General features: G+C 33.5%; 1 protein-coding gene and 1 non-coding gene across 2 annotated transcripts; both read left to right on the top strand.

Annotated features, from left to right (window-relative positions):
• Positions 1-12567: 12567 nt before the first annotated feature.
• Positions 12568-40225, top strand: mirr (iroquois-class homeodomain protein mirror). The gene is made up of 5 exons (XM_088030723.1): positions 12568-13105; positions 22386-22700; positions 28117-28226; positions 36942-37240; positions 39129-40225. Exons 1-5 carry the CDS (start codon positions 13067-13069, stop codon positions 39779-39781), a joined length of 1416 nt encoding a protein of 471 aa, XP_087886849.1. The 5' UTR covers positions 12568-13066; the 3' UTR covers positions 39782-40225.
• A 20858-nt stretch (positions 40226-61083) lies between these two features.
• TRNAI-AAU (transfer RNA isoleucine (anticodon AAU)) lies at positions 61084-61157 on the top strand. The gene has a single exon. It is a non-coding gene; the product is annotated as a tRNA-Ile (tRNA).
• The last annotated feature ends 10932 nt before the right edge of the window (positions 61158-72089 follow it).

Here is a 72089-nt window from a genome sequence, read left to right as displayed (position 1 = left end):
GATTTAACTAGAGTTTATTCTGTGGCAGAAATTGAAAACGTCTGTTTCTGAAGCCTTATTTCAGAAATTATTTTAGATGTTCTGAAGATTTAGGAAATTAAGTTTATTTTAAAAACCGATTCAACTACAAAAATAAAAATACAATTTTTGAATAATCGAAATTTTTTGTGGGAAAAATGACGAAAATTGCCGAATCTCCAACGCAAAATAAAACTTTCCAAAACGGCAAATTGTTTAATTTTTGGATTTTACGAGTCCATATGGTCATTAAAATTCCAATAAACGTGTTACTTGTTAGATTTTGTATTTGCAGTGTTTGAAATGTCTAGGGACTAATTGTCTGCATCCCTATGGAACCTGTTTGAAATGTTTCTTGTACCTACTATATGCGTCTTCCTGGTTTAAAATCAGGTTGTTTGAACAACAAATCGAACATGTCTAAGTATTTCCCTACATTGTATACAAGCAAATTTGTCTGATAACTATAAAAAACCTGAAAATTCTTGCAAAACTATTTTTTCTAAATACCGAAGCATCCACTACAACGCAACCTCGTGTTCTAGTTTCAGGTATTGTAGTAATTAGGAGTGGTTAAGCCGTGTTCAAGACGTTCCCAGAAGAAAGCAACAAGTACGACTACTTTTATTTTTCTCGTTTACAAATCAATGTCGAGTGAAGTTGACAGTTCCTTTCTTGAAAAATAACAAAAACTGAATTTTCATCCAGAAAATTAAAATCTAAAAACTCGTCGAGTGAATTCTTCTCGCATCGCTCGAGCCTCTTATGCAGCCTCCCGAGCACGAAAAGCACATCTCGAGCATCTGAAACAAATGTGAAAACCGGATTATCAGGACCAGTACTAGATACTTGTGTACTTCCGGCGCTGAATCCAGGTAATCAGTCACACCTGACGTGTAATCAGAAAGAGGCGTTTACAGAAAGTGCATCCTAATGAGAAGAGGCCTCCCATTGCTAGCAACTCTTTCCTCATTGGTCCAGATCTGACTCTACTACACTTTGGTAACATTAAAAAAATGCTGAACTTGTACCATGTTTAGATTCTCTTGATTTCCTTTTACATTTAACCTGGAATGCTAACTTTAAATCGTGAGCTGTCCATTATTCACGGAACGTGTAGTTTAGAGTGTTGGTAACAGTATCGTTAGCGAGCGGGATATGAATTTTTTTTAGCTATTAAGATCGAAGATAACTGGAGATTTTTGGTTTTTTACTTTGACGTTTTAATACAGATGCTTCCTTTTTTAAACGTATTTTCAGTACCAAGTATTCTTCTAATGTAAGAAAATTATAAGTTTAAAAAATTGCCACTAATTACTTTATTGCAATATTAGTAGTATACGAACAAATGTATGGACATAGCGAATTTTGTTGTAAATATTTTTACAAAATATCATCTGTGCTAATGATCTCAGTATTCATCTTCTAATTCTGTGTTTTTGCTATTTAGCTGACATTTTCATAATGTCTTCTTTGCGAGTTAGTTTTTTATTGTTGCCCAAATCAAATACCATTTAACGACTTTTTCAATGACCCAAAACTGGTGAAAATCACAGTATGACAAATTCGAACTGTAATGAGCGCATGAGTGTTTTCCAGTGCATTTTTTGCAATATCTTTATGGTCATTTGGTGCATGGACATTGTTTTGACGCACTTTGTCGTACAAAATTGCTTGATTTCTACTATTCCATCTTTTTGATTTAACTTTCAAGTTAAATAATGAAGGCACGGCAATTCATTGTCTCCGTTCATTGCTGACCTTTTCATGAGCCGCTTTGAAAAGGAACTTGAATCTGAGCTTGAATATTTTCCAAAAATCTGGATTAGGTATGTGGGCGACATTTTTGCCATTTTTGATACAAAAAAGTCAAATATGACTTTTTAATAAAAATAAATAACCGTTATCCAACGATAAAATTTACTTGCGAAATAGAGAAAGACGGAAAGCTTCCATTTTTAGACACAATTGTAATTAAAAATAAGAACAGATTAGAGTTCGATGTTTGAAGGAAGGAAACCAGTACTCTTCGCTACATCACTGCAAACTCCCATCATTGTCCTCAACATAAGATGGCAAGCCTAAATTTTCTTGTTTACAGGCTTTTGAATTTTCCATTAAACAAATTTAGATTCACAAAGGAATTCAAATTAATTAAAGATGCTGCCAGGTGTAACGGTTTCGATCTCAACATTGTTGATAAAATTGTTAAAAAATTTAGATTTAAGAAATTGGTCAATGAATGTTTTACTTTTCAGAAAACACCTGAGAGGACTTCTTTTGTCACCATCCCTTCCTTCAGTGACAAAGAAATTGGAAAGAACTTTCCAGGGTTTGGATCTCAAAGTAGTTTTTACTTCCAAAGTCTTCTAGGTAATCCTAAAGACCGAGTAGGAACAACAGAAAAGTCGGGGATTTATGAAATTAAATGTAAAGATTGTAATCAGAAATATATTGACCAAACAAGAAGGTCAATTTTAAAACGGTTCAAAGAGCATCAAGCTCATCTCAAATTTGGAAGATTTGAAAAATCAAGCGTTGCCCAACATGTTTTTGACAATGACCATCACATTGATGAAAGTTGTCTTCGTTTAATTAAAAATGTAAATAATTGTAAATTTCTAGACATTTATGAAAGTCTAGAAATATTTAGGAACAAAAATATAATAATGAACTCAGACAACGGCCCCATCCCCTCCTCCTCCCTCTACACCCTTCTACCTGCGCCAAAGGGTGCGCGTCGACAAGCTTTTAGTATATAAAGACGAATTTATTTGTTAGTTTTTAGTTTAATCATCGCTCTGATGTCAGCATTTTTTGACAAAATTTGGTGTTTGGGAATAAATTGTAATTTTGATAGTTAACTTTAAAAGTAACAAATGATTTAATTTTGATAGTAACAATTTAGAATACTTACTACAAAGAGCATTAATCCTACATTAGTACCTTCACCAAAAGATTCCAATATGAAATTCCGGTTTGAAATAGCCGCCCAACTTCTTGCGTTTTAATTCAAATTTAACTTTTACAATTTTAACAATGAACAAATAACTTTTTTTTATTAATTTAAATTAGAATATTTGGAAGCTCTGAGCAGGATCAAAATTGTCGTGATTGGTTTTCTTTAGTAATTTAAATTTCTTTGGAATGAAAATGGTAACTCGGCTAAAATTTTGACTAGGTTCACTTTGGTAACAGTTCGATGAAGACGTTCTATCAAAAGGTGCAAAAGATGCAAAAGGGAATCATTAAAAATAAATCAAAACGCTTAGAAAACTTGCCACAGGTGTCCATAAACTCTATTAATTTCCAAGAAATTGTCCAGCTTATTCTAAAAGAGTTTTACACACCGAAATAAGATGAGTGCTCTTTACTACACCAAACAGTTATTTTTAAAATTAAACCGAAAATTTTATTAAAAAGGCGAAATTGTTTAATGGCTCCCAATTGAGCAAGAACACAGAAAATCTACAGGGGGAAACATTTTCTTATTCTCCTCACAGTCCTGATTAGTCATCCTGTAATTTTCACCTGTTTTGGATAACGGAAATGAGACAATGAGACAATTTTGCGTATAACTGATCTGCCAAAAACTTTTAGCATAGAAGACGTTACAGTAGACTCTCGATAATTTGAACGTCGATAATTTGAATTTCTCAATAATTTGAAGTTTTTTCCCGGTCCTCTCGATTTCTCTCAATAAATTGAAAAATATCAATGTATTTTAGTCCCCTCATTATTTTGAAGTAAAATCTAGAAATTTTGCCGCCAACACTCTATAATTTGAATTTTTCTCTCCTCTTGTCGCGTAGACAGACAAGAAAAACAGAAAACTTCGGAACAAGCTAATCTTAAAAATTCCATTGCAGCTTTAAAATCAGATTTTTTGACTCTTTTAATGAAGGGTTTTTGGAAGTTTCGACCTAGCATAAATCTGTTTTACCAGAAGAATTTATCGCTTAAAAATTCTAAGTTTGACGATATTTCTTTAAAGTGGAATTTTAGTTGATTTTACGCTCTCTTCTCTGATTGGTTTGTTTATTCTGACTATTGTCTGTTTGCCTTTAAACTCTCGTTTATTTGAATTTCGTCTTCTCTTTCTCTCGATTATTTGAATCACACTATATTTTGAACTCTCGATAATTTGAACTTTTTGCCAGGTGCCTTGAATTTCAAATTATCGAGAGTCTACTGTATAAGGTTATCAGATGAGTGAACTACATAAGTTAGAAGAAGAAAACGTGAAAAAATGTTAACTGGGTAAATTTTTACAACAAAAGTTCGGGTTAAATTTGAACCGTCCTCATATATTTGATAAAGGTTCTTCAGCCAAATCTTGAGGTAGTTTTAGTAAGTATGAAATAGTTGCTGTTTTGTCACAATAACTATTTTTTATTATTAATTATTATTTTTGGCAGCCGACGGATGATTCGTCAAAATATATGGAAGGAAAATAAGTTTAAAAAAAAAATACAAAACTGTATTAAGAAAAGTTGCTCATAATGATGAGTTTTTTTACTACATAACACTATAGCTTCGTGTCTAAAAATATGCTAAAATAGAAAGATCTCTATAGGTTATTTTTTCTGTCGAGAATTAACCGATTTACAAAGAAGCAATTTCTGGCATGAGCAGGATTTGCAGGAGATAAGTTAGATACCTGTAATGGATATATGTCAATTTTTATTAATAGGTAGCTCCAAAATTAAATGTCAAGTTTATTAATAATTTTGGAGACCATCTGACAAATATGACAGATCTTTGTTTGACATTTCGCAGGAATTGGAAGAGTTTTAAAAATTAGCATTGTGTAACTCGTTCTGCTGAACGACCAATCACAAAGCCGCATTTTCAATTTGGCGCCTACGAAAAAATTCTGCAGGAAAAATAACCCTCAAAATGTTTAACATTAGAGAAACGCTTTACAATAAGCTTCTTAAAGCTATCAAAACCATAAATTTTTCTGTTTTATTTTTCGTTTACAAATCATTTGCCATTCTATACGTCATTTTTCCTGCAGAGAATTAACGATTTAAAAACGAGCAATTTTAGAAATCTGCAGGATTTGAGAGAAATAAACTAGATACCTGTAAAGAATCCATTTATATTATTAATAAATATTAAAAGATAATTCTACAAGCAAATGACAACATAAAGATTGCTGCTCATCTGCACTGAAAATAACAAAAACAATTTTTTGGTGACAATTTGACAAATGTGACAGTTCTTGTTTGACATTCCGCGAGAATCATAAAGTCGGATTTTAAATTTGGCGCCTATATACGACAAATTATCACCAGGTACGGTGTTCAAAGAGTGTTTAAATAGATTTATAACAAATTACAAATGACGCGCTAAAATAAAACGATTTATTAACCAAAATTACATTACATGCATCTAATTTAAACGTCTGTCCATTATTAATATTTATAGAACTAACTTGTTAGTACCTATCAGAGTTTAACAAGAACACGTATAACAATGCTATACTTACTTATTAATATTTCATTTTGGTTGACAACGACAAATTAAAACACTGATAACATTGTAATGTAGATATTAACCTATAAGGTTATTAGCACTCATTATCGTAATATGTACTTACTTGAATAAGTGATTATTACTAAGCAGTTTCTTAGCAGTGCTCGTTTGTGGTAACTAAAATGTTTGGATTGTTCTATTTTGGTTATAAAAATAAAGTATCTAATAATTCGATGGTGATCGTAAAAGTGTAAACTTTCTACCTGAAAATTGTAGAATAAATAAAAAATGCCAAAAATATAATTTGGCAGTTATGGAACTGTTAAATGAAAATTATAATTGTATTGTCTTGTGTTGTGATAAATAGTAGGTAAGTAGGTAGTTGAATTTATGGTTTCCTATTGTAATAAATATAAATTATTATTTAATTATTGTTAGTTAATTTTGTAAGTGTTTTATTATAAAAAAGAAACCTTGTAACATTTTTAGTCCGTTACCAAATTTCACGATAGTTTTTAGAGTTTTATTTTTGGAATTACATGTAGTTTCATATTTTTTCTTTCAATTACACTTAATAATAGTCTTTTAAAATAACAGAAACGTGTTGTACATTGAAAAGTTTATTAAAAAAATCCCATAAAAAAATATCTTCCCAAAATAACAAAATATGAAATAAATGAATGAAACGAGTCATAGAAAACTCAAATTAATTTTTTTAATTTTTTATTTTAAACATATTTTAGGGTAGGTACTGAAAATAGAAGTATTTTATTGTGTAATTTTAAAGTTTTAATACTCATCCTAATAAAAGTTAACATTAAATAGAAAATTTTACGTGGAAATTCATGTGGCCATGCACTGTTACAAAAACGAACTGTATTCTGGAAACTCCTTTATATGAAAAATCTTTTAGACAATTTTTAAGTTAAACAGATTACTCTGGATCCTTTCTACTAGAAATCAGTCGCCTAAATGTAAAACTTGACATCTGGCATCAGACCGCAATTTGACACAGCAATGTAAATTCCGTAATTGTGACTAACTGGTTCTATTCAGATTTTAAAAAGATTTACCTTCGTAATCTTACAACATTTAAAAGTATGAGTGCTAGTACAGCTTTTTGCTCGAAAAGTTATGGTGGAATGCAAATATCGAGTTTTGCATTTAAGCGATTCAAATGTTGTTGATCTTTTCGATTCTATTGAATTAGAATTCAAATTGTTTTCAACATGACTGTGATACAAATATCTCAGTTTCTATTTTAAATAAAACAACGGAACAGTAACAGCAACGTTTACATCAAATTTTCACAAGTCACTTCATTCATTTGTATAAAGGCAATGAAGGTCAATTTTAATTAACGCGGGCATGTTGCACTTCTTGGACACTAAAAATCGTTAATTAACGTCGATAAAGTGTCAGTTTCACCAAGTAAGACTTCTGTTATAATCTAAAGCAAACCGAAGGATGAATGACATTTGTGACACAAAATGTTGACAGTTGAGTGTAAACGCAGTTTCCAATTTTGACGTAATAAATAAAATAGCTTTTTTTTCTCAAATTTTAAGCACGATTTGTATAAAATCTAAAATGACAACTAAGATATTTTTAACCCATTTATATTAAAAAAAATAAATTAACGATTGATTTCACAAACCACTACGTGATAAAAAACAAATTTTTACGTCGGCTTCCATAGCTTTGTCAACTATGAGCGTATGCAAATTTTCAAAATTTTATCTTTAAACTTAAAGACGATTTTGGAAGGGACCACTATAACCCTCCCTATACGATGATTAAAAAACTGAAAGTGATCTAATTTATTTATGTCTTGATAAAATTTTACTTAATATTTTACTTAATTGACATTTATACAAATTACAATTTTACCATCTAGCTGACTTGGTAACGCCTTTTTTCCTAAAGGTTTTCGACTGATCAGTTTTGCCCAAATTGATCATCATCTCTTTGAGTAATTCAAAACACATAATATACAGGGTCCGGCAACACTTGTGTTCACCCCCAAAATCGTCTTTAATTTTAAAGAAAAAATTTAGAAAATTTGCATACGCTCATGGTTGACAAAGCTCTAGAACCTAAAACAAAAATTTGTTTTTTATCAATCATAGTTTTGGCGTCGCGACGCCTTAAAAATCTAATTTTTAGGTAATTGTGGGGTTTTGTGATATCAACCCCTAATTTTTTTTTTTTTTCAATATAAATGTGTTAAAAATATCTCAGTTGTTATTTTAGATTTAATGCAAATTGTCTTCAAAATTTGAGAAAAAAATGCTGTTTTATCAAGTTAGTTTCCAATTTCATTACATCTTGTGTCACAAATGACATCTACCCTTTGGCTCGCTTTAGATAGTAACAAAAGTCTTACTTGGTAAAATTGTCGCTTTGTCGATGTTAATTAACGTTTTCTGGTGTCTATAAAGTGCAACATGCCCGTGTTAATCAAAATTAACCTTTATAAAAGTGAATGAAGTGACTTGTGAAATTTTGGTGTAAACGTAGTTTGCCGCTGCGCTGTCATAATTTTGAAAACTAACTTGATAAAACAACGTTTTTTTCGCAAATTTTAAACACAATTTGCATTAGATTTAAAATAAAAAATCAGATATTTGTATCACAGTTATGTTGAAAAAAAATTGAATTCGCGAATATTTCCGCAAAAATTCAAAAATCGCTAAAAATTATTCTTCTTAGACGTCGCGACGCCAATCAAACCGTGATAAAAAACAAATTTTTGCGTCAGCTTTTAGAGCTTTGTCAACTATGAGCGTATGCAAATTTTCAAAATTGTAGCTTTAAAATTAAAGACGATTTTGGGGGTGGACACAAGTGTTGCCGGACCCTGTATAAGAAGTGTTTGCTAGTGTGATTACTCCTGTGTTTGACGTCAAAAACAAAAACTATTCAACCCATTGAATAATTCTGATTTTTTGAGAAAACTTTTGGTTTAATTTAAAAAATAGCAGCAAAGTAGATATTGTATGGTATTATGGGGAACGGTGATTTTGTTCACTGAAAGTACTCAGGCCGCAATCGGACAGCGAAGTAAAGAGCAACAAATAATTAGGTTGTTCAGAAATTTCGCGTACAAAATTTTTGTAATGAGTTGTTTAATTTTTTAAAAATTTATTTGATTTTTCGTATATCTTGCGTGACAAGGTTTCAACGAGTTAAAAAAAATTTAATAACTGCATTAATAAAGCTCTTGTATCTTTGATAAAGTTTTTTCGCCTAACTCTTGAAAAAGTCTGATCAAAATTGCAGCAAATTTATCTACCATGTTCCTTGCAGAAAAGCAGTTGTTCCTTGTTTCATTTGCACGTGTTATAGAGAAAAATTTTGAGTTAAATTTGAATCACCTTTGTGAACCCTGAACTTTTTGTTAGTTCATCAAGATTTTTTGTACACACTTTAAATTTGATACCCAAAACACCAAACACCTTGTATATTTACCTACAATTCTTCCGATTAGATTCTGCTCAGAATTAAATAAAAAAAATTTTTATTTTAAATGGAACATTCTATATTGTTTATCATAAACTCATTCTGAACCATAATTTTAAAAAAATAATAATTTTTTGAAGCATCTATTGGAAAAGTGACAATACATGAAGTCAACGCAAATAGTAATTTTAATCACAAGACAGGAAAATGCTCTTTTAGAAATCTGAGTAAAATTGTGAAAAAGACACGGAGTCGAGTCGTAGCAACACGAAGACTTTCAAATGCATTTTTGGTCGTGTGATCCACACTATTTTTTAAGTCAACAAAATTTAATATAATTAAAAAAAGTCTGATCTAGTGACTTTTACTTTTAAGGGTTGTTCGTCCTGTAACTATGTTATATTCGATTAAAACATTCTATTTTTTTTTAAATAACTCAGTAGACTCACGTGTCCATTAATGACAGTCCGATACCAACTGTTAATCAAAAAACAAAACTAACTAGTTTTCATCTGAAGGCCTAGGCGGCTAAATGCCGTTTCCGGTCTATTTACATGTCTCCAAAAACGATGGCAGTCTTAAAATTTAATTTTACATCGATCTATGATATAAAACGTAGGGTCTTCCATTTGACATAAAAAAATTATTTAATTAATTTTTAAATATTGTTATTAATAAAAATCAATCTAATACAATCATATGTAAAATATCTACATAATTGGTTTATAAGAAGCACATTACCTGTTCCACTGATTCCTCGTAATGAAAAATATTTCATATAAAACTGAATCAAAATTATATTAGCAAATAAACTCAATTCTCCCTTAATCCAACATTCAGCGAATAAATATGATGTCCTCATTAATCTGCTCTTTCAGACAGCAACACAATATTCAAATGAAGGTTCTCCCACCAGGTGTGCACTGTTTAATTGGTTGCCTACTTCAGACTCCTCGTAATTACCACACAAGTTCACTTCAAATTGAGATCGCATCGTAACAAAATTTTGAGTTTACAAAGACTGTCACGTTGCGCAACCATTAATCTTACAAAGATTAATGTTAAAACTTAGAACACAGCCGACAATGTTCTATCAAACTGAAGAGCATGTCGAGTTGTCGGTTTCGTCCTACCTAACGCAGTTTTGGCACTAAAGAAAAACAAGGAAATAGTAAACACAAACTACTCCCTGATTATCGTGGATATTTATTTATTATCATTTAAAAAAAGTCGAGATAGCCAACATCCACTTCCGAGCTTTAATCTCTGTTTCTCACGTTTACGTTCTGTTTATTTCGTTCGATGAACCAAGAAGCCGACGACGCGAACAGAGCCGGACTTATCTGCGGTGCCGTAAGTCTGAAATTATCAGTGTTTTTGTTGTAATAGGATGGAAGGAGAACGGCGCACTTTTCTCAGCAAGTGAGAATTATCAAAGTAATGACTCCAGGAATGTCTGGGCTGGATTTGTTCATGACCAACAAAACGAAAAAGTACGGCTCTGACTGTATAAACGGTTTAGCTTCCATTAGTAAAGCTGTCATGATAGTGTTTTTAATTAACGCAACAAGAACGCTCATTCAGACATGATGCTGTGTTGCATTTACTGCTCGAATAAACGGAATTATCGTGCTGACAGGAGATGTTGATATTTAATTTTGAAGAGAAGACGATGAACGGTTTGTATATATTAAAGAAACGTGGGTATACAATTATTTTACTTTTTGTAAATGGAAATGTACGTAACGAACGTCTTCGCATCGAAGTTTAAATAATTATTTGGATCACTAGTCCAGAAAACTAGATTTTGCGAGGCGTAGCCACTGTCCGCAGAAGACTCCTAGACGTGCGGTTTTCTTATGGGAGGTCTGTGTAAACGATTTTTTTCAAACCACCAGAAGAAGACGTTGCACATCTGACTTTGAGCGAAGAAAATGCGACTTTTGAACGCACTGGCACTCAGCAACAGGCTGGACAAAAACAAAATGCGTTCAAGAGTGTTGGCTTTAAACTTCAACGAGGAAACGACGGGTAAAACTGATATTATGTTGATAGGGCTGTCATTATCATACCAGTGCAATTATGGCATGTTAAAAAAACAAAAAAACCTAAATACCTACATACAGGATGTCCCAGAACTCGCGCCCCAGAGAGAAACGCCTTATGAAGGCAACAATTCTGAACCCAAATTTTGAAACTATAATTTTTTAGCTCAAAAAATAAATGAGATAAGACAAAAAAGCTGTAGCCAATCCCGAAGCTGAACAGAATTTAAAAATTGGTAACTATGGACACATACTATCATCCATTGGTCAGTTAAACATTAGACTCTGCCTAGGAAATTGGGATGGCCATTTACTCCACTTCTCGAATAAGCTTTTGGGATTGGTTGTTAACTTTTTATCAGTTCTTGAATACTATTAAACTTAGTCATTTGTATTGGTGTCGGCACCCTCCCTTGCTCTCTGGGGCGCGAGTTCTGGGACACCCTGTATATTCATTGATATAATTATTATTATTAGAAGTTAGTGAAGCTAACTCGCCACACAGTGTTTTTATAGTACTTGTGGGATTTCGATGGTTTTACAATTTCTGTCATAAAAACTCATTAAATTCGTTTTTATTATTTTTATATTATGTATTCATTTTCATCTACTTACAGCCGGGCACAACAAATTTTAGACGTCAATGTCATCTAGTTGTCACGTGGTGTAAAACCCCTCTTAGAATTTATAACCTTACTTTTTTGCATTGTCAATTTTAATTTTTTTATTTCAAATTGATTCGAATTTTCGGTGATACCACTCTGCACTAAAAAGACTAATCTAATTTTATCGGCTTTAAATACTTCAGTCATGACAATTCTGAATTGACAACTTGTCAATACTTTGATGTTTTAAACGCCAGTAATGACAATGACAGTAATGCACAGCCTACACTCAAATTTTTGAAACGTCTGAAAAATGATTTTGTGTCCGCGGCTGTTTTTGTTGCACAAGCTTTACGTATACTGTAAACTGCAATCAGAACGTATAGATGGCGCCAACTGCGTCTCAAATGTCAGATTTCATATCTAGCATGTATTACGTACCTAATTATAGTTATTATCATTATTGTGACACGAAAACATACTGCCAACTCAAATATGTAAATATACCCAACTAGGTGCAACGCTTAAATTAGTCGCAGTATGCAAATTAGTGTCGCCAAACTGAGCAACTGTCATTTGAAAACTTCAATAATAGTAATAATAATAATGGTTGATGGAGATGTTGGTGAAAAGTGCGTCGTCGCGGCGTCTAAAAATTGTCATCAAGTGTCATCGCGAAGCACATGGTTGGAAGTGTCAGTTGGCGGCGTATCGGCGGTCCGCCGGTGTCTGTAGGTGCGAACACAGATCGGCGGTGGCTGTGTGCACGCGGTCGATCCATCACGCGGTCGGGATTGGGCGAGACGAGAGGGCGGGGCGAGGCGGTCCCGTCGAAGCGCTCTTCAATCCGCCGCCGGCTCGCCCTCCAGAGGGGAAAAATGCGCCGCAGGAGGGGGCCAGAAAAAGAAGTAGGGCGCAATTTTTAGTGGTGGTGGATCAATCGGTCCGCCGAGGGGAGGCCACAAAAATGCGTCTCAGAAAGAGCGCTCAGTCCCCTGAGCAGCCCCGCCACTCGCGGCGATTTTTTACGGATCGCCGCGACTACTGCGCTTGTGTTGTGTGATCGCGACAATTTGTCGCCGTTAAAAGAATTCCGTGACATCAGTAGTCGCGTTCTGTCGGTGGCAAAAACAGGACTCGTCGGAGACGCCGACCGCAGCCCCCTCCCACTGCCCCACTCCGCTCCACCCACTGGGCAGACTCGCAAAAATCCGCCAGAAAGAAGCCCAGGGCCGCGGCCGACCGCAATTATCACCTGGTGCACCGACGTTACAACAGTAGCGGCGCGCTACCGAATTTTTCTTGTTTGCGAGACGCGACACGTGGCGATGGTGGACTGACGATTCGGACGATTCGACTATCCTTCTTGCGGTGGTGATTTGTGGTGCGGGTGTGCAGGAAGCCATGCTTCCTTTGGCGACGACTCAGTGAGTGCAGCAGCGACTGGGACACACCATGTCCCAGTTTGGCTTCCGAGCATCGCCGAATACTCAGGTACACATTTTCTCTTCTTGACTTGACTACACGGGGTGCCCTGCGCACTCACCCCCGACGCAACGCCACCTAGAAACTATCTAATTTTACCCCGCACGTCGCGACCGACTAATTCACTACCCCCACGTTCCTTACGAACAACAACTCCAAGACGAATTTTCATTACATACCAATAAAAAAGACCCCGTCGGATATTGTTCAAGCTTTTTGAAATTGTCATTTTTTTATTTTAACAATTAATAATCATGTCGCAGTGAGACTCTTAAAACTATTTTTTTCAATGCGAAAATTTACATATTTTATCTACTTATGTACTACAGTATGTTTGAAAAATATTGTGCCTACTGTAACTATGACAAAATTAAAAAAGCCTGATGACACATGTCGGTACAACCAATATTTTTTTTTAATAATTAAAATGATTTTTGCACAATTTAAAAACTGGGATAATCCCAGCGATATATTTTGTCAAAATAATTTTGGCGACTTTAGTCACACAAAAATTGAAAGTGTTGTCTCCAATTATTATTTCATAAATAATGTTATGACGTCATGACAAAAAAGTCGGATTTCGTGCAAGAGCATTGAATCAACTTTGAATGAAACGGTAAATTTTTATTGTAAAATGTCAAACGGTACTAATTAATTCTCTGATGTGTCAAACTATTCAAATTCGGGTTACGCTAATTAAGCACTATTTAACATTCGTATCATTTATCAAAAAGCGAATATTCTGTGTTATCACGACTGTAATCAAATTATCTTCGGATAAAAACGAACATTTAAAACCATTTAGGTACAATTTCAAAATGTTTACTTTTGTATTTAGTTCTGGCAAAATTTTGCCAACGTGTCGCAACTACAAATAAATTTTTATCTGCCAACGTGCAACTAATGTCAACAGTAAATTCTCCATCATGTATAACAATATGAAGTTTGCATAATAATCCCTAATAAAAACTTTTTAAGTTTCAAAATTTGTCCGAACGTTTTCCTAGTTGAAAATCGCAAAAATCTAGTTATTTTGTTCTCTCTTAGATAATACCGGTGGGATTATCTAAATCAATTCTAAATAAATAAATGGTGCCGGAATTAGCCGGATTAACGTTTTCATAGAGAAAAATTTGGTCAAATTGTCGTCAAACTTGCGAATATTAAAAATGAATTTAAAGGCACTTTTGGCATTGGACCCTTCGCCCTTGGCTCGGTTGTTTGAAGATTCTCTAGCATACCATTGAAAAATTCGTTACAAATTAAGAGATGTTATCGAAATGTCGTTCTACAACAAAGGAGCGAATTACATGCATTTGAAAATTTGCTAACATCAGTACGTTGACCATTTTCGGGTCTCATGTCTTTGGAGTTTGTGTTTGACCAACAAAAACTTTTCATGAGATTTTGTCTTGCAAACAAAATCTGTCAGCAAACAAATTTCATTATAATTTACTATATCTAAATAAGAAAAAAAATTGAACCTAATTGTGGAAATTTCTTTATTTTAGTGAGATTTTTCCTTTGAGAGACAAAAATATGATCTTTATTTTCAGTTTCTTGCTTCTCACTTATAAATTTCTCGGTGAATCGGTATAAAATTGCGTGCGTTCATAAATCGAGAGGCTTTTTCGGTAGGTGTCAAAATGAGCCGAATTCAGAAACGTTTTCATAATGAAAAAAAGGTTGAATGTAGCGATTAAATCGGATCACCAAAATTGCAATAGCTCGTTTCTTTAAAGTGTAATTTCTCTGGATTGTGTTCTACTCAAAATTTTATGACAAATTCAGAACTTCCCTCAAAATCCTGAATCTCAAATAACCCAATTAGATCCAATTACTCTGGTTTACTGTAAATTTCGATACCTATAAAATAGATACGTAAAGTGAATTTATTTTCTTAGTTTTTATCTATTTTCCTGCTATCTGAAATTTTTGAAATTTAATCTGCAAATGTCGTTATTTACATGTTATCTTCTTTTGGGATGTTGCAGAATAAAGTTTTTTGTCCTGGAAAATTTCTAAACTGAATTCTGAATATTTAGAAAAAATATCTGTCCACACATTAGGTGTAATAACTTGTTTTAAGCCTTTCTGGACGTGTCTCAACTACAAACAAATGTTTATCCATCAACGTGCAATTAACATCAACACTAAATTGTCCATCATGTGTTCAAACCCGCATAAGACAGTTCGTTTTGCTACATTTTTCATTCGTGTAAAACATAATGGTATCATATTTCAAACATGAAGGTATTCACGGCAGTGCTGGTTATTGATGTTTTCGACACAAACAAAAACGCACACAATTTTCAACGCTTTATTTTCAAAGTTCCGTTTTACCTTGAGAGCTGTAATTATTTGTAATTTTCTTTATCAATAAAGTCAGGAATGTCATGTTACACAGGAGCCAAAATGTATAGTAGAAAAATAATGGCACAAAAAGTGTTATCTTCATTCTAGAAGTTCGTTTAGCTTCACTCATTCCCATGATCGGTGTTTTTCTCGGCACGACGCTGAATTGTCATAATTAGGGCCGACAAAGAGCGACCTGTGTAAACATATCAAGCCTTGAAGTGTATTGTTAGCAAGACTTTATCGCTGAACAAACTGGAAATGGTGGGCGGTTTTGTTAATAGCGGCGGGGTTGAAGTTGAAAGTTGATGAGTCAGGTATAAAAAGACAAAGTTCCGACGGAGTGCTAATTTTCACCTCGAAATAATTATTATTACAACTCGAGGAAAAGACATTTTAATGCAGCTGTGCCGAGTTAGGTTTCACGTCAGGTATTATTGTAACTAACGCGTTTAAAAAGCATTTCCTGCGATCAAAAGCTCAGATAAGCTAACGTTGATATATTATGCTTATTACGATTCCGAAAAAAATCGTTAAGAACTACGTGATGTGGCCCGAATCAGTTCTGTTGGTGCAAATTCTCATGCTTGTGAAGAAAGAAATAAACGCCGTCGTGAAATTGTACAACGCAGATTTAATGTTGTGTTTACGTTATCTCCGCAGTTTTCAATTCAAATTTATTTCCGTGTTGGGAGCCTTGTAATGGCTAAAATGGACAATAAATATCGATGTGTGAGACTTTGAAAACAAAAGACCTCTGCAGAAGAACGCGGAGTTTCGACCTGTTTATGCGGAAAGTGCGTTTCCTAATACGTTAAATAATTCTAATTGGTTTCTTTCCTCTATTATTTATTATCTGTCAGTATATTGCCAATAATTAAGCAGGTTTTAATGCACTCCAAAGTGTCCATCAATCAAAAGAACCAATCAAATATGAGAGTAATAAATATAAACCATATGTTTAATTACAGTCTATTAGTTTCTTCGGTTGTTAACACTGATTGCCGCCGATTCAATAACTAATTCTTGCGACACGTAAAAGCAGCACATAATTAATCAGCGCGCATGATTGTTATCTACGTCAATCTTGATGGAGTTGGGGAAATTATATTAATTCATATTATACAAATTTCGATGGTTTTAATTAAATTAAATTCAAAATGAGCTGTAACAAGAAATTCAATTTCGCGGTTTTGTTGGGCGGAAATCGCTTTTATTGGACCATTTCATGCAAAATTTAATGACGAATTCAGCAGTCTACTCGAAGGAAGTTCCGATATGATCATGATCACAAATAAAGGAATTTTATTGTAAACAATTGGACAATTGTCTGTTGAAAATTTCTATAATTACACATTATTTATAAGCTGGTAACCATGCATGCCATAACTCATGTAGGTAGCTGTAAAAAATACGATACGAAAATATCAACTTTTTGTCAAATTGAAAAAAACTTTGGTGCCTTAATTGTTATGCTTTAGGCCTTAATTGTTATGCGTAACAATCTTAGGTGCCTTAAAATCCTCGCTTCGCTCGAATTTCAATCTGGCATCTGTGCCTGTTATGGCTTATGACATTACATTCTTGGTATGTTAATGCAGACTCTCGATAATTCAAACGCTCGGTATTTTGGATAATTCGGACAAAACCTGTGAACTTACCACTCGTTGAAACGATTTTTTTGTAACTGATGGAGTCAAGAACAAAGAAATTGAATGCCTTAAACGTTCGATAATTTGAACACAAATTTTTCATGGCTCTATAACTCAAACTTTTCTAATAAATAGTAACAAATTCTTGTTGTATTTCGTCACGACTATTCGGGGAATCATTTTAGTGATTGTCTCATGTTTGTAATTGAATTTTATTTTTCCCTTAGTCCAAAGTCATAACTCATAAATTAATTTACTCGGTAATTCGAAGTCAGTCCCTTAGAATTGGAGTTATCGAGAGTCGACTGTAGCTACAATCTACTAGCAACTTTAAGAATACATATTAGATATCTTACAATATGTCATAAAGCAACATTTATAATTTTTACATATCGAATTGGTCAAATTTTAAATAAGCTTCCAGAAGGTGTTCAATTTAAATGTTATGTTTTCTTGTTTTACATCTGTAGGTACATTACATGTAGAGTCTAATAAGTCTAACAAAATTCCTAAATCTTTAGAAATCAACTAAAATATTGCTTTTTTAAATATTAAATTATTCTAGTAATGTTAACGCTACAACAATGAATGGAATTTGTAATGTTTAAACATGCAGATAACATATCCGAAATAACAAAATTATAGAACAAAAGAAAAAATACTAAAATAGTTATTTCGATCACAAGGCCGGAAAATGTTTTTTTGGAAAAGTCTGAGTGAAATTGCGAACACGAAGACCAAAGGCATTTTTGGATGAGTAATCCACACTATTTTCTAGGCCCACAAAATTAAAAAAAAAACAATAAAAATACTGTTTTTAGATCTAGTAACTTTTACTTTTTAAAGATCTAACCTTTTTTAAAATACTTGAGCAAACTCATCCTCTGTTCATGACAGTGCGATACCAACCGATAAACCCAAAAAAAAATTAGATTTCTTTTTGGAGGATTTACATGTTTCCAAAAACGTTAAAAAAGACGGCGGTCTAAAAAAACTATTTTTATTGGTGTCAGAAATTTTTGTAATGCTAGAGAAATCAAATTTGAAGAAATTAAAGTTCTGAACTTGCTTATGACATTAGGTACGGAATTACAAAATTATAGGGCAGAAGAAATAAATTTTAAAATTGGTTTGACACGATCACATTTTTTCTTAAATTTTTACGAACAAAAATTTAATAATAAATAATTTCACAATTCTGCGCAGTAATATAATGAACAGAATAACTCCCAAACCCAAACAAACAGGAAACATTTTTCTGCATTAATTTTGTGACAAATCTTGAACGTCAATTTGACAGAAAAATTCTCAAATTTGTATTCCTAAAATTTGAGAAAAAATGTGATCGTGTCAAGCAGCCTTTAGATTCTCAAAAATTATGTCATATTTTTATTAATAAACGTAATTTTAGTATGTTTGTCGCTAGAGCAATAAAATTTAAAGAAGTAATGGCTCTAAATTTGGTAATTGACAAAAATACAAAGGACAAGTGACAAATTTTAAAATTACTCTTGTCTAACAGGATATTAAATTTATATGTTAAACTCTAAAATGTTGATAATTCTAACGCTAGAGCATTCAAATTTAGAGAAGTTAAGCAGCTTAATAAATGAACCCTTCGATTATCCAAAGTTTTATTTATAATATACCTGTAATATTTGTATTTTTTCGCTAGAGCATTCAAATTTAGAGAAGTTACAGCTTACAAAATAATAGAAAACTTTACGTCTAAAATTCTCAGTAAAATTAGCAACAAACCACATCTTTATCTATTTGGGTCATTGTCACGTCTTACCTATTTCAAACCCAAATTTTTTACAACACGACACCACCAAGTGTAACAAATGTTCCTAGTAATTGCCATAATTCCACAATGGAAGCAAAGACGTAAAACTGTGGAAGTAAACTTGAAAGCTGTGTTTACTTTTTAATGCTGTTTGCGTTAGGAAATAATGACCTAATACAAGTTAGATGGTTCTTCCAGACATGGCTTGAATTTTGACTTTCGTGCGCTGTTTGTTAGTCGAACTAGTTTTATAATTAATGATTTATTGATTTTGGAGCAACCGTTGGCGTAGTCTGCATCCTTCCCAACATTTGTCCGCTGATATCCAGTTCCTTTAAATAAAAAAGAAAAGTAAAAAATTGTTCTAAACGAGTCCTCACGCTTCGAAATGTTTATAACAAATAGCCATAAAACGGAATTGAAAAAATGAGCCAAGAACTTTTCACGTAGGAGTGAACACGTCCGATGTAGAAATATTCTTCGACTCGGCTTAATTAAAAGCAACTGTAAAGCGAGTTCATTTTCATTTTAGATTAATTAAATACAAGAAAAACGGTAGCAATTAATGTAACAACAAAGTTACCACTGGGTTACAGCCAAGTCATCACTAACACCATGTCACGTAGACGGTTTGAAAATTAATTATCATTTTGTTGTAAAACGTCCTCGTTACCATTAATTAAAATATAAAAACACATTGCACTTAATATTTATGAATGCGAGACAATCGAAAAGCAGTTTTCCAAACTTGTTCTCAATTAATTCGTTTTTTTCGCGCAAAATTCTTCGGTAAAAGTGAACTCGTCATAAATCGCCGATAGCACAAGACCCCTTTTTGCAGGAAGCGTCGAAGCAAAACCCGCAGCCGCAACATTAAACAATTATAGTCAACCGAATTAATTCAGCGTAATGGGGCTCTAAACAAATACTAATCGAATTTATTTCCACAAAATATGTCGAAAGGCCATCCATCACGGATGGTGGAAGTGCTCCCCTCTAAATGAAAAGTAGCCGACCAGAACGTGGTGTGTGCCCTTGTGATTTATAACGATTTAATATTTATTTTGATGGGTGAAATTCGGCGTTACTAACACTCACTGGAGGGTTCAACCATCTGCTGAATTATATTTAATGTCAAATAAAGAAAACGACCTCTTAGAGAGACGGGAAAAGGATCATAGTTGCTTGTGACATTTAGGTGGATTGCCGTCTGGCTGGGCTTTTGTCAGGCGAATTGCTTTTTACGGCTTTTCTATGAGACTGTAAATTTTACCTTCCGGAATATGCTTAAACGCTTAATGCGCGGGCTAAATAACGACACACGGCCAAGATTTTTAAGGCTATTTCTAGTTTCCTTCTGTACCGACATGCTTCCGGTTTTTCTGGTTGTCACTCTGACCATATCAAGAAATTATCATTTTCGCTCCCTTTTATGATTTACTGCCTTTTATCAGCGCCAAATAAATCTTGTCTATGCAAAACAATTCCATGTTTACGTAACCGCAACAAATTATTCTTGTATCCAAAGCTTCTAATTATAACCGCTACTGTATGAACTGTAATTACATTAATTGCAAGATTAACGTCTTATTTTTTGAGCCTTTTTTTCAAAATCTCCGATCGTGGGAACTGGATATAAATAAATAAATAAATTCTGCCAAGTATGTCTGGGTGGTAGGTAAAAGCCCCACTCCCAAAAAGCAGATTTATTTTTAATAATGGCGAACGAATACGATCGCATGAGTGCACATCCCCAGGGTAAATAAATAATGCGGTTATTACAGCTCACCGAGTATCACACTGTACCGAAACGACACGCCATTTTCGCCCTTGTAACATCACAACCTAAAGGTCTTAATCATAAACGGTGGGTTAGCGTAATTCGAGATAATTTAACGTCTACTCTCATCCAGTTGGGTAAGATGCTTTGGGGTAGATAGTGTGACGTTGTAGCGATAGGTAAAAGGGGCCGTGCTCGTCATTATAGGGGTAGTAATGAGTTGAAAATTCTTTCAAGGGGGTGTCATAACTCACACGTATGAAAAAGCTTGGAGATCAAACGGTGGCTTGATTTATCGCCGGATTATACGAATGTGAAAAAATGCCTTTTGGGTAATTTGACGGGATGTGATTTAGGGCAAAGAGAGACTTGCCTCCGGCTCCATTGAACAGAATCATCGGCGATTAGGAAGGAGACAGTTTGCCCTTTGTGTATTAATTCAATGAAGACGTTTAATTTGAACTGAAGATTAGAAAAAGTAGGAAATTGTTGTCTTCAACTAAAAACTCAAAGGTTACAAACGAATTTTTGGGAGTTTTGGAAAGCAGAAACGAATATTGCAGTGTGAAAATGAAGTACTTGAAAATCCATCAATAATTGAAAACTTAAAAATTTGAGAACTTGAGGAGCTGAAAATGGCAAAAACTCAAGCAATTAGAGCCAATAAAATGTCACACATTTTTCTCTTTTCTCAGAAAACTAAAATTGTCTACTTTTAAAATTTTTGTGCGACTTCTCAGAGAAGTTCGACAAAAAACTTATTAATAATTAATTTCCTTAGTGGCAACAACTGTTCTATCAAGTGAAGTCTTAAAAAAACAAATTATAATAATGTAAGAATGTTTCCGTGTTATTTCCTTTGTTACTTTACGGCTTGTAAACCGCTTCACTGTGAATAATTATAAATTCAGTACCTGCATTTTGCCCGAGATAATATGTAACCCGGTCCTGATAAAATTTAGAAATAACGAAATAACTGTTTTACTAGGTAACAATCCACGTTTTTTGGATTTTCGTGCATATCGTCAAATTAATGTTGTGTGAAACCTCATTACAAATATGTATCCGCCTGTTATAATTACAGAATTTTTGAAATTTACATAAAAAAGTAGTTAATTAGCGTTATATTTAGAAAGAAGTGATAAAAAGTCGCTGGTGATACGAATTATTACAAGCGCGAAGTCTAAGCAGCAATTTTTTTCACAAGGTGAGGCATAATTCTGTTCTATTAAGCTTCCGTATGGTTAAATTAAAATTTTTGAATAATTCATTCTATTATGTATGCTTTCTTGGTTGGAGGAAGCTATAAATAATGTTAATAAGAATAAAACAGAGTAATTTAATAATATAGGTATCCTACATACCTATTTCTAATGCTTGGAGTGTGAATTCATTCCAGGTGTTAAAAAACACGAGATACTTACAAAATTCTTGTTTAATTATTTTTTATGATGCGCTGAAAGAGCAGACGAGTTAATTTCACTCGAATTTGACCGAGTTTGATGGATTTTTTATTTTTGGTTTGGCACCAGACATTTTTCAGTTTTTATTCAACACTGGAAGAACATGAATATTTTGGAGAGCCAAGTCTAGTTTCATACACAACCGTCAATTACCATTATCGAATTAACACCTGTAAAAAAGCAAAATAAACCCTTTAATAATGTAACAGGTGTAACTGAAAATAGTTTTCAATTTTTTTTTGTTTATTTTCAGAGTGCAGTATCTTCGGGACCTAGTCAACCTTCACCGCCCCCTTCAAGTATGGCAGTCACCTCTTCAGCACCCACCCCCGGAAGTCCGCCAGCCCCCACTCAAAGATGCTGTGATACAGGCAGACCTTTATTTACCGATCCAATAACGGGTCAAAGTGTGTGCTCGTGTCAGTATGAACTCTTAGGATATCAAAGGTTAGCAGGAGGAGTCCCGGGTCTTCCTGCTTTGTCCATGTACAGCGCGCCGTATCCTGAAGGAATGGCAGCTTATTTCCCAGCTCTCGGAGCTGACCAGGCGCCTTTCTACACCTCCACGGTAAGCGAGGATTTTACGTTTTTCTATGGTAATTAAGATGTCCACGACGAGCGTATTTGCATAATTTTCGTCGATTCAATGCAAACAGAGAATGTAAAATGTAAAATTGAAATTAACGTTATGATTAATAACGACAGAGCAATGCTAATTTTGTAATATTTACGTATGCATAATTCTGACACCTTTACGCGAGTCGCGCCGGTTTAATGGCCATCAAGAAATCAAGATTGGATTTACAGTGGATATTTAATATGCAAAGTATAAAAAAGACTTGAATTATGATTATAAATAAGTTCCGACATCGAAAAATAACACTTTTTCATTTGCATAGACCCAACACGGGCTGTTACGAAACGCGCAAATCATTTATGGATTAGTTGTGTTAGTTTTGTTAAGATGTCTTAATTAAGAAAATTACACGGCGATAAATTTGAAATTATAGTTTGCAACTTTGACCAATTTGGAAGATTTTTTACAAAGATTAAGTAGGAAACCTGTGTTTTAATACGTGTTTGACCTCGACCAGTGGATTTCGAAATCTGCTTCTAATTTTGATTTATTATACAATACTGTTGGAACATGTGATCAAAGCAAGCTTGAAATGTCAGGTTTAATTCGATAGACATCTGTTCTGCGACCTTTTTAACTTTTAATTTTGGATTCTATAATTTCAGAATTTTTTTGCATATACAGCTTTTTGATTTTTGTGGTCTAGTTTTTTGTTATTTTTTTAGTTCCAGAATTTTGGGATTCATTAAATTTCTGAAATTTAACATGCTTTTGAAGGCGCTTCAGGTCTTTCTTAGATCTTTTAAATGCCTCAAAATTTTTAGAAAATTCCCAATTCTGAAAATTCTAATGATACTTTTGAGTTCCTTCAATATGAGATTTGTATTTTAAATTTTTCATAATTCCTCCGATAAAAAAAATTGTTGCAAGATTTTTTTCAAAAAAAACGCCAAGTTACTCTTTGATAGGAGTATTAGAAATTTTGGCTTTCTCGTTTTTGCTGTGCAAAGTTTTCTAGAATTCAAAAAATTGGGCTTTTAGTCTGAAGTTGAAATAATTGCCCAGTTGCTATAGTTTATAAGTTTTATATTTTATTTCTTAGCTCTAAAGTGTTTTATTTTCAAGTCCTCTAGGTGCTTGAGACTCTTCAAAATTTGAAGACACCTGGAGCCTTTTTTTAGATCTTTCAACTGCTTAATAATGTGGTATCTTAAATTCGTCGAGTTTTCTAGAACTGAGAATAAAATCTAATAGTAAGAAAATAAAAATTTTGCAATGGTATAAAGCTGCGAATTTGAAAGCCTAAAATATTGCAACTTGAAATCAAACTAAAAACGTAAAATCCAGAAACATTTACATTTTAGATTTGGATTTCTTTGTCCAGAATCTTTAGTGAGAAATATTGAGCTACAGTCGACTTTTTATAATTCGAACATCGATAATTCCAATTTTCCGATTATTTGAACTGAACGTTCGGATAATATGAACGAAACCTGTGAATTTTCTACTCGTAAAACGAATCTGTTTTTGTGATTGACGGAGACGAGAACTTTTAATCATTTGAACAGTCTTTTTTGCCGCTCTATAATTCGAATTTTTAAGTAGTAAAAAAATGTATTTTGAGTATTCGGCGTTTTAATGATTTCCTGTGTTTATTTGCGAATATTTTTTTACTTTTTAATAAAAAGCTTGTGTAATTACAAAAAAAAAAATCTAGAGGATCATAGATAAAATCCCAGAGAATTTTAGCGAAGCACAGATGAGCATAGAAGATCTTGATGATTCTAAAGAAAATTGTATACAATTCCAGAGTTCCTAAAGAATCTAATAGCGAAATCCTGAAAAACCTTTTTAAGAATTTATCAAATCCAAACAACGTGAATCCAATGAGATTCCTTTGAAACTTTATTCTTTGATTTGTCTCAACTTTAGAACTATCAAACAACAAATAAAAAATAAAGTTGTCTGTAATAAATCAGCCCTTGTTGTACACAAATTAATGTCAAAACATCCAATTATGCAAAAAGTCTGCCACAATGATTTTTTAGAAATGCCTAATGATGAATGAGAATTACACGTTTGACGCAAGCGGCAGTTTTAACTTTCAAATTTTTGTTTGTCAGATTATCTATCAGTTAGAAACAGACATGACATTCATATTTGCCTGAATTTTTGTTCTGATAATGTTTCAATTAAATCCGACCCATTTCGCATTAGATTTCACGAAATGTACATTTTGGATAAAATAACGATAAAAAATGAACATGGGAACTTGAAAGTTTTCCCAAACTAATGACACAAAACTATAATGAATGACCACTAAAATCCCAATTAGCTCGTCAATTTCTCTAGAATGCTTTTGTATTGAAAACATCCGATTCCGCCGCATAAAAGTCTAATGAAACCCTCTTAAACGAATCTTGAGTCAGAGTGCGAGAGCGTACAAAACGGAATAATTTAGTTAACATGACAGTTAAAATTTAATTATGTGTCCAAGCTCCACTCTATGAATATGAATGTGTTCATTGTAAATCTTGGCCCAAGGGATTAACCGCGAGAGGAGTCTTGTATATAAACACGCCTGAAGATTATACAAAATGAAATGTGTTTTGTCATAAATCAGGATTGGGACGTGTCTATATAACTTCATTACGGATTATTATATTAATCATGGGATGCTTGTGGTTTAACAATAGCCCTGACAGCTCCTCTCTTTATACCAAGACGATGTGCTGTGTGCTTGGCCTTTAAATTATTTTAAATGTTGTTCGTTACCTTGCTTTGACTGCTGTTAATTACACAGAGAAGAAAAAAGCTTGTAGAAGCAAAGTTGAGTACTCTAACGCGCTTGTACAATTATTACGGATACGACTAGGACGGAGGATAATGACTTAGTAAAGTGGATACCAGGATATGTCTGCCACTAATCACTAACTCTAGGACTGTTCGCCTATCAAACTTTCAGGAGAGAACACATGTTAACATGCTATTCGGATTGTCTTTAAACCATGTGCTGTGTTATATTAATACGGTTTCATTTAGAACTTGTGTTTGCGGTTACCGATTTACTGAGGAAATTCACACAACTTTGCTACGGCGCAAAATACAAAAATTGTGCGGTACGAACTGTTCTAAATGGCAAGTAAAAGGTGGGAAAAAATCGAGGCCACCTCGACTTAAACGTGTGTCAATTGGCAGCACCATTGATGGCAAAGGATAATATGGAATTCCAAGTTGGTATTATGAAAGTGAAACCAATTTTTGGACTCTTATTATGGTTACGACAACGGGTACTCTTTTAGATGATTTCAAAATAAAGCAAAAAATCCAAAGTATTTTTATTTTTCGAAAATTAATTCAAATAGTTTTACTGTGTTTTATGGACTTTTTATCTTGATCGTAATCAGGATGACTATATTGAATTCTTTCATATTGTCTTGATTGTTATTCTTTAGGTTCTTAGTTTTTCGAAGTTTCTAATTCTTGAAGTTTCAAATCTGTAAAATTCTCAACATTTTTAAAACAATGTTATATTACATATTTATATTTATATACATATTTTTTAGATACTTTACCCAAATTTTTTAAACGCTTAAGACTCTATTAGGTCTAAGCTACATCCTTTTCTAAATTTTTATGTTTTTTATGTAACTTGATTAGTCCCTAATAATTTATTATATTGTTATATTTGTACATATATTTAGAGGTCTTGTCAGCTAATTGGACTCTGGGCAAAGTTGCAATTTTGTTACCATTTTCTCAGTGACGTTTGTGCGCGAAAGTTGACCATGGGTTTTCAGTCAGTAAAGAGTTTTGCAATCAAAAAAAATATTGGTTTGCCCCTGGAAAAGCCTATGAGCAAAGAAGCGTAAACCGAGTCACACTGGCTCTTGCACTTTTTCTGTGCATTTTTTTAGTCCTTCGATGTCATTATGGTTTCTTCAACTGCTTCAGATTGTTTAAATACTTCAGATTCTTTCTAGATGCTATGTTCCTAGATGTTAAGTTGTTTTATTGTAGATTCTGTTCTTACTATCTATAAATTTTTGAAATAGTTTTTTCAGTTATTTTAGAAGCTTTTTTCCGTCTGATTGATTTTTCGAAATTTCTGTTTTTTTTCTATTTTTTATGACGAATTTTTAAGTCTTTCAGTCTCTCAGGTTATTAGAAAAGATTTATTGAGTATTTATAGTTTGTCATGGGCCACTTGTTTTAAAAATCCATTCTATTGCGTTTTTGCGTGCGTCAACTTCTACAAAAAAAAAACAACAAATTTTGAATTATTTTTTAAATTGAAGTAACGTTTTTCTCTTGCCACAAAAATTAACTGGTAGAATAGAAACGACTCACCTAAGTAAATGCGACAGCAGTGAAAATATTTTTATCTTACGATAACTTTTACATTAAAGAAATGTCAACTGTGTAGTTTAATTTGTTGTTTATCGGTTTATGCATATTTCCGTCTATCAATGTGAATAGTGTTAAGTAGTTTTTTATAATAAATGGTAGGAAAAACTTCATAATAGGGTGCAAATTTTTATTTATACGAATTGTTTTCATTGCAATTACAAATAGAATCTCAAAAAACAATGTTAAGGAAACAGTTACAAATCTCATCTGAGAATGTTTAAGCAAGCGCAGCGAGCCTTTAAACCTAAAACATTGTTTGCAACTCAAATTTTTTCAATGTGTGTCTTTCATGGCAATCAGATCTTACTTGGTCTAGAACGTTCTTAACCTTGATTCTTATACAGGGTGGGTGAATTTTATTTGTCTTTAGACCACCTGTATATGTGCTAACTTCGCCGAGACGTTTCTAGAAATGACTGGTTTTATTGAACATTCGTCCATTCTTATTTCAGTGAAACCGTTTTGATAAATGATTATTTCACAAGTAAACTTTGACGTAACACGCAAATTGACACCAACATACATATTCAGTTGGAAAACACGCAATGTCGTATAAGTACATCTAGATTCGTTAAATATTTAAACAATTTCGTGTTAAAATTCGGACACGGACAATGTTTGTGGGAAAAAATCTTTTCCGGTTATCTGGACACTGATAGAAAGTGGACGACCTAATTTTGCTAATCCTTCTAAGCGTCCACTAATTATGAAGCACTTAACTCTTAATGCATTAATAGCATGTTTCGAAATGTCGACTAAGAATTTTTTTTCAGTTCACGACAATATTTTTCAATGTCCGCACTCTTGGATTGAATTGATATATGAGAGTGTTTTCTTCGATAACACAATTAGCGTTGTAGTGCAGAGGTCAGAATGACCACGATAAAAATACCATTTATGAAATAATGACTTATTAGGAGTTGAATAATTGATAATAAATTTATTTTCAAATACTGACACAACAGTGCACTTATCACACGAAATCGTTTTTTTCCAGGCTGCCGGTTTAGAATTAAAAGAAAACTTGGCGGCGGGGGCGGCGACATGGCCCTACCCTTCCGTTTATCATCCCTACGATACCGCCTTCGCAGGATATCCATTTAATGGGTAAGTTATCTCTTCGTAATGGAATTGTTTTTTTAAGTTTCTAATGAAAAATCCGTATCGCCGCCAAACTGTGTTTACAAATTGTTCTTCTTTCGCCGTTAACCCAGTTAAGGGTGGATTTTTATGTGTACGCGTGATGATTTATGTCGAAATCAATAGGCTTGGGCGGCGTTAGTAACGAGGAGTTAATGTCTTGGGTTGGCCGCGAAGCCGACGGCGGCGACTGAATCGCCACCACCCTGATGTATGTCATTTATTATTTAGAGCGATAACGAGCTGGGACACCCCTTCGCTATTTGATACTCGCCTTGGGCTAATCCCTGGGGCACTCACGTCACCCGGACTATTGAATAAAACATATCAGATTAGAGACTTTTAATTGAAATGCAACCACCTCCAGCACTTTCAAGCTTTTAATGTTGCTGGAAAGACGATAGGGTGGAGTTTTCGCATTTTCGCGTGCAGAGGTCGCTCGGTGTTGAATCAAAAATTCTGCGTTTTCTTGTTTCATCACATCGCATTGAATACATCAAATTCTTCACAGCCAGCGATTTCTTCAGACTAATTTGGATGGGCATTTTTAAGAGCTTCCATGTTCTTTAGGCTCTTTAGAACCTGAGATGGAAATTTATGAACTGAAAAGTACGAATTCTTTCACATCCTTCAGGTCCTGCGGCGGTTTAAGATTATTTAGAGTTTTTAAAAGAGTTATTTCTTCTCAGTCTTGTAAATGCTCAAGGCTCTATTGATGGTCTTTACAAGATCCTTATTATTTTTTGTGTTTTAAGTTTTTAAATTTCCATCTTTCAGTTTCATTGAGCTTCCATGTTCTTTAGGTTCTTTAGAACCTTAGATTCAAATTTATGAACTAAAAACTACGAGATTCTTTCACATCCTTTAGGTCCTGCAGTGGTTTAAGATTATTTATGTTAGATCCTTTAAAAGAGTTATTTCTTCTCAGCCTTTTAGATGCTCAAGGCTCTATTGATGGTCTTTACAAGATCCTTATTATTTTTTGTGGTTTAAGATTATTTAGATCCTTTAGAAGAGTTATTTCTTTTCAGTCTTTTAGATGCTCAAGGCTCTATTGATCGTCTTTACAAGATTTTTATTATTTTTTGTGTTTTAAGTTTTTAAAATTCCATCTTTCAGTTTCATAGAGCTTCTATGTTCTTTAGGTTCTTTAGAACTTTAGATTCAAATTTATGAACTAAAAACTATGAGATTCTTTCACATCCTTTAGGTCTTGCAGAGGTTTAAGATTATATAGATCTTTTAAAAGAGTTATTTTTTCTCAGTCTTTTAAATGCTGAAGGCTCTATTGATGGTATTTACAAGATTTTTATTATTTGTTGTGTTTTAAGTTTTTAAATTTCCATCTTTCAGTTTCATTGAGCTTCCATGTTCTTTAGGTTCTTTAGAACCTCAGATTCAAATTTATGAACTAAAAACTACGAGATTCTTTCACATCCTTCAGGTTCAGTAATGGTTTAAGATTATTTAGATCCTTTAAAAGAGTTATTTCTTTTCAGTCTTTTAAATGCTCAAGGCTCTATTGATGGTTTTTACAAGATTCTTATTATTTTTTGTGTCTTAAGTTTTTAAATTTCTATCTTTCGGTTTCATTGAGTTTCCATGTTCTTTAGGCTCTTTAGAACCTCAGATTCAAATTTATGAACTAAAAACTACGAATTCTTTCACATCCTTTAGGTCCTGTAGCGGTTTAAGATTATTTAGAGCCTTTAAAAGAGTACTTTCCTCTCAGTCTTTTAAATACTCAAGGCTCTATTGATGGTCTTTACAAGATCCTTATTATTTTTTGTGGTTCAAGATTATTTAGATCCTTTAAAAGAGTTATTTCCTCTCAGTATTTTAAATGCTCAAGGTTTTATTGATGGTCTTTACAAGATTCTTATTATTTTTTGTGTTTTAAGTCTTTAAATTGCCATCTTTCAGTTTTATTAAGCTTCCATGTTCTTTAGGTTCTTTAGAACCTTTAGATTCAAATTTATGAACTAAAAACTACGAGATTCTTTCACAACCTTCAGGTCCTGCAGTGGTTTAAGATTATTTAGATCCTTTAAAAGAGTTATTTCCTCTCAGTCCTTTAAATACTCAAGGTTCTATTGATGGTCTTTACAAGATTCTTATTATTTTTTGTGTTTTAAGTTTTTAAATTGCCATTTTTCAGTTTCATTAAACTTCCATGTTTTTTAGGTTCTTTAGAACCTTAGATTTAAATTAATGAACTAAAAACTGCGAGATTCTTTCACATCCTTCAGGTCCTGCAGCAAGTCCGGACTTAGGGGCCCCTTGCCACGTAGAAATTTGCTATAGAAATTGAAAAAATACAAATCAAGTACGTAAGGCTTTCTTTGGATAATTTTATCGATGGGCCCCCTTTTACGATTTAGCCCCGGGCCTCAAATTTTCTTAATCCGGGCTTGTCCTGCAGTGGTTTAAGTTTATTTTTGGCCTCATGAATTGTAAACGTCAAATTAACATTCAATTGACATCTTCGGAAACACTAGATTTACAAGCGCCCTGGACGTTTACACACGCCGTGCGGTAAAAATTGCCCAAATCGTCTGCTCTTCAGATGCGTTTATAAATTAAAATCACTTTACCATAATGAAGAAGTTTGATCACCAAAGTGGAATCTACCTAAATTATTATCTCAATTAAGACAATATTTCTATTTTTAAAGTAATATTAAAACTTTTTTATACAGCGCCATTTTGTGTACTTTTTGTGCACCAACTACAAAATTGACAGAATTGACAGATGATGAAATTTACAAATGTCAGATGTGACAGTTCTCATGAATTTTGAAAAACCCAATTATTTAAATTAAAATTTTTCGGCTACGCCGTCGTGCTTCAAACTGATTTCGCGCTGTAAAATGTAAGTTACCACACGCGACTGTAAATAACTATTAGATCCTTTAAAAGAGTTATTTCTTTTCAGTCTTTTAAATGCTCAAGGCTCTATTGATGGTCTTACAAAATTCTTATTTTTTGTGTTTTAAGTTTTTAAATTTATATTTTTCAGTTTCATTGTTTAGATTCTTTCTATAAATTGTCACTTGATTCTCTTTGAGTTTCTCTTCAAATTGTCTTTTTAGACCACAAAAACTCAAAGGAGACTCTGAACCTTGAGGAATCTAAATAAACAGAAAAAACTAGAAATGATCGAAATACAACCTAAAAGTGCAAATACACGATGAGAAATGTTTGCATTTTTGTCTGGGCGCCAATTTGTGGCTTTTACGGCGTTTCTTGCAGATTGACGCCGTAGCCGGACGTGGTACTTCCTCTGAAGTGTCACCCTTAGTTGCGGGCTTCCTTCATGTCCCCATTAACTGTAATAATTAATTCAATTTCCACAAAAAAGGTCATATGTACTCAACCGGAAGCACCTCTACGTCGAATGGTACCGTTTTTGTCGTCTGTCACCTGCACAAAAGTGGAAATTTCGTTTCGCGCAAATACTACAATTACGTAAGCAATTAAAATGGTTAGCACAAATCAAAAAGTCGGAAGTAATTAATAGGAATAGCGTTTTTCTACCACCACCATGTAGGTACTGGTTCTCTCACTCAAGACCCGCAATTTGTCAGGCATCGTTAGCATTCCACCTCTTCATATTCGCGTTTTTTGGTCCCCCTAATCACTTTTCGAGTGATGCATCGATATTTAATTACATTTTTGGATATTCTCTATCCGAATTTTTCCGACAGAATGGATAATCCGTCACAGGGCGGATGTATGTAAATGTTGGTCGGCAGATGGGTTCGTCTGTTTATTCGTGTAGAAATGCGTGGCTCGGATTGCACCTGGCGGCGATCCACGGGCCTCGTTAACAGCGAACTGGTTTATCGGTGCGCGGATCGGCCTTATCGGGCCATCACCAAGAGCTTAATGTTGCCTTGTATATAATGCGTCGTTACCGATTGTCAGGTACGAAGAGTTCTTGCAGTTTTCCGTCGCTTGGTCGACGCACTGATTTGGCCAAACCAGTTAGAACATCCCCTGCTTATTATGCCATCTATTATTTCGGAAGTGGCATTTGTCATTTCCTGGTGGTCAATGCTCATATCGGCGATCAATCAATGTTTATAACGTGTGCGTATATGGAATTGGTGGCGATGCCCTCGCACGTGGACGGAAGAGTCACCAATTACATGTCATTGTCACACCGGTAACTACAGTAACAACAAGCCGATTCTTCTCCTTACAGACTCATTGCGGATGCATGTAGAATGTCTATTAGGAGTGAGTCATGGGCCACGACCGGCATGCAGATTTAGTGTTATTGCATACGTGATTGATTCCAGTTAGACGCCGTGCAAGTCAGGGATTACCGCTAGTGTGGACATAAATTCTTGATAAGTCGGGTTTAATCATTTAATGGACTCGGCGACTACTTCTTAGTTTTATGTTCAGCTCTGTACAACACCAACTAGGCGCTACTGCTGCAGAAGTGTACACATTTTTCAAAGAAAAGAGTCTACTGCTTGTAGAAAATCTCTTAGAAGATTGGACAGCGAATCCAGTTCTCTATCAGTTAGTCTCTAATTTATCATTACATTTTAAAAAATTTATTTGAAAAAAAAAAGGTTCTAAAGAACTGATCGAAAGAAGAAGAAGAAGGGGGCAATGGATATACAGAATCTAAAGAATCTTTAAAAACTTCAAGAGGGTATCAAAGACGAATTTAGAGAGAAATTCAGAATATAAAATAGAATGCAGAGTAACTAAATTTTCGAATAAAGGCACAAACGAGATTGAGTTAAAAAAAATTATATTATTTTAGGATTTTTTTTATATTGAATATCCTTTGTAAATCAGTTAATAATTGGAATAAAACTTTGAAGTTTGTCAAAGTACTAACTTAAACATGCTTCTTAAATTAGGCAAAGTACATAATTCTTAAAACAATCTTTAGAATGAGGCGAGGATGTGTCCTGATGAGTCCTCCACTCTTTTCATTGGTATTGAAGAAGTGAAGAAAAGCAAGAAAATCTTTCAGAATTATAAGATGAAAAACTGGAGAATGAAAGAGAAGTTCCTACATATCCATATTTGAACTTGTATTCCCAGATATATAAATATGCAAAAACAGAAGAGACAATGTTTATTATTCTGAAGGATGTTTCTGCTATTTTCTTCTTAATTTTTTCCATGTTCTTTCCTTTTCTTGTTTTATCTTACTGTTTGATTTTGCTCTTGACAATTTGGTGTTCGCAATTTTCTATATTTGTATTTGCAAAGTATTTCTTTAATATTTGTTTCTTGTCTTTTATTGTTAATTTTCCGTTGTTTGTCTACTAACACTAATAATAATTACTCCCTCTCTTTGTTTGTATAGATTCTGATTGAGGTACCGTCAGAAATTGCCTTTAATTTGTGATTCTTTCAGTTTACATTTTTTTCGTTATTGTTTAAGCTCTTTACCTTGTCTCATTTCTTAATTATTTATTATTGATTTTTCGTTTCTGTTGGTAAATTCTGTGGTTATTTTGTGTATATTCGGTGTATAGTCTTTTATCTTTAGGTCATTGCCTAGGCAAGCTCTTTTGTCTTTTCTATGTCTGCATGTACAGCCGCGCACAAAAAATCTTAGACGTCAATGTCATTTAATTGTCGCATGGTGTAAAACCCCACTTACAACTTGTAACCATACATTTTTGTACTGTCAATTTTGAGTTATAATTTTTTAATTTCAAAATTTTTGGTGTTTTCAATATTGCAAGGAACTGACTGTAGATCATACCGCTCTGTAGTTAAGATACTATTCTAATTTTATTCCTTTCAGTCTTGATAATTCTTAATTGTCAACTTATCAATACTTTGATGTTTTAAACGTCAGTAATGGCAATGACAGTAAAGCACAGACTACACTCAAATTTTTGAAACGTAGGAAAAATGACGTCCTAGATTTTATGTCCGCGGCTGTACATAGAGATACCATAATATTATTTTTAAAATATCGTTTACCCATTTCGATACAATCAACATTTTTGATAAAAGCAACTTTAAAAAAAAATCCAGAGAGGGTAGGGTGACTATATCGAATGTTCACTGTAATTTGAACGCTATTATTAATAAAGAATTAATGATCTGACCTGACCTGACCTAACCATGAAGAAAACAAAAAATAAATGTGGATTTAGAGAAAAGAGCACACAAAATCGAACTTGACATTGAACAAATAAATCAAGTTTTTGTCTTCAAACACTTTGAAAGTGGTGGAAAGATAAACAAGGAAGTTAAGGAGACACAAGAGTGAAACAAGTGTCTAATTGAACAAAAAATACGTTACTAGCTAAAAATGCGATCCCTAAAAGTGTCAAAAGTGAAGTGCTAAAAAAACTGAACTCCAACAGAAAGGAACAAAAGTACAGTGAACGCGACAGAGAAACGACTTTTAAGAAAAGTTGAGAAAAAAGCCCATAGATGATAGGTAATAACTGGAAAAACTCTCAAGAGAGTACCGAAAGGAAGAAACAAAAAGAGGAACACATCCAGAGAAGCTGCGAAACAGAGGCTTCTGGATTAAATAAAGCCCTTAATGAGCTTGCCCAAATGCAAAAAATGTAAAAAAAATTCAAACAAACATCAATTCATAAATATAAATAAAATACAAAATAAACAAACTTTTGACGCAAGTGCAGCTACATTTGCACAAATTCAATAACCAACACATGTGTATGCAGTAATTAACAAAAATGCACCTTTTGCAGTTTACTGTTGCCCCAGCAACAAAGTAATGGCAACCTTTTTAAAAACAAGTACCTGCAAAGCTCATAAATGTGTATAAATAAAGGTGGTGACGTTAATTATACGTTTTAGTGTTGCTATAATGTGACAAACAATGTATTAGTACAAATTTAGCAGGCATAATTGTTATTAACAACGACACACAATAACATAAAAAATCGTCATGTATTTACACAGTCTTGAACGCCTTCAATATCCATTTTACGACTCCAATAAAATTGTTTGTTACTTTATCCTGGCATGGCCGCAAAAAAATAACAACATAAATTTATTTATTAATGCGTCACGTCTCCGTTGAAATTAGCGGAGTTTGTACTTTTGAGTTGTAGGCAGCCACCAGCGCAAAATGAAACGTTGTTGGAACTCTTCCAGAATTAGAAAGGTTTGATATCTTTCTTCGCGTTTGATTTATTCGCGCCTGCGAAATTGCATGAAAAAAGCCATAAAAAAACAATATTCCAAACAGTGTGGAGACATTTCCATAAATATTCCTTGCAGTGTTTCGGCAAATGCTTTTCGGCACGCATTGTAAAACTACTCCTTAGACACGAAAATCGGTTCGGTACTTCGGTATAAACAATTTAACACGATACATGCAACGGTTAGATAACCTTTCAATGACCCACGAGACATGATTTAAATAAATTTTCAATTAGTAGTGAAAAAGGAAACATTTGCATCGAAAAGGAACACACAGAGAGATTATTGCAAAATGTGAACGTGAAGAGACGATTATAAATAATGGAATAAGCGGAAGAAGACAAGAGTATGAACGATGTGACTTGCTTCTTTCAGATTATCGTAAATTGTGCTGCGTGTGTGGCGGATTCGAAGAAACGCAGCAATTAATTATGGAATTTGTTGCCGATATCTAATCGGTATGATGTGAGTGAATTCAAGTATGGAAAAAGTAAACAAATAATTGATTTCGTACTTGGAATTAGCGCAAGTTTGTTTATCAGAACACAGACGTTCTTTGTGAAAGACGATTGATGAGTCTGCAGCCCTTCGGCCCCCAGATCTCACATGTGTCGTCGCCACCTTGGAAGGTCTGAAAATTGAAACAAGCTGTCAGAGCGCATCAAAAAAACAAGCTCGGCAGCATTTGATTATTTTTTGCATGAAACAAGAGGCAGACATGTCGTGAAAAAGGGGAGGGTTATAGATGGGAAATTAATAAAGCTGTCAGTTATCAGCGTTGCGACGCATCCGTGCGGAACATTTCAATCTGATGAGCCTTTTGCGAGAGCGTTGATGTTTGCAGACGTAAATGACGTCGAGCGTTCATTTTAAAATGCACAACGAGGGATGATTTTAAAAATCGGAGTGGCATGCCAGGTTTCGTCTCTCCCTGATCGCATTATCAGTTTGTTTCCATAGCAATTGCTAATCGGAGTGCGCCATGCGGATTGCTTCCGCTCGGAAAAGTGCCAATGAACGTTACGACGCCCTGCGCGCGCGCCCTCTGACATTACAAGCTGCATCTTTGACGTTAAAAATCGACCAAAGATCTGAGGACGTCTTCACCTCCCGGAAATGCGATTTGCACGAAAACAACGACGCAGGTTTTAAAAGTTGTATGAATAAAACACGGATCTTTCGGATGTGAAATGCGAATGCCATGTCGGACAACGCATCGATTACCTGTCTGCAGATCCCCGCGGATGTCGCGGTGATATTGCAGGATTGCGACGCCCTTTATTCATAGGCGACTGACACCTTTTGTGTGAAAACTCCTGCCACGGAGATTAGGACAAAACGACGACTTTTACGTCATTCAGCCGCGTTTGGCCCTTCTTACGCAATCATACGCAATAAACGTGAAATTGATATTCACTCGGCGTTCCCATTGTAATGTGTGAATACTCATTGTTTTCGATAGGTACGTGCTGCAATATTTCCACGCTTTAAAACAGTTAAAATTTTGTTCCAGATACGGCATGGATCTCAACGGTGCTCGTCGGAAGAACGCGACAAGAGAAACGACAAGCACTCTCAAAGCGTGGCTCAACGAGCACAAGAAAAATCCTTATCCAACCAAAGGCGAAAAGATTATGTTGGCCATCATTACCAAGATGACTCTCACGCAAGTATCGACATGGTTCGCGAACGCGAGGAGAAGATTGAAGAAGGAGAATAAAATGACCTGGGAGCCCAGGAACAGAGTGGAGGACGAAGACAACAACAACGACGACGACGACCACAAGAGCACGGACGGCAAGGATCTGCTAGGTAAATTTAAATCAAAAAATCGAATTTTTACAAATTTTCGTTTTAAGACCAAAAAAATGCCTTAATTATTTATTATATAAATTTCTTTATTTTTTATGTGATTTTAACAATTTGTGGAGATTATCACTCTCGACTGTCTTATTAAGAGCGTCGATTTAAAAAAATTTAGATCGAAGAAGGAGAATTTTTAGAAATTTTGATTTCGAGGAGGGAAGAAAAATTTTTGTTTTTTAACCAAAAAAAAATGTGACTAAAAATTTTAAACGACCTGTAAGTTCTTCATTTTTAATGCCACTGTAACCAAATTTGTGAAGTTTATAAGTCTTAACTGTTTTATTAAGAGTTTTAGAAAAATTTAGACCAAAAAAAGGAGAATATTTAGAAATTTTTATTTGGACAGTGAAAATGTCAATTTTTTCAACACTGTAATTTCGTTATTTCTAGTGCGACAGGAACGAAATTTTTGCATGTTTTGTTTCTTTTGTTTGTTTTAGTAAAATCACTAATTTGCCAAAATTTAAATCAAAAAATCGAATTTTTACAAATTTTCGTTTTAAGACTAAAAAAAATGCCACCAATTTTTTTTAAGCCTGTAATTTCTTTATTTTTTATGTGATTTTAACAAAATTTGTGGAGATTATCACTCTCGACTGCCTTATTAAGAGCGTCGATTTAGAAAAATTTAGACCGAAGAAGAGAATTTTTAGAAATTTTGATTTCGAGGGAACAAAAATTTTTGTTTTTTAACCAAAAAAAAATGTGACCAAAAATTTTAAACGACCTGTAAGTTCTTCATTTTTAATGCCACTGTAACCAAATTTGTGAAGTTTATAAGTCTTAACTGTCTTATTAAGAGTTTTAGAAAAATTTAGACCAAAAAAGGAGATTATTTAGAAATTTTTATTTGGACAACAGTGAAAAATGTCAATTTTTTTCAACAATGTAATTTCGTTATTTCTAGTGCGACAGGAACGAAATTTTTGCATGTTGTTTCTTTTGTTTGTTTTAGTAATATCACTAATTTTCAAAAATTTAGATCAAAAAATCGAATTTTTAAAAATTTTCGTTTTAAGACCATAAAAATGCCACCAATTTTTTTTAAGATCCTGCAACTACTTTATTTGTTATGTGATTTTAACGAAATTTGTGGAGATTATCACTCTTGACTGTCTTATTTACAGTGCCGATTTACAAAAATTTAGAGCGAAAAGGAGAATTCGTAGAAATTTTTATTTCGAGTAGCTAAAAAAAAATTACAAAAAAAACTTGAACGCGGTTTAATTTTTTTACATTTTTGGTGTCACAAGAACGAAATTTGTGGGAGTTATTTTTAAGGTTAAATAGTCCATAAAAATTGTTGAATTTGGGTTAATTTTAATATGTCTTTGTTAGCCATTATTTTTGTAAAAACATTGTTAATTTTTTTTTTTAAGTTTCAATTACTAAGTGGGACTTAGGTTAGATTAGATAATCTAATTTTTCTTAGAAGCATAAGGAACCAAGTGTAAAAATATGCCCAAAAGAATATTTTTGGATCAAAAATTACGACTATTACGCACGATTTGAAATAAATAGTTATCAATAACTCGCAATTCGCTTTTAAATTGCATATTTGAAAAGAGATTGAGAATATTTATTGCGGTTTATTTCAAGCCAGATGAGACCCAACCACTTGAGAGTTATTATGATTATGGGGGTTTGCGGTTAGGTGGCTTCAAACGGTTTAAAAAGTCAAAGCCATAACCGCACTAGAGCGTTTGATAAACTGTACTAGAACATATTCCTAATCTGCTGCAGCAGGTTACTGAAATTGCCAAAAATTCTGTTCAAATCATTCTTTTCTCTCCTTGGGTGTGTGCAATATTTCAAACCGTCTTGCTTGTTGCAGACTCGAAGGACTCTGGCACCGCCTCCAGCGAGGACGGCGATCGGCCGCCGCACTCCCGCCTCGCCCCTGACACAGCGAGCGAGTGGAGCGAGTCGCGTCCAGACAGCGGCCCCGACAGCCCCGAATGCTACGAACGTCCCCCGCACCCTGCCTTTCTGCCCCCGCGTTCGTCCGGTTCGCCGCCCCAGATTTCGGCCTCCGTGACATCCAAACCTCGAATCTGGTCACTCGCTGACATGGCGAGCAAGGAAAGCGACGGCCCCCCACAATCCACTGCCTCCTCACTGTACTCGACGGCCGCCGGTCGATTGGTACCGTCCCTCGCCGGCCGACTTCCACCTCCGGGTCTGCATACGGCGCCGTACGCTCGACCTCACGATTTTTACAGAAGTTTGTACGCCCCGGGAGCTGGTGGCAGCGCCGGTTCACCCGATCACTCGTTGTTGGAGACGTATTCTAGGACTTTGGGCGCGAATTTGGTGGGGCAAGCCCCGCAGTTGACGAAGGCAAGTTTAGCGGCGGCAACTTCGGTGGCGAACAGCGCTGGGTTGAACCTTGGGATGAGTTCTTCGCGGTTGTCGCCGTCGTCGACGTCGTCGTTGTCGTCGGGGTCGGAGACGCCGTTGAAGCCAGTGGCGTTGAATAAGGCCTGACCGGCGGCGGCGGGATTGTGGCCATGATCTACCTCGGCGTTGTGCAAGACCAATGTGGACAATAACGGACGCTAGTACAGTAGTGTGTACAGTAAATGTGATATACCTTTTGGTTCCTTAGTTTCGGGCTTGAGGACCTTCGTAGATTTTTTGTAAATAGTGACTGCCGGAGGCAGCAGTATAAATCTTGTATCTATGTATGTAACTAGCATAGACCTGTAAGCAGATATTTGTTATCATAATGTGTAATATTAAGAACAATATACATTCAAAAACAGCTACATGGAAATTACTATATTGTATTCATTGTACTATAAAAATTTCACCACACACGACTATTTTTTCCAGCAGACATATCATGCAGTTTAACAATGTATTTATATTTCCAATTTACCCGATCGTGTGTTGACGCTGCAATAAAATAAAATCGTTCATTATTTATAAGTTTGTTTTATTTAGCATTCCCAGTCTGACTCAGTGCGGTCTGCGACGTCAACTTAGACAATAGCACGAAATCGAAAGGACCACCGGTCGAGGACAACAATTTCTAAAGCGACCTGTCCACGGTGAGTACTTGCTTAATTACACCACAACGTTTTAAACGAAATTAATCATCACGCAAAACCTTAAAAATCGTGTCTGAACTGACCTCGTAATCCACAATATTGCTCTAGTATGAACCCTAAGAAAATAAATCTCGATTAACACCCCCTTTCTCCATTAATTATCTCCCAAAACGGCGCTAATTTTTGCCGATTTTTTTACGACTTTTTTCAAGTCTAATGAAGTCAGATAAAAGACAGATAGGAGCCGCTTTATTCTTTTATGATTATAGCAAGCCGGAATATAAGATCTCCACAGGGCGCCAGTGAAGGTATTCACAACAACGAGAGTCAAGTGAAACGTTTATGGTACTTTTTACTAAGTGGTGATAAATTTTTATTGGAGTGTTGTAAACAGTTTGACATTTTTTGCATTATAAACTTTAATAAACACACTTAAATTTCGTATAAAAATTTAAGTATGATGCTGGGTTGGGAAAAACAATAAAGTCTCGAGATTACCTGCACTGTATTACCTGGAAAACAAACAAACTGAGAACTGTACTTGTTCGTCTTTGGATTTACATAAGTGTATGTAACAATTTCTATTTTGGAAAGTATCGATGAGGACACGAACAAACACGACAATCTGAGTAGATAATTTTAAACATGTTTACAACTAGATAAACTTAGACAGGTGAAAAGTAAGATTAGGTTTGCTTTTTTCTGATTTTGTCTACTGAATTCTACAGATTTTTTGCCTTTTTTTCTAGCTAACCAGTCCAAGGGGGCTCTAGGTCATATCTTCAAATTCTGCTTGATGCAAATTATTTATTATTCATCTACTGAAAATGAATCTCCTGTGATTATTTTCTATATTTTTTATTTATTTATTTATATATTTTTTTTCGTTTCTAAATTATTTAGTACTTAAGTAGGACGTACGACTCAATTTTCCACCTGTGCTCCAATACACTAGTTGGAACTAAATAAAATGTTTTCCTATGACTCCATATGAAAGAGGCATTTTTCACAGGGTTAAATGATTCCGAAAGTTGATGTTTTTGTACATCCATTTTCGAAAGTAAAAGTCACTAATGCACAGACCTGTCAAAATTGACAGTTATTTTGAAATACAAATGTAACTCTTAAATTTTTGTCTCAAATATGTAGACGATTCACTGTAAAACAACATGCATATTGATAAAAATAAATTGGTTAGGTCGTTTCTGACAAATCAGTTTTGACAGGTGTGTGGGGATATATTCATATCACACTAGTGACTTTTACTTTCGTAAATGGATGTACGAAAACTTCAACCATCCAACTGTCTGGAATACGTCACTTTTATATGAGGTGGTTGAAAAATGACATTTAGAATAGATAAGAAATGAACTATTGTCGAGACTTATGGTTTCTTCCTGATCTTGAAAGGTCGTAGGAAAAATAGTGTACATAACTCGTCGGAAAGTGTCGGCAGGCGCCTCGTGCATCTACTTTCACACTCATGCGAAATTGGTCACTTTCCGTACTTGTTAAGTAAATATTTATTTCAGATTTATTTTGTCTATTCATTACTTTCTGATGCTTGATCATAAATCTAAAATTCCACTAAAAGTAAGCATTGAAAATTTTTTCCAGAATGAATTGTACATGCATTTTTAAGCAGACGTAAATAAACAAAAGCATTACCAAAAAAAAATAATATTTTTTTGAACTTTTTCATACCCATAAATTAGTTCTTTGTTCTTTAAAATTTGAGAATACTCTTCAGATGCCAATGTACCATCGTATTCATAAAAAACTAGGACACTCAAATTTTCATAGTGTAAATTAGGCTAAATGAAAATGTCAATTATAAACTTCTATCAATCAACTTTATGTCAGTAACTTCTGTCAGTCCTAAATATGCCACAACTGAATCCTTTTGAAAAAGCGGTTATACAAATCAGACTTCATGAACAAGTAAGCATAAGAAGAATTGCGAATGAACTTGGAGTACACAAAAATACGGTTTTGCTGGCCAAAAAGAAAATTCGGGAAAATGGAACTATAATTCGCAAGCGGGGAACAGGTTCAACAAGAATTTCCAATATTAATCAAGACAACGCACTTCTAGTTTTTTTATTATTATCTTTAAGTTTTCAATACATTAAAAATTGTATAAAAAAGGTATAAAAGAGGTTTTAGTGCAAAATGTCAGTGGGAGTAAAACCTTGGTAGAATCTTAAACTTGTGTGTTCTAACTGTGCCTCTTAATTAGAACCTTAAATTTGTTTCATCTGGACGTTTCATAAAAAAGGCTCAAAAACAATTCTTGGCTTTTATCATTGGTCCCACCAATACTAGAAAAAAATAAAGATTGTAAATTGAAGATTGTTACGTCTTACTTACTGGTATAATTTTTTTTCCTAATTAAGCTAGGTAATAGTTTTCGCTTCAAATTACAGCGATGCTGGTACACCCATTGAAATTTGTTTGACATGTTAAGTACGTTGAAATATTTACACCACTAATTTTTTTTGAAATGACATAATTATGACATTTTGCTGTCCTAGTTTTATATGAATACGATAGTACATAGGTTAAACTTGAAAATTTGTACGAAAAATATACAAAATATTTGAAGGAATATGAATATTTAAAAGTATGTACCTACAGGTTGTTCCAGAACTCGCGCCCCATAGAGCAAGGGAGGGTGCTGACAGCAATACAGATGGTAAATTTCAAAACAAAAATTGACTAAGTTTAATAGTATTCAAGAACTGATAAAAAGTTAATAACCAATCCCGAAAGCTTATTGAAGAAGTGGAGTAAAAGGCCATCCCAATTTCCTAGGTAACGAGAGTCTAATGTTCATCTGACCAATGGATGATAGTATGTGTCCATAGTTACCAATTTTCAAATTCTGTTTAGCTTTGGGAGTGGCTACAGTTTTTTTTTGTCTTATCTCGGTTATTTTTTGAGTCACAAAATTATAATTTCAAAATTTTGGTTCAAAATTGTTGCCTCCATAAGCCCTTTTTCTCTGGGGCGTGAGTTCTGGGACACCTGTATGATAAATTTAAAGAAAATATTAATTTTTCATAAAACTTGATCTTTATTTATAGATTAGCGACTAAATGTCTAATAATAAATCAGTACAGCTAATAATATAGTTATCAATATTTTTTATTTTACATTTGATAAGACCATGATGAATATAATGCATTTCATTCATCGATTCTCTTTGAATTGACCTTGCAATAATAATTTCAAAATTTAAAAATTTTGTCGGTGATCCGTTTTTGCATTTTAAGAAGTCAAAATATTCGCATTAGCATTATGTGCAATGACCCTAATGTTAATGCCGCGACTAGGAAAATTTAAATTCATGCTACCGGCGTTAAATCGTCCTCATTAAGTCTAATCTCAAATATCGAGTGTTTAGTAATGGAAACAACATTTTAACAAAATTATTCACATAATGTTAAACCGTTACATCGCCTTTTAAACTCGACTTTTCTGTAATATCCAATGATTAACGCTACCGCCTGCCTTATGTAATTCATTTATGCTAAAAGGATGCCGGACTTAAAACCGTGTTTATCAATTTACCGAAACAGGTATACGGTCACAAGTAGGTTCGCTTTGCTGTGTTGTTAAATTTTTGATTGATTTTTTTGCAGCGGAGCGATAGACGATTTTTTCGGGTTGTTGAAACCGACGCTCAACATGGTCAACCAGTGGCGGCGGCGGCTTCGCGAGCGTCGTTCTTTAGCAACACGTGCTTCCATAATCTCTTAATTAGGAAGTAATAAAGACATGTTTAAGAAGCTCCTCGAAATCCTCCAGCTCGTATGATACATGCAAGTTTAAGCCTGTAGCGAGGAGTCATCTGTTCCTCGGCGAGCACATGCAAATTGCGCGAGTTAGGACGCCTAATAGACTTAATCTTGTCGTTTATGTTCAACACTCACGCGGGATAATTAGCAACGACGCAGATCTTTGCACAATGAGGTAGGCTGCCGCTATTGAATCCTGGTGTTTGCGAGTTCTAATTACGAGCCCGCAAGCGACGCGAAATTAAACTTTCATCAGCTATTACCATATGAGAGAACTCTAATTAAGGTGAAGTACGCAGCTATTGTTGCTAAGCTTCCCTCTTGTTACCTTTACGCGGCTACAGAAACCATTACTCCTACAACTGGGGAACAAAATACCGCTTGATGAGAACATCAATACAGATGGAGAAATGGGGAATTACGAATCACTTCGGCTAATGCAGAAATGAAATTTTCGCTAATCACGCCTTCCTGGAGATGGGGACGACTTGATTTCACACATGCCTTGTTTTCCAAGAACGCAAAAGCTTCAAGAGTTAGGAAGAAACAGAAGAAGAAAATCCAAGAAAAAGAGTTTGTGCTTCAGACTCGACAGGGCAAAAACTGTCGGTCCGAGCTAGCCATCATTCAAAAGACCACCAAATAAGACATCAGTTCCTTCATCGAACTTACAAGAATACTAAAATGTCAAGTCATGTAAGAAGCATCATCTGTAAACCTGCTCACAAACAAATCAAACTTAATTGTTTTTCTGTTCTCCTCATTCGTTCATGTTCTTCCCATGTACGAACGTCTAGCATACTCATAATAAACCTGACAAAAACACAAATTATTGTTTCCCGTTGACAAACCGATGACTCTATCTTCGTTCTTCTGGTCGGACAGCGCCGCCAAATGGTCAACAAAACCGAAATATCTCTCAGATTTGTGTTGAATGAGCGTTATTCTTGGCCCACCGGCGAAAATAATTGTAACTATCAGATGCGTAGAAAGTCGTCATTCTTCGTCGAATTTTTTTCTTTGTCGATTCTAAACTGGGAACGCACGTAGATAAAATAAACTGGCGGTAGTGGTGTTGTTTGACAGACGCGTCAACCGTGAAAACGCTCTCCAATTAGCCGAATGAGAAATGTGCCATGAAGCGTCGTCGACGGAATGCGGCGCCCTGCACATGTCTGCACATGTTCTACTAACTGCATTTATTATCAGCGATTAATTATGACCGTCACAATGCGACCGCGATGAATGTTTCATGTGCTCAAAAAGCACGTCTCGAATGGGGAGTCCGATGATGATGTTGTCATCGGTTAGCGGTCGAGGCCAATTTAGCCCTATAAGGCCGCGACCCACCGGCATAATGAAGACACTAACTTTCTTATAGCAATCTATATGCAGCGATTTATGGAGGTAGTTTTTGCCCTGGGTCTAGCGGGCGCCCCCGCGAAAGCATATGGGAACGAGACGGTGAAGATCTGGAGGAGACAACGCGGACCTCACAGAAACACGGCTTCGATTGCGAGGACAGACGACGCGAGCGCAGAATTTTATCGTTGCATTTAGGCTTTGACCACAATGTGCACCTATTTATTCAATTTTAGCTCATGAACATAAGTGAAGAGCTTAAGACACCCCTTTGATTCTCAATGATTTCTCTAAATATGCTCAAATTCACATAATTTTTAAAATAACGTTTTTAATTTAGATTCACAAATATTTCAGTCTTTATTTTAGTCTATTTCACGTTTTCTACAGTCTTCTGACATTCTAAATAAAATGTCTTTGGATTCTTAAGAGTTAAGTTTCTTTTCTCTAACTTTTTTTACTCTTCAGTACCTCAGGTTTCAAAGTTTTTAATTTTTTGAGTTTGGCAACTTTTGATTTCCTAGTTTCACTATTTTTATTTCTTAATCACGACTCAAATTCAAAAATTCTTAGTTTCTCCAGATCTAAAGTTTCTCATTTCTCTATGAAGTTTTATTTTTCACAGCTTTTAGTGGCAGATTTTTAATACATCATAGTGTCTGTGATGTACAAATTCTAAAATTACCGAAAACCGAATTTCTCAGATTTTTGAGTTTTCAGTGTCAGTTTTTCAAATTTTTATCATACTGTCCCTTTTTCGCTAGGTTCTTATATTACACGACTCATTTGAGTCCGGTAAATGGCACTATAAGGTGCTAAAGTTCTTTACAGGACTAACATTTTTGCCCTTTCATACCCACAACTACCTTCGAACATAATGTAGGTTTGTTTTTAAGGTCCTAGGCTATAGTTATAGCTATAGTTATGGTTTGTGTCCAAATTTCTAACCGCACTCCCGTATGCTCGATTTTGATGTTTAAGAAATGTCAGAGAAATTTCAAAGAAATGTTAGGTAAAAGGATTACAAATATTGACATAAAAAATCAACTCGTTCGCAGTACGAAATCAAATATTATTTGTTTCCGGACTTAATATCATTGGTTTAAATTTTTCTTTGTGAAATATGAAAAGAAAATTCTCCAGGATTAATTTTTCTAAAACCTTTAACTTTGTTTCACGGATTTTAAAATTTTAACTATTAATCCCAGTTCGTTATTTTAGTCAGTATTTTTTCAGATTTTCAAATTCATGGTTTTCCCAGTTCAGATTCGATTCAGTGTCACAGATGCGCAGGACTTTAGTTTCTCTTGTTTCAAATTTTTGCTTTTCCAGGATTTACAGTGTTTATCTCTCAGCTTCTTAAATCTTTCATTTAAGTCTCTTGAGTTCAAAATCCTCAATTTTTCGAGTTGTCAGATTTAATAATTATTGTCAAAAAACATATCTTTGTTATTCAATTGTATTCTTCATTTGAATTGAATTAAATTTTAATTTCGTCCTACACTTAAAAATTGTAAATGTTCTTTTATTTTTGTTCTAAAGTACTGTAACTTATGTCTTTCAATAAACGCCGCTGAAGTGCACTAAATTTCATTGCTTTATCGTTACAACTGTGGAATAAACACAGTTTACTTGTAAAATTGGTATCATGAAATTGTCCTAGACTCTAAACTAAGAGATTATAAAATTCTTCCTTCTAGTAATAAATTCTGCAATTTAGAACACTCAGTTACCGCTTTTTTAGTTGTTAGTTCGAAAAACTTTATTGCTTTAGTGCCAAAACAAAAAATTTAAAATTTTAAATTTCTTCTAGAAATAAAAAAAATAAATTTTTTCTTCTTTCTTTCAAAATTATGTAATTTTGTACAACGAATAAAGCCCTTAAAAGTAATAATAAACATCTTTATATTAGCGAATTTTGTCAGAGTTGTCAATAAAAAAAATTGAAATATAAGTTCGTTCTACAGGGTGTACCTAGTTAAGAAGTGGCGAATATTTTTATTGCTAAAATTTCGAGTAATTCTTGCCGTTTTCTGGCTTGGATTTGCAAAGAACAGCTCAAAATCTAAAAAAAAAACACCACTTTTTATCAAGATTCAACAGCTGAATTGCAAGAAAACAGCAGAAATTTGCCCGAAATCATCAAAATTCTTAGAGAAATCCGCTTATTTTGATGCTAAACGACGATTTCTCGCTGATTCTCGCCGTTTTCTGGCTTGGATTCGCAAAGAAGAGCTCGAAATCTACAAAACCACCAATTTTTATCAAAATTGAAGGGCTGAATTGCAAGAAAACAGCAGGAATCTGCACGAAATCATCAAAATTCTTAGAGAAATCCGCTTATTTGTTTTCTGGCTTGAATTCGCAAAGAAGAGCTCGAAATCTACAAAACCATCACTTTTTATCAAGATTAACCGTCTGAATTGCAAGAAAACAGCAGAAATCTGCACGAAATCATCAAAATTCTTAGAGAAATCCGCTTATTTCGATGCTAAACGACGATTTCTCGCTGATTCTCGCCGTTTTCTGGCTTGAATTCGCAAAAAAGAGCTCGAAATCTACAAAACCACCAATTTATATTAAGATTCAACGGCTGAATTGCAAGAAAACAGCAGAAATCTGCACGAAATCATCAAAATTCTTGAAATCCGCTTATTTTGATGCTAAACGACGACTGATTCTCCCCGTTTTCTGGCTTGGATTTGCAAAGGAGAGCTCGAAATCACTATGTTGAATATGAACAATGTGGTGGATTTGAAGTTAACTTCTTTATAAAGAAGAAAATTGGTCTTCAAATTTAACCAATTAATACAGTACGGGACTGATGAACTTTGTCGTCAAGAATCGTATTTTGTAACTAGCGTGGAATAGATGGGAGCAGATCCACAAGTGCAGAATAGCCATTTCAAACAAGTTCGCAAACTATACTTTTTCTACGACTAACAATAAATCTCACGAATAAATTCACAAAAAAAAAAATATTTTATGATTTTTAAGTTTTAACTAGTATTTTTGTGTGTGGTGTCAGGTTTATTCGCACGTATTTTGATTAGCCCTGTAGAAATAAACCGATTGATTTCGAAAGCCAAAATCAATTCATTTTAGAACTGTGAAAATTGTATAAACTCCTTTGGTTTCTTTTCAATTTACGTTCTTTCAAAGTTTATCTTTTTTCTTGTCTCTTTTTTCGTTTGCTTCCATCGTCGTTTATTCTCGTCATTTAAATCATATGTTAAATTCAGATTTTTTATAGAGAAATTAAGAGAAAGCAAAGGGCACTACATAAGCCTAAAATGTCTAAAATAGAAAAAAATCTGAATAATAAAATGGCGCACGCACAAAAAATTATTTCAAATACACTAAAAAGAAGAAAATTTCTTGGAGTGTAGTTTTTCTAAGCGTCGATTTGTCTAAAATCCTAGATTCAGAGAATACAGACTTTTTCGTCGTGTATTTCAATGTTGGTATCTATTTATACTTGCTACCGTAGTGTTATTGCGTGATAGGCCAAACCTGTCCAAAATTTTTATTGTCATTTATGATGGATTTATAACTTGTAAACACAGTCAGGTGTGTGTTTTCTTAAACGAGTGTCATTACCATTACTGTCATTGGAAAATACCTTTAATATACAACCCACAAGCAATAAAAATGCAAATATACAATAAAAAAACGAGCATCTAATGACGTGTGAGCAATTGCTAAGTTAGGCCAAGTGTTTGTTCATCAATGAATTTTTGTTTTGTTTTGTGAACTTCCCGGCACCACCTACGTTATTATTTTATAAGATCCGACTCCTCAGATACCTGCATAAAGTTTCTGTTATACCAGTGATACATTCTGATAACATGACAAAGCACTACGTCATATTCGCGAAGACGGCATAAAATATATTTTCCTGGCTTGTATTATATATTTCCATATTGTAGAACATAAATATATAAATATACGCAGGTATACATTTGTGAACCGAGGAGTTTATGGGCCCTGGCTTGCATTAAATTGTCTCAAGCCGCAGGAGCTTCACGATATTTTAAATCTCGCTTTTATTTTAACTGAAAATACGATCATTCCGAGCTTCTCTTTACATATACAGTCGAATGTTAATATCTACCCGTGTAAACGACTCCCTATATTGGCACAAACGGACGTTTGTACAAACAAAAACACATTATGTGAGTATGTTTATCGCGGGCACACCCTCGACGGTTTATTAAAATGTACTGTGGCTCGTACCAAGGCACGAACCTACTTGCACAACGAAAATTTATATTTTCAAACTTTATCGGATTCAAATCTGGTCGACTACAAAATCATAGTTTCTACGTTATTAGACAGGCGTTCACGATTTACGAGTGGAACTTTCTAAGAGGTTTTATGTACTATCATGCGAGATAAAATTACGAGGAACGACGATACACGTGGAGAAATAATAGAATTATGACCAGTCACGTGCTGGCGATACAGTCTTGTAATTGGCGATAACAGGTGTGGAATTAATGTCCGCAAGCATCCACTTGGGGACCTAGGTTTTTCGATCGACGTAGAATATTATGCTCATTTTAATAAGTTTCTGACACTGCACTTAACCCATTAAGGTCCGCTACCAGAAATAATAATTTTTTTTCATAAATTTTACATATGAGGTTTAGTTTAGATACCTGAATGATCCTACATAAAAATTTTGAAAAAATAGTTAGTCTTCTATTTTTTCTAAGCTGTTCTATATATAGGACACTGGGCAGAAACGTTCATTAAATAAATAGACGTAATATATTTTACTGGAGTGCGATTCTCGAAATGTGCTGATTTGATTTAGTGCATTAAATAATATCCATATTTAGTATGAAAATTGACAAAGTGTATTCTCGACGTTCTGTGAACATTTAGTGTACTGAACTTTCATTATGAAATTATTAGTGTGGTCGATTGTTGACTAAATTGCATACTAATTTATTTAGATTGGCGAAAATTTTGAAAAAGCAATGAAATTAGAAGAAGAATCTAGACGAAGGTCTTAACTTAGATGTAGTAGCAGCAAATTTACATGAAACCAAAATATATAGAAAATTCTGTTTGACTGGATCATATCGTTTTGTTGTCTGTTGGTGTTTAATTATGCTTTATCAAAATTACAATTTATTCCCCAAACACCAGATTTGACAAAAAATGCTGACGCGCGTTTCGATAGCAATGCTATCATCACCAGAGCCGATGATTAAACTCAATTGAGATGTCAAATTTTCTGAAATCGACTATACGTGTTCATTTGTTGACCTAGATGTTCTAAAAAATTGTTTTCCAAAGGAGCACACCGCACCGGGAGTTTTTCGCATTTTACTTCCAAACCATCAATCCAGTTAAAAAAGTCAAGATATCAAAATATTTTTTTATAAAATTTCGTGTAAGATGGTAACAAATCCCACTTTATACAGGGTCCGGCAACACTTGTGTCCACCCCCAAAATCGTCATTAATTTTAAAGATAAAATTTTGAAAATTTCCATACGCTCACAGTTGACAAAGCTCTGAAAGCTGACGCAAAAATTTGTTTTTTATCACCAATAGTTTTTTTTTTCAATATAAATGTGTTAAAAATATCTCAGTTGTTATTTTAGATTCAATCCAAATTATCTTCAAAATTTGAGAAAAAAATGCTGTTTTATCAAGTTACTTTCCAATTTCATTAGGTCAAAATTGGGAACTACGTTTACACCCATCTGTCAAGATCTTGTGTCACTAATGACATCTATCCTTTGGCTCGTTTTAGATTGTAACAAAAGTCTTACTTGGTGAAATTGTCGCTTTGTCGATGTTAATTAACGATTTCTGGTGTCCATAAAGTGCAACATGCCCGTGTTAATTAAAATTAACCTTTATAAGAGTGAATGAAGTGACTTGTGAAATTTTGGTGTAAACGTAGTTTGCCGATGCGCTGCCATAATTTTGAAAACTATGTTGATAAAACAACGTTTTTTTCGCAAATTTGAAACACAATTTGCATTAAATTTAAAATATAAACTCAGATATATGCATCACAGTTATGTTGAAAAAAAATTGAATTCGCGAATATTTCTGCAAAAACTCAAAAATCGCTAAAAATTATACTTCTTAGGCGTCGCGACGCCAACCAAACTGTGATAAAAAACAAATTTTTGCGTCAGTTTCTAGAGCTTTGTCAACTGTAAGCGTATGCAAATTTTCAAAATTGTAACGTTAAAATTAAAGACGATTTTGGGGGTGGACACAAGTGTTGCCGGACCCTGTACATATTTTCTGAACTTGATTTTTTTGTGAAAAATGTTCAACAACTCTGAAAAAATCGAAATAGGATTAATAGAAAATTTTGACGAAAGTTAATTACGAGGAGGCTATAATTAACGTGTCAAAGCAAGTTGGTCTGCATGTGGTAAATAATAAAAGTGGTCTCTTTGGCTCTTTGGCTGGGCACGGGCGCGTTGCTTTCGCGCAAGCTTTCGCAAAGTAATTAAAACCCATTCCGTCAATTCTCTTTTGATTAATTGTGAACACAAGCGACTCCGAGGGGTCCGTTTGGGACCAGGGACGCAGGTCTATCTCCAGGCCCACTCAGCGCTGTTTATCTCTGTGGACCAGCTGGAGCAATTTCCATCTCAATCGTTACTTTTAATAGCACACCGAATTGTTTCCTTGATTGCAGTGACACGTTCAATCACTTTTCATTTAGTAAGATGACTCGTTAATTGAGTTTTAGGGAAATCACTGTTCGTTTTGTCTCCACCAAGTTGCTACCACTGCTACACAAGAGATAACGCCCAAATTCCTCTTTTCCCAAAACTTTTATTACGAATCGCGGAAAGTGGAGTGAGAGGATAAATTTGTCGACGCGGCATAAACAGATCGAAAAGTCAACTTTTCCGGTTTGTTTTCAGACGGGAAAAATTATTTCAAACAGAAGCGGTAATAGAGATATTTTTAACACATGCCGGCTGATGCGACAGTGGCGTATCAACGACACATTTTCTGGAAAATTCGTTCGACTCAAACATTTTATTGAATTAACATGTATGGTAATTTGTGTTTGTTTCAAATTTGTGACTTCAGGTCAATGTCAAAAAATACACGTTTTCAATATTTTGGCCAGCAGTCACAACATAATTTTTGCATTCAATGAGGAGTTAACTTGCAAATAGTTGCTAAATAGTACGACCTTGACATCGAAAAAAATTACCTAGGAACTACCAACGATCTTGTAATATTGAATGCGTGTTTTCTCAACGCAATATTATTATATAACAGTAAAAAGTTGATGAGAACGATAATTGAAATGAAGAGATTGTCATTACCATATCTGGATTGCGTATTAATACAGATTTGAATCGAAATATGCACACAGTAATCCCGTTCCCACTTGCTAGATATGTATCCGATTTAAACTCCGACGAACCGAGAAGTAGTAATTATACGTATTATGTATAATTGTTTGTATAGACATACAGTAAACAGATCTGATGTAAATACAATGTTGCATCTATATGCCGTTCCATTAGCATTGAATATGAGAAATTGTGACCGTGTTCTGACACGCAGACTAACGCTTAAAAGGAATTGTGTAAAAAAGTAGAGCATACGTTGATATTTATTATTGTTATGGGAATACGAATGCTTCCGCTATTTGTTAAGAAATCAGAGAAGTTTTAATTATTACTAAGAAATTTATTTTGGGGTCATGTTTATCATTCAATTATAGAAAAAGAAAGATCACAGGTTAAATTTGTCGATCCAAGAACTAAAAGGAGTCAAAAAATAAAAATCACAATTTCTTGGAATTGTTGATCAAGAACCCGCCGAATAAAGAACAAAAGTTTCCAGAAAAATTTATCGAATTTAACTTGTCAAAATTAGCAGTATACCGCCGAATAAATCTGAAAAAAAGCGGATGATGTTCAAGTTTACAGCTAACATGCCAAGCCGTAAATTGCTTTCTTAACCCATAATCGCCTAGTGTCCTGTTATATAGGACAGCCAATTTACATTTTTTTTAAGTACTTTAGAATTGTTTTTTCTGTATGTTTAAATTTTTACCGTTTAAAGTTTTCCTCCGAATATATTTTTTTAATAAATCAAATAAATTTGTATTTGTGTAGATCAGATCAATGCAGATCAGAGCACGTATTTTATTACAATTTTATGTTTTTCATTCTTATATAGAAAGAAAAAAACTCATTCTTAGTTACCTTTGGAATTCCACAGTATGTTTTTAATTGCCACTTTGACGGGTACCAATTTTGAGGTTATAAAATGAAAACTGTATTGAAATGCAAAAAATGAAAAGCAAAAGTTCGTGTTTTTTATAAGAGAACTTTTTGTAATGTGAATCAAACATGACAGCGTTGTTAAAATCAATCATTAAAATTTTCACAAAATTTCCAGTTTGACAACATCAAACTACTCGACAGAAACAAAAGACTGTTTCTTCAATCAAAGACATGACTTAAAATTTTAAAGCCAACTGAGGATGAGTTTTTATTTGATCTCTCGATATCTTGTGTCATGAACAACAGGGACGGATTTTAGAAATTTTCAGTTTTAAGACGAGTCAAAGATTTCCAATATATTTCTCATTCGCATCAGTAATTTTACTAGTTTTGATGCTATTGTAATGAAATTTACAGATATTATTACTTTTGTTTTGTTGAATGTCTGTTCCAAATTTCAAATTTTTTGAGTAACAGGGACAGATTTTAGAAATTTTCAGTTTTAAAACGAGTCAAAGATTCCCAATAATTTTAATTCGCGTCTGTAATTTTATTAGTTTTGATCTTATTGCAATTAAATTTACCTACAGAGATTACTATTTTGACCTGTTGAGTGTCTCAAATTTCAAATTTTTTGAGTAACAGAGACGGATTTTAGAAATTTTCAGTTTTTAAACGAGTCAAAAATTCCCAATATTTTTAATTCGCATATGTAATTTTATTAGTTTTGCTGCTGGAACAATGAAATTTGGAGAAATTATTATTTTTGAACTGTTAACTGTTTGTTTAAAATTTCACATTTTTTGAACAACAGGGACGGATTTTAGAAATTTATAGTTTTGAAAAGAACCAAAAATTTTTATTTTTATATTTTATTAGTTTTGATGCTATTGCAATGAAATTTACATAGTTTACTACTTTTGTTTTGTTGATTGTCTGTTTTTTTTTTCAAATTTTTTAAGCAACAGGGACGGATTTTAGAAATTTATAGTTTTAAAAAGAACCAAAATTTTCATTTTTAAATTTTATTAGTTTTGATGCTATTGCAATGAAATTTACATAGTTTACTACTTTTGTACTGTTGAGTGTCTGTTTCAAATTTTAAATTTTTTGAGTAACAGGAGCGGATTTTAGAAATTTTCAGTTTTAAAACGAGTCAAAGATTCCCAATATTTTTCATTCGCATCAGTAATTTTATTAGTTTTGATGCTATTGTCATGAAATTTACAGAGATGATTACTTTTGTTTTGTTGAGCGTCTGTTCCAAATTTCAAATTTTTTGAGTAACAGGGGCAGATTTTAGAAATTTTCAGTTTTAAAACGAGTCAAAGATTCCCAATAATTTTTATTCGCGTCTGTAATTTTATTAGTTTTGATGCTATTGTAATGAAATTTACAGAGATTACTATTTTTGACCTGTTGACTGTCCCAAATTTCAAATTTTTTAAGCAACAGGAACGGATTTTAGAAATTTTCAGTTTTAAAACGGGTCAAAGATTTCCAATATTTTTAATTCGCATATGTAATTTTATTCGTTTTGATGCTAGAACAATAAAATTTGGAGAGATTATTGTTTTTGAGCTGTTAACTATTTGTTTTAAATTTTAAATTTTTTGAGCAACAGGGACGGATTTTAGAAATTTTCAGTTTTAAAACGAGTCAAACATTTCCAATATTTTTAATTCACATATGTAATTTTATTAGTTTCATTTTTATTCTCTGTGCCAAATGACAACAACACAGAGCAGGAGACACAAATCCAAAAAAAAAAATCTAATGAAGTCTTTAATTCCAGTATATTCAAAGTTAAAGTAATAAAATTTAAAATACCCTTCCTGTCATTCCAATTGTGCAAAATAAAAAGAGAGGACTATTTAAAGGCTTGAAGATTTCAAAAAGAAAATATGTATCTTGAAGCTCTAAAAATCAATAATGTAATATTTATAGATTTATCTGTGGCCTAGTTACTCGAAGTTTTATTCATTGTTGAACTCTTGTGCGATTGGCGAACGTCTGGAGGAGGTCTGTGGAGCAAATGAAGCAAAACAAGATGATTAGTAAAAGTTTCAATACAAAGTTTCGTCGAAAAGAAATGAAATATCTTTTTTCCAGTCTGTTCGTCTCTTGAGCGGTAAAGCACGTTTGCTCCCACTGTCGCGAATAAAAATTAACGAGCGATTCTTTCCACTAATTTGATAACGAAATTAATTGCTTGTCAATCCGGCTATTTACAACAAAGACCAAACAGGTATTGTGTTCAAAATAAATCCATCGTAGCAGTTAATAAATTTCGGATAAGTGAGTCGAAAAATGCCAACGCGAGCAAAACGACATTTTGAGTAAAAACAAGGCCCGATCAGTGGCGTGCGGTGGCTTTCCTCTTGAGTAAAACAACAGTGTAAAGTGTAAATACGTGGGCCGATTGTCACATCCGGTCAGACAGAAGGTGTCTGGTTTCTTGCTGATAGCGAAAAGTGGGCAGAATGGTTTACACTCAGCAAAAACAATAGCGGCTTACATACATGGCAAGTGCCAAGTTTGCACGTTCATTCAGAGAGATTCGTAATGTGTGTTTATCCAGAGTTTATCTTTTACATGGTCTGGAGGAAAAGAGAATGGGACGTTGTTAGAGAATACATTGTTGCTGATTGAAGCGGTGCATCCACTCGTGATAATAAGTGCAGTGTTGCACTTGCAGTTTTATTATTAAAACCGTAAATAGAATAAAGCAGCGCTTTGTCGGCTACCGGGAATTTTTAATTGAAGAGCGCATGTATAAATAAATCATTCTCATAGTCTAACCGTGTTGGAACGTTTTTCTATTCTTACCATTTCGTGTCTTTTGATCTGCGATCTCGCGAGCAAGCAACTTTCGCTCGATACTTCTTCGTTCTTTATCAGTTTCGTGTTCCCCGATTTGTCCGTGATAACCCATCAAACCCGTCAATACCATCTCACCCAACTCTAATCACATCATGAAATCGAGTCTTTTGCCTTAATAAATCTCATATCCTCTTTATTATTATAGGTACCGTGCCCAGGTAATTGCGTTTTATGTCAGCAATAAATAGTATCTCTTCTGACGCAACCATGCGCCATTAGGGGGCACCTTAACTTCGACAGTCCGTTCATTAATTACTTGATGTATCCCCAACATCGCGACATCAATATGTCTGCGTGAAAAATAATTAAGCAAGCATTTGTCAGGCGTTTCCTGCGCATCATTTCTTCTCGATAACATTTTTAGGACAAGTTGAAACGTCGTCTTCTTTGATGCCACTTTACGATGATAAACGACGACGTGTTTGTCAGTGCTGTGCGACATCCGGTGGAACGGGGCTCGCGAGCTCAAAGGACCGGGCTAATAAGACTCCGGGTTACTACTGTTTATTCTAAATATTTTATTTGTAGAATGTAAATATTTTCATGCCGAGTCTGTAGTTTATTAGGCGAGAAACGCTGTTCAAAGGACCATTTCAAAGTCCCCGCCTACAATCCATCGCTCAACAACGACGGCGACGCGAATTTTAAAACGATCAAAACAACCACGACCAGTGGCGGAACCAATCAAGGGGATTTTCACATCAAGCAAACTAAATATTTATTGCAGAGATCAATACCAATCTTTGAGGCGGAGGATTTTTTTTCTATTGTAAACGAAGCCGCACATGGCAGTTCTATAAATAAATTGGATAGCTTGCATAATTATGCATATTTTAACAACAATTCCTAGAAGCGTGAAAGTAAACAGTGTCATCAAGGCGCAGAAAAGAAGGAAGATTATAAAAAAATTAAAAAATCAGTATCAAAAGGATAAATAACTTACCTAATAATTTTACTGGTACCCCAAAGAATCAATTTAGCATATCTGCAAAAACTAAAAGGGTAAACAAAATTAAAAAAAAAACGGAAAATCCAAAAGCTTAAGAAAATACAAGCGTTCAAACTACCTAAAGAAATTAATAACATAGAAAAACCCTTGAAGGAAGAGAACCTCGAAAGGGGCATTCAAAAAATTATGGACAGATTTCAAGAAATGCAATCAATGAACAAAATCCAAATGTCCAGGTCAGTATTGATACAAAAATTGTAAAATGTGGTTACGTTCCAGATTTTTTGCCGTACCTTTAGATTTTCCCACTAGACATTTTGAGTTTTTGACCAGGGGTGCGATTCTCGAAATGTGCTGATTTGATTTAGTGCACTAAATATCCATAATTAATGTGAAAATTGAAAAAGCGTATTCTCGACGTTCTGAGAACATTTAGTATACTGAAGTTTAGTATGAAATTATTAATGTGGTCGATAGTAGACTAAAATGCATGCTAATTTATTTAGATTGGCAAAATTTTTGATAAAGCAATGAAATTAGAAGAAGAATCTAGACAAAGGTCTTAACTTAGATGTAGTAGCAACAAATTTACATGAAACCAAAATATATAGAAAATTCCTTAGAAATGTGGAAGGTAGAAAACTCCGTAAAACTTTTCGATTTACTGAAGACACATTTAATTTCAAGACCATGCAAATTCTACTCCAAAAATTACGCTGGTTTTAGTGTTATCATGATATTTTTCTTCTGCAACACCACTGATTGGAAAAATACTATTTCTTTAAAATCTAACACATTCTGTTGGACTTGATCATTTCGTTCTGTTGTCTGTTGGTGTTTAATTATGCCTTATTTTAAATTTTGAGCTAAGTTTTGCCACGTCTGATGTATTTTTATGTTTTTTCTTTTCTCCAAAGTTAATTGAGCATTTTTTCATGTAAAGATAGATAGACATAAACTTGTCTTGTACAAGAACCAAAAGTTGTTCAGAAAGTTTAGATGATTTCTTTTGCTTCTCAATAACACGCAAGTTACACTTTTTACCCTGCGCTAAACGTTTGGATCCACGATGAGATATTCTCATGAGATTATGGTTTCACGAGTCAAAAATCGTATCAAAAAGTAGCAAAAACTATAAAATTTGTTCATTTTGCTGTGATTTCTTGTGGGGGACTTTAATGCTGCATTTATTTTTGTTGAACATTTGACTGGAAGGGTTAATTTTTTGACAGTCAGCCTGACAAACTGTTTTTGCGATGTTGCCAAGATAATATTTAGACCGCACTAAAATATTAGTGAACTTTTTAGTTTGATGATGGAGAATACACTATTCTTGATACCACACTGATTTTCTCGTACTAAAAATTTAGTGGACTCAACTTTTAGTGTGATTTCGAAAATCGCAACCCAGAGATAATCTTGTCTTGGTTCTTCATAAAAGATTTTTTGAAACCACACGTAGCAATAATAGAGAATCCAATAGATCTTTTATTCAGTGCGATTCTTATAAATTGAGAATAATCAAGGAACTGGTAGCATATTATCGCAAAAGAAACAAACGAAATGGGCAGGTGGTACTGCACATTGCACTGAAATTTTTCGAACAAATATGGTAAAGGGAAGAGATCTGGAAAGATTGTTTTACTACAATATAAAGGCTTGGCAGGTGTTAACAATAATATATTTATCAGAATTTTGGGACGAACATATTGAGAGAATATCAAGTCGGCTTCCGGTTGAACACATCCATGTCCTTATCGTTTTAATCCTGAGCCTTCACATTTAACAAAATTTTCATACTCAGTTATTTCCGGTTTTTTGGTTTCTCTGATAACGGGTGTTCAATTGAAAAGTTATCAAGTTGGCGTTGCTTTTTGTTGCTATACGTCGAAAAAATCTAGACAGCTTGACCTAATTTTTTTTGTATAATTATATAAACGATTTTTAATATTATTTTTTAGTTCATTGTGTGAAAAATGGAAACCGATGGATTTTAAAAACATGAATTAACAATCTAACTAATACACTAACTTAAAAATTCAAATGGGTGAATCGGTCAAATGTCAGTTGGGATAATATGAGCTAATAACAGACATGTGTTTGTTACTTCGTGTTCTTCTTTTAAAAAGCAATCATAACTCGTTGACTTTCAACTGAACAACCGATATTTCGATATTTTTACATCTTTTTTTTGATTCAGAGACTTTAAATATCTGCATCTTTTTGATTCTTTAGCTTCGTTTGTCTTTCCAGTTTTATTGAAATGTTAAAATTTTTTGATTTTTTTATTAATATACATTTATTTGTGTTCGTTTCATCAAACACTTTCGATCATTTAGATCTTTCGGATTGTTTTCTGTTTAAATTCTGAAAACTTCCTTACAAACTTAGAAGATTTTAGGTGTTCTGAGTTTGTTTTGGGCTCTCAAGAATAGAGACTCTACAGTATGTAAAAAAAAGTTTATTTTCTATTTTACAAAATGTGACAAAGAGATAACATTTTTCGCTTATTTCAAAACAGATAAATCTGCTATTAATATTTTAAAATTGATAGTTTGTACTCGTAAAATTAATTTTTTCATTATTTTTATTTATTAAATTTTGTTCTCGTATTTATTTATTTACAATATTAAATAGTGCGTTAAAGATTAAAGGAAAATTTACCCAATAATGTGTAAGTATTAAAAAATTGGAAAAGAAATGCAATTGCATCCTTAACAATAATTGAGAAAATTCGAAACAGTCTTAAAGAATTACGAGTTAAAATTAAACTATGTGCTAAAACAGGTAATGGGTCAATCAAACAGAGGAAATTGCTTTGAGTTAAGAAACAAATTTCATTCCTTTGACATTTTTTGCAAAATTAAAAATAAAAAAATATTTTTTGTTTTTATCGATTTTAAGAACACCAGCTTGATAATATTAAGTTTTAATTAAAGATTTATTTATTTTAAATTAAGCAAAAAATATTATTTCTTTGTCATTTTTTTGTAAAATGAAAAATAACGATTTTTTTTCTTGTAAACTCAATCCGGGGACATACTGTAGAAGAGAAAAACATTTAAATTTGGAAAACTGACAACATGTGAATTTAAGTAAAAGATAACTACAAATTTAAATCTAAATATGATCTCTCTTGATTAACAAAGCAGAAGAAAAAAAAAGAACATACCATAAACACAACTGAGGCAAAAAATAGTTATTTGTGTACCAAGGCCAAAAAGTGTTTCTTTTTTGGCCGAGCGTTTTTTAATGGCCAAGGCGATAGCCGTTGTTATGTCAAATTTGAATGACGTGCTTTTGGATACTATGTGACATATGACTTTTAAACGTGGTCTACACAATGCAAGATAAACAATATTGCCTTAATTACAATCAGAAAATCATTTTCTGGATTTCAAAAAGGTCAGTTTTGAAAACAAAGATTTTTGTACCTCGGTGAGCAAACTACTGTCATTTAGTTCTGTGTCTAGATTTCTACAAGCCATCGAAGCCTTAAAATATCTGGCCCATTAGCTCAGTTGGTTAGAGCGTCGTGCTAATAACGCGAAGGTCGCGGGTTCGATCCCCTCATGGGCCAATTTTTTTTCTTTCGTGTTTTAAACAATTTATGTTAAAAAGAGTGCGGCCTTCACGCGTTTTTTTTAACCTTAATAAAATATCAAATTGGCAAATCTTGCCAATCCAAACACGCATTTTGTAATAATTTTATTGATTGCATTTTTTTCACAATTTTTGCAAAATTCAAATAAACCAAATGTGGTTATTTGCGAATGACGTTGTTAATAACAATAGTCCATTAATTAAACCTAACACAGATGGTTAAAAACTCTAATAGAAATAAATGAACCGCTTGTCGGGAATATGGGAATTTGCCGACTTCAGTTTTTGTTATTAAAAAAGTCGGGACATAAATAAAATCTTCATTAATAATTAACACGTTTCCTACAAATTATGACTGGTATATTATATAATCAAAATGACAAAGTTATGACCGGATCTGATGCCCATCGTTTATATGGTAATGAATGCCGTAGGAAAGATTTTTTGAGATAAAGAAGCGAGTAATAGTTAGCATAATAAAGACAACACCTTGTTTGTATTGTGTTTTTTTCATGTTTGTACAAAGCAAAGCTAATTATTTTTAATTGCACGTATGTCATAATTGCACTGGTTCGCATCTTGTAGAACATCTAGGTCAGGGCAAATTCTCAAAAAATCGAAAATATGATTTGTTTGAACGGAGCAAAAATATCTCCAACGTTTTTAATTATTTATCAGATCGAATTTAAATATGTCCGTAAAATAAACAGATGAAATTTATTCATACAATAAAACGGAAATATTTACCTAATGCTCATCTTATGTTCTTTTCATTTTAAGGCTCTGTCCTACCCCGGCCGAAGTGCATAGGAAATAGCGCAAAACGCCATTACTTTTTACGGCCGCAAATTAAGAGTTGGAGTTTTGATTTTTTTTGTACGTGTAGACAATATCGAAATGTACACGGGAAACTCTGTGATTTTTAAAAATTCTTTATAGATTTATTTAAAAAAAATAAAAACTGAAAAAACGCCATGTCGTTTTACGGGCACAGTTTTAGGAATTTTAGCTTGAACTACGACTTGATAGATAGAGAATTGTATTCTACACCCGGGAAACTCCTTGATTTTTTTCAATTATGAATAGTTATTTTAGAAAAAAATAAAATGTAATGTAAAAATGGTCCCCAATTTTCTAAAAGTCGGCAACCAACACTTCAAAATACAAATGATTTACAACCCCTCACAGCAGGGGTCTCTAATCCTAATGACGGTTCGAGGACTACGGCTCGACCGAGTCGGGATTGACCATTGGAACCCCAACCAGATACCTACCCAACCAGATACCTACTCACTACCGAGAGCTGAAGATCGTGAATCCCATAACATTTTATTTTCATTCTTATCAAGATTATTATTACTAAATTTTCTTGCCAGGCTAAAGCTCGCCCAATTACCAAGGAACGAAAATTCTAATTATCAAATAAAATACACTCAATTAAAAAAATAATAAATTTGCAACTCTATTCACTGACTGCATAAACGTTTTGTACAAAATGGAGTTTTGAAATGATAAAATTTGAATTTCATTTAATTGGCCACTTTTCTTACAAAAGTACTCCGCACAATTTTCGTGATTGCCAAAAATGTGTTGTGAGACGTCAAATTTTGAGTTATCTATTGGATCTCAAAATCTATCTGGATTTCAAAAATATGTACCTAAATAGTAATTCAGTAATCGCTATGCTTTTTCCAAATGTTAGCTTTGATCTTTATTGATTTATCAACTATAAATTCCAACTCAAATACAGGTGTCCCTGAACTCGCGCCCCTGAGAAAAAGGGCTTATGGAGGCAACAATTCTGAACCAAAATTTTGAAACCATAATTTTTTAACTCAAAAAATAACCGAGATAAGACAAAAAATCTGTAGCCAATCCCAAAGCTGAACAGAATTTGAATCATCCATTGGTCAGTTAAACAATAGACTCTCGTTGCCTAGGAAATTGGGATGGCCATTTACTCCACTTCTCGAATAAGCTTTCGGGATTGGTTGTTAACTTTTTATCAGTTCTCGAATACTATTAAACTTAGTCAATTTTTGTTTTGAAATTTACCATCTGTATTGTTGTCGGCACCCTCCCTTGCTCTCTGGGGCGCGAGTTCTCTGAATAAGATACATTTCAATTTTCGAGATGCAAAAATAGTAAGGTAGTAAGGCTAAGTATTTTTTTTGATTCAAGATTTTTATTGTTTGTTAGTTTGTTGCAAATTAATCTCATATTTTCCAAAGCGATAAAAATAAAAAATAAATAAATAAATAAATAAATAACAACACATATATGTACTTACAAGTGGCACACTAATCTTGAAAGGAGGTCCCCCAGAATACAAAACAAAATGTTGAAAACATTGCAGATTCTCTATTTTTGCAGGAGGACCAAAAGAAAATTAGGAAAATGGCAACATTGCTGCACTGTTCCTCCAATAATTTAAATTTCTAGTATTCAAAGCAATAGTAACCTCGGTGTTGTATTGTTGGCGTTAGTCGGTTAGGTCGGACGAGTAATATAACTATGGTTTCATGTGAACGATGTCACACTGATAGAGATTGTTGATTACAAAATTTTATAAACAGTTTTCTGCCATTTCTAACAAGATTTTTTCGATTTTTTTTTTGCACCATGCCTTTGCGTAAAATGTCCTTTAAGTAAAAATTTTTTCTGAACCTAAAATTACTGCCCAAAAATCGTTAATTTTGGCATTAAACTTTTCCTCTTTAATCCATTAAAAAGACATGATTTTTTTTAACATTTTTCTGGTGATCTATAACATTGTTCGATGATACAGTATCACAGTGGTGCGCGACTTTCCGGACACCTGTATGTATCAAGAGATCAAATAAAAACTCACCCTCAGTTGGGTTTGTTTCTTTTGATTCTGTCATGTGAAGTGTCACATTTTAAAGACAATTTAATATTATACTTGGAATTCTTCTAGAAGGATGGATTAGCTTTCTTGCTTTTAGGACTCTACTTGAAAACTGGTAATGACTATGGTTTCTTCGCAACCTCACTCTAATTTTTCTACCTATCAAAGCACATTTACACATATTTGAAAACTAATTTTGTTTTCGAAAATAGTTTACATGAAATATTTTATTTTATTTGGAAGTGCTGAAAACACACATGCGCCAGATTTTTAAATTTGTTGCAATGGATTTTATTAATAACAGCGTAAACATTCAAGCAAAAGAAATAACAAGATGGGAAAACATCTTTATTTTATTCATTTCAATTTATTATCATTAATGAGATTGTTGATTACAAAATCTTATAAACAGATTTCTGGCATTTCTAACAAGATTTTTTCGATTTTTTTTGCACCATGCCTTTGCGTAAAATGTCCTTTAGGTAAAAAATTCTTTTGAACCTAAAATTACTGCACAGAAATCGTTAATTTTTCCGGTGATCTATGGCATTATGATACAGTATCACAGTGGTGCGCGACTTTCCGGACACCTGTATGTATCGAGAGATCAAATAAAAACTCACCCTCAGTTAGGTTTGTTTCTTTTGATTCTGTCATGTGAAGTGTCGGTTAATCATATTTTAAAGACAATTTAATATAATACTTGGAATTCTTCTAGAACGATGGATTAGCTTTCTTGCTTTTAGGACTCTACCTGAAAACTGGTAATGACTATGGTTTCTTCGCAAACCTCACTCTAATTTCTCTACCTGTCAAAGCACATTTACACAGATTTTAAAACTAATTTTGTTTTCCAAAATAGTTTACCTGAAATATTTTGTTTTATTTGGAAGTGCTCAAAACACACATGCGTCAGATTTTTAAATTTGTTGCAATGGATTTTATTAATAACAATAAACATTGAAGCAAAAGAAATAACAAGATGGGAAAACATCTTTATTTTATTCATTTTAATTTATTATCATTAATGATAATTTTCCAATACATTCAATTAATTTCGAGGGACATCGTATTTCGAAATAAGAAAAATCTATGAAACAAACTCTGAACCAAGGCAAACTTATCTGCCTGGTTTATTGCTGTACTGTGGTAGAAAATATGCTAATTTTACAGACGATTTTCACCCTTATGGATGATTGGCATGTGTCAAATGGTTTGTATGTTGGGTTGCATATTTTTCAAAACACGAATTTTAGTTGAGGGGTAGAACAGCCTTAATACAATTACAAAAATATATTTGCATGACATTTAAATAATTATGCAGTTTTTAAATGGTAATATCAAAATAATTTCACTTTAGTTGAAAACCTTACGTACACATTTAGCTGTTTCATACAGTTATTTGGAGTGGTAATTAATGAAATTCAGTTGAGGCAGTTCATTATAAAAAGTCGAATCTCACTCCAGACGCTTTCGAGGTTGACAACCCACGATTCGAACAATAGATTCCCAGAAAAAACGGTCGGTTTCGTCCTAAAATCCCGTGTGATTCATTAAGAAAAAAATGCGGTCTCTAACATACTATAACAAGCTCTAAAGCAAGATGGTCCTTAATGACGACCGAGATAAGTTAAAAGTGGTGTACCAAGATTCCGCTACCGTCTCGAAAAATTCCGGCCGATTCCGAAATGCCCAAAACACCCAAAGAAAAAGGCGTGAGAATGAAGACGGCGCCTCTGCTACCTCTACCGGCAATTATAAATATCTACTTAACATTCCCCAATTGCCGACAAGCAGATAAAGCCCTGTATAATGTTAGATCGGTTCGCTGGACCATAAATAAGATAAGACTGTGATTTTGACCGAGTGTCGAGATTCGGACGATTAAAAGCTGCTGCCGGCTTTTTTGAACTGGAGGTTTGATTCTCGGTTTGATAGGTGCGCCTTTATTAATTTATTAGTGATGGCTCGTTTAAGGATCCAACTAGGCAGTCATTCGACAAGGTCCTGGACAAGAATAATCAATAATGTCATGGGCAGATATGCTTTTCAGAAGGTGGATTACATTGCTGCACTTAACGCCACGGTCTAGACTCCTCGAGACTGATCAAAAAAAGTTACAAATCTCTTATGGACTCAAGCGGAAAGAAATCTGTATGAAATTTTTATCAAACCATTACAGAACATCTCAAGTGGTATTTATGCACGAACGGACACTTTCATTAGGTAATTTCAATATTTTGATAATTTTAAAGTATACTATTAAAGCCACAAATTGAAAATTTAAATATTTTAACTTGAAAACGTTCTGCAACAAGCTCTAGACATCCAACAAAATCTTTAGAGATAATTTGGATCCTTCGTTTTTTTTCATCCTCGTATATTTTTCTTTAAATTTTTTATAATTTTTTGATTCTCGATATTTTCGATATATTTGTTGCTTTAAATGTGTATGCATTTTGATTCTTTGGATATTTGTATCCTCTAGCTTCCTTAATTTCTTTCTTTTAAGATATTTAGCTTGTTTAACTCTTTTGAATTCTTGAGATAGATTTTAGATTTTTTAGTTTGTTTGGATACAATAACTTCTTTAAACTCTTCGAATTCTATTTTCGAAGCTTATTCTTTGCGTAAATTTTCCCTTTTTGAATTCCCGAGTTTCCAATCTACGCCTACGATGAGATATTTTCATGAAATTTTAGTCTCATGAGAAAAAAATCTCAGTAAAGTACCAAATTTTATTGCGGAAACAAGAAATGTTTTTATTTTTACGGATTCTGGATTTTGGTTCAAAAAGTAGTCTGCCTAAAGCACATTTTTTGCTTTGTTAAGACATCACAAATCAACCGTTCAATTTTATTTATTGTGATATTTAATGACAGATGATTTTTAAAAACTTTTTTTACATTTGGTATGAAAAACAATCGTAGATAAAACCTTTCGATGCTCGATATTAAATACTTTAAATACTTCAGAATTCACTGGGGTTCTCTTGCATTTCTTTTTATTCTTTTAACTCATGTGGATCCTGAAAAAGTTTCAAAGTTCAATAAAAATTACGACAAATAAGAACTTGAAAATTCGTCGTCTTAAATATTCTGTTTTGAGACTTAATTTTTCAATTTTAGCTTCTAATTGAAGTTTAGGAAAAATGAAAAATTGTGGGGGGACACATACCTAGAATATTTAAATTTAAAACAAAAAATTAATTTAAATTCTAGGAAATAAACTGTATAGACTTATACAGTGTGTCGCGCTATAAATGAATATACAAACTCGTTCAGTTTAGAAATTCAAATTTGAATATAGTGACAGTGTCAAGTTTCAAATTTTTTAGTGAAAGTGAACATGAAATATCAAATACATACCTAGTATATTTTTAGCACGATTGCTAGAAAAGACGAGTAATTTTCAGTTTTATGAAACTAGTTTCTCATGTTATTTGACCTAATTTGCATTTCAAAAACCGTTTTTTTTTTTAATTTTCTATGTTGCAAAGGTAACAAAGCTATTAACGCACCCGATGTAAAAATAGTATATTAAAGAACGTGTTTTATAATGGCCAATTTGGAGCACGAGTTCATGATTGTTTGGGACGAGTGCACCAATGCCATTATAAAACAAGTTCTTCATACTATTTTTTCGAATTTGCACCATTTTTTTAATAAAAAATTAAAATTTTCCAATTCTAAGAGTTTTCGTGTTACACGATTGGTAATGGTTTTGTAACCACAACTTGCCACTTGATTTTCAAATTTAATTTAAAATTGACATTTATTGAGTTCTACTGTCACTGAATTTTGACATAACGTAACCTAACCTCACAGCCAGTATTCACATTTATTATATTTAGGTACAATTATTGTTGGCCGCAAAGGACAATTCAATTATATTGATACATTTTTTATTCACGCAGCAATTTATTAAACACAAATCGTAAAATCCAAATTGACCAAGAACTTGACAAGAAACAGGTGACAGTCAGACTAATTAGTTCTGCCAATTCTTAAAAAACAAAATTTCCTAGTTTGAGTTCTTTTATAGATACCTATAAACGACTCCAAATTGAGTACTCTAATGGACCTATTAAAGCGGCAAATTCAAAAAATGAATATACAAACTCGTTCAGTTTTGAAGTTAAAATTTCAATAGAGTGTCAAATTTCAAATTTTACAGTGAAAGTGAACATGAGATATCAAATACATACCTAGTATATTTTTAGCACAATTTCTGGAAAAGACGAGTAATTTTCAGTTTTATGAAACTACATAGTTTTTCATGTTATTTGACCTAATTTGCATTTCAAAAACCGGTTTATTTTAATTTTCTATGTTGCAAAGATAACAAAGCTATTAACGCACCCGATGTAAAAATGGTCTTTGACAATTATTTGACAACGTCGCTTGCAATTTTAGAATCTTCTAATAGATGGTTCCACCAATAAAATAATTTTTCTTTTGATTTTTAAGAGGGAAAAATCATTTTAATTCAGTTTTAACTTTAGGATACATCTTTGTTGTGGTAAAGATTGCTTTTCAGACTTTTTACCACACTGCTGCTGCTTTGAATCACTGAAAGAATAAAAGTAGGGTTACAGTTGTCATGTGTGCAACGAAAAAGTGTAATTTACAATTCAACAGTTCAAATACATTTACATGTGTAATTTTTGAAAATTTGAAATATGCATTTTGAGTTAAAATTTAGTGCCTCGACTTAAAATTGAACTTTTATTGATATTTTTAATGCGAAGCTAAATAAGAGAAATGACTATTCAAAAAATTATGCTAGGCTAAATTGACAACTTACAATATAATACAATATAATCTGTAACAAAATTTAAGCTTCTACTTCTAAAATTATTTCTTGGAGATCCGAGCTTGTATCCATTTTAAATGTGACAAATTGTTTGCACAGATCTGGAAAACGAAAACCCTTTAAAAATTCAGAGAATAGATATTCTAATCTATTTTCTCTATTTAGGCTCCATCAGCTTTATAGTTTTCAGGTGTAAATATTCTATTCAAGTTTCCAGGCTTTCACGTTTTTTGACTGTTTTTCATATTTTTAAAGCTTCAGGTTTGTTTAAGTTTTAACCATCTATTGGAGAATTTGAACAAATGTATAATTAATAACCTGAGAGTCTGAGAGTCTCAATACATACTACTTGGAAATTCATAAATTTTGCAAACCAGAATTTTTAAAAAAACCTGTCCCAATTTTCGAATGTAAACTTGCACACCTATTAGGGAAATTTGGTATCGATGACCTAAGAATCTAAAAATTTCAGAATCTTGGAGATTATAGACTGCAGACAGCTTGGTATCGATCGAGGAAAATTTTTGGGCTTTGTCTGCACTGCAGCAATTTTTTGAGTCACCAACTGTGACCCTCATCACACGCACTATATCTAACAATAAGCACCAAACTAATTTAAAATTGAAATGAACGATATATGTATGTACATTACCTATCTGCAAAATCAGTACTTGTATAATTTATGCCATAAAACCTTCGGTGTATGTCAAAACAAATACACCTCTACAAGATGTAAATCATCATTTCCATCTCATTCCAAAGACACTCCGTATTTTTATTTATTCGGGTGTTAAAATATTTTCACGGCTGTTTGTTAAACACAATTGTACTATTAATCAAAAGTCTCGATCAGTCGAGTACCATAGCTTTCTTCAAACCAATTTATTTTGATTTGGATCTCTATATACGAGTGTGGCATGCTAATGGTCTATTACTCTATTATGAAGAACGTGTCTTGCCTAAAGAACCATTGTCTGGAAAATTGTCGAAAATACCATCAATTATCAAATTACAATCAGCCACACCTGACGATGTTTCAATGAGAAATCGACCACCACAGCGTACACATGAGGCTCGTGTGAATTTGACTTAAAAAATATCACACAACTGTGCAATTAAAGAAACGATTCAGTACAATGAAATTCTTATGACACGCGTGTGATGAGAGTCCTCATTTTTTACCCAACACTGATACATAAAAATGACAATGTATATTATTTATTTCAGAAACGAATTGTTACATCACATTGTTGTGCAAATGATTGTCTGACACGATGTAACAACGCGAGATTTCCATCATGTGCGCTCTTCCGAAAAAATCATACGAGTGGAAGGATTCTACATCTTCAACTCTGATAAGTTTTTAATGAAAATTAGCGCAACAGCACATGATAAATCATCCGTGTAGAATGTGCTTGAACCGAAAATTGCGCTCCTCCTTTTTCGGATTTGACGGTGTGCACTGGCTCTTGAAAATTGCTTGTTTATCTGAGAAAGGGTTAATAATATTTCACACGAGCCATCTACAGGACGAGAAATCAGAACATAAACTGTCTAAGGGTGTATGGTAAACGACCCTTAGTTAATTCACATAAATTTCTGCTCTGGTCAGTTGCTCACTGTGAACAGAATGCATGATGTCATAAGCAGCTGATCATTTTTCAATGTTAGATTTTATACAGGACCTTGCTTTCAGTTGACGCCTACTACTTTTTGTTATTTATGAATGAAATTATCTCACTTTTCTCAATTTCATTTACATTTGTATCGAGATAGAGACCAAAACCATTATTAAACGTCAAGTGGTAATTTAACTTCTGTGTTTTGTTACCAAAAAAAACGGTAGTCTTGTTGGGTCATATGAATGATAGGAGGAACGCGACGTTATCGTCCTTTTCAATTACCACGAATCTAGCAGAACCAACCAAACGCCATTGTCACTGAATCTAAATTGATTTACATTTAAGAGGAGTCGAAAGCAATAAAAATTCGGACAGCTGTCAAATTTGCTTGGTCTTGCTCTTTTATGAAAAATCTCTAAAAACTGTTTTGGTTCAAACACAAGCAACAATTCTTCTAGTCCGAGAGCTTGAATCATAAGCTAAATAAACCAAACAATTTTTTTTAATATTTTATGAGGAGTTGATTAAAATCTACAGGAGTGGCTAATAGCAACTTAATCGAGGTGCCTCAATTATCTTAATGCTAATTAGTAATTAGTCTTCTTTTTATACGAACACAAGTAACAATTCTTCTGCTTTGACCACAACTATTGCCTAAATTTACTTACCTTACTTACCTTATGAACTTTTGGTAACTAAGCATTCGAAATAAAATTAATGAGAAAATACGATTTCGTCTATGAATTCTAAAAAGATTCTGTACTTTCTTACTTATTTTATTATTGAAAAGATAAAGATAGTAGATGATAATTTAAAAGCACATATAGAGAAAATACAAACGTAAAAATGCCTTAAAAGACGGTATAATTTAAGTAAATAACAAAAAAATAATTGTACTATTCCTTTCTCAGGGAAAAGATTTAAATTGTTAGCCGAAAATGGACATTTTATTTCAACAATCGTGTTTTTATCTACGACCCGTCTGTTGAAGCACCCAAAAAACACATATTTTGGGCTATGAATGACCACATGGTTGTATAGAAATTAAGTTTTCTTTTTTTGAAAATCTGCCTTCGCAATTTTTTCAAATATTTTGTCATGGTTTATCGATTTGGCATTTAAATTTAAAGACACTTGTATAGAATAGAGTCAACAAGTTCTAATGTGTTTCCAGTTCTACGTTTACAAATTTTTGCAAAATTTCATGTTGTTCATCATCATTAACCAAATTAGGGCCCGATTTCATGTTGACTTGCGACATTCCAAATCAGAGTTGCGCCTTAGCAACCCCAATCAAAGTGATGCTACAGTTTAACAAACGCTCTAGTGCGGTTATGGCTTTACATTTCGAGGTGATTTTGTTACTCAACTGACCCAAACTTACTCAAATTGATGATAAACGCAATTATATTAATTGGGGATACTAAAGAAAAAAATCCGTGGATTGGAACATTTGGAAATTTGTGGAGATTATAAGTCTTGACTGTCTTATTAATAGTACCAATTTAGAAAAATTTAAACCCAAAAGGAGTATATTTAGAAATTTTTATTTGGACAACTGAAAATGTCAATTTTTTCAACACTGTAATTTCGTTATTTCTAG

This window comes from Gnatocerus cornutus, chromosome 2, assembly GCF_029298725.1.
Source record: "Gnatocerus cornutus isolate USDA-ARS CGAHR chromosome 2, icGnaCorn1.1, whole genome shotgun sequence".
Lineage (NCBI taxonomy): Eukaryota > Metazoa > Arthropoda > Insecta > Coleoptera > Tenebrionidae > Gnatocerus > Gnatocerus cornutus.
The sequence above is the reverse complement of the archived record's forward strand: the minus strand, read 5'-3'. Positions and strand labels throughout refer to the sequence as shown.

What these genes read in the sequence shown, in the direction of transcription:
- mirr (XM_088030723.1), top strand. Translation starts at nt 13,067, where the DNA reads ATGTCCCAGTTTGGCTTCCGAGCATCGCCGAATACTCAG. An exon ending in CGCCTTTCTACACCTCCACG is followed by an intron (nt 22,701 to 28,116) that starts GTAAGCGAGGAT and finishes GTTTTTTTCCAG; the next exon opens with GCTGCCGGTTTAGAATTAAA. An exon ending in GCAGGATATCCATTTAATGG is followed by an intron (nt 28,227 to 36,941) that starts GTAAGTTATCTC and finishes ATTTTGTTCCAG; the next exon opens with ATACGGCATGGATCTCAACG.